Source organism: Brachionichthys hirsutus, chromosome 24 (genome assembly GCF_040956055.1).
Source record: "Brachionichthys hirsutus isolate HB-005 chromosome 24, CSIRO-AGI_Bhir_v1, whole genome shotgun sequence".
NCBI classification, from domain to species: domain Eukaryota; kingdom Metazoa; phylum Chordata; class Actinopteri; order Lophiiformes; family Brachionichthyidae; genus Brachionichthys; species Brachionichthys hirsutus.
This window is the reverse complement of record NC_090920.1, coordinates 1071668-1126498: the sequence shown is the minus strand read 5'-3', so window position 1 is coordinate 1126498 and position 54831 is coordinate 1071668. Positions and strand designations below refer to the sequence as shown.

The window sequence follows — 54831 nt, the reverse complement described above, 5'->3', positions numbered from 1 at the left end:
CGCAAGAATCAAGAAGACACGCTGCGCGTCTCACCTTCTGAGTCGCCGGACGTTGATTGGACGGGAGGATGACGTCACCTTGCCTGGGGAGTGTTTTTCGTGCCGCAACACAATCATTGTTGATCTTATAATTAAAGAGTCTTTGCATGATGTCCTGCACTTCTTGTTCTGTGTGTGCGGCGTACTGCCCGCCCGCGACACACGCACGCACACACACACACACACACTCATTACAGCTTGCACACACTCTGTTTGCACGACACGCGCCTCGAAGCTTCTATAATAGAATATCAAAGACAACTCAGATCTTTATTTCACTTTATTTTTTAGCCCTGGCACGTGTCTGTCTTGTAAAGCAGAGATCACGTGGCTCCAGGACTTTTTCCGATCTTTGGTATCTGGACGCTTTCTCTTTTTTTTTCTCTCTGTAAATGTTTAAAGTACACGAACTGGAAAATGAGTTTGGTTCAGCCATCTTTCTGTGTTGCCAAGGCGACATGACTGAGAAAAACAGAAGCCAATGGATGGATGGAAGCTTATTTATTGTTTTGGACCGAGTCCAACCTGATAACAAAAATCCTTTTCTTTAATTTCACGACATTTAGTTCTGACCCGATTAGGGTTCGAGGAGGTTCTGCTCCATTAGGGATGGATTTCTTGGTCCTGTGAGTAAAACACGTGACACCATTTCACCATTTAATATAATAATATAATATAAGAACGTTTGCAACTCAAACATTCTTTAGATAGTTGAAGCGTGTTTCAAAATTGTTGCATTTTTATTCAAATTCCTGAGACAATATTGAAGTACCTTGAATTGAATTTGAAATTTGTCAGGGTGGAAAGAAACCCGTTTGTCTTGTTTGAGTTAGTAATGTTCATTTTGACGTTTTCAATGCATTCAAAATGAATTTCAACCACTTTTGAGTCACACTCGTGAAACGCAAATAGAAATATGCGACCATTTCAAGAACATCAAAATGAAGTACGCAAATATTTACGAGCAACATTTTCATAACCATATATATAATGACAAAAACGCTCCCTTTTCTGCAGGAAACCACAATAAAGATGTTCCCGTTCGATAAGGAAACACCTCCACCTACAGGTCAGTCCATGTAATAACAGGTCATGTGCCGCTGGTATCTGGGAACTGTGAAGCCCTGCGGCTCTCTCAGATTGTTTGTTTCAAAACCACAGAAGAAGACGCCGCCTCGTTCATCCTCCGTTTGAACTTCCTCGCTTAGCGGCGCCTCCTCCTTACGACGCCTCCTCCTTACGACGCCTCCTCCTTACGACGCCTCCTCCTTACGGCGCCTCCTCCTTACGGCGCCTCCACCAGGTGAAACCCACCGTTCTCCTCCATCAGCTTCTCCCTCTTCCGCACCTGAACCAGACTGTAGACCACGGCTCCCAGCGTGTTCCTGTTCAGACCGAAGCCCCGCCCACAGCCGCGCTCCGAGAAGCTGGACCGCTCGTCCCGGCTGCTCACGAAAAATGTACGAACCTTGAGCGGGAAACGCGGACGACAGGGTTCAAGTCCGTCGTTATCGGTTAATAACCTAACGATCGCGCGCTTTGTCTCACCTTTCCGTGACGCTCGCTGATGCCTTTGATGTAGACGTCCCCTCTGAGCTGCCGTAGGAAACCCCGCTCCACCAGGATGCAGCTGGTGGATTCTGGGACCTGACGGGAGGAGGAGCTTGTCATTGCCGAGCGTTCCAAAACTCGCCCGCAGACGGGCGACCTCACCTGAATCCTGCCGCTGACGCCGGTGCTCTCCATCCGGCTCGCCACGTTCACCGGCGTCCCCCAGATGTCGTACTGAGGCTTGGTGGCGCCGACCACACCTGCGATCACGGGGCCGTGGGCGATACCTGCGGATGATGTCGGAGGTCACGCGGCTTGGCGACATCGCCCGTCCGTCGGGTAAACGGCGGTTCGATTTGACGCACCGACTCGGAGCTGGAAGGCGTTTCCCGTTGGCGAGTTGATGTGTCTGAGGGTTTCCTGCATGGCCAGGGCGAACAAAACCAATTCGCTCAGGTGATGCCAGCCGTCCTCGCAGTTCTGGACGCCAGGAAGGGGCGGAGCAGGGCATCATGGGAAGGGGGGGGGGGGAGAAAAAAAAAGAATACGAGGAATAAAGGAGACTTGCCTGTTAGATAAAAAGAAGAAACCGGCGTTTCTGGGAGGCTCTTATTTTGACGCGCTGGCAGGAAGTGTCCGCGGGTTTACCTGTCTGTCAGGTGAGAGGCCGGACGCCGCCATGTACGAGCTCCCGATGGTTTTAATCTTCTCCACCTCCAGGAAGTAACACTTGTCCAGCAGCTGCTCAGAGGGACAGAGACACTCGAGACGTGACGCCGCTGCCGCCGCCGCTTCCTCGCTGCGGCGGCGGCGGCGGGCGTGTGACCTCATCGAAGTCGGTGATGATTTGGTTGAGGAGGCGGAGCCAGTCGACGGGCTGACGGACGACCTCCTTCCGATTGTAGAAGTCGGAGAAACCCGGCAGGGAAGCGAAGAGGATACCGACGCGCTCGTACGACTGCGAGTACAACTCCTGCCAACACACACACACACACACACAGTTAACGGCAGGACGAGCGCCCCTGGTGGCGGGTAGGCGGTACCTCGTTGTAGCGGTCCCTCTCCAGGAAGTGCTGGGCCACGTGGGCCGGCAGCACGTTGAGCAGCAGGCACTCGTTGTTCTCCCTCAGCTCCTTCATGTCCTCCACCTCCTTCCTCGCCTGGAGGCGCCACAGGAAGTCCAGGCGGGCCGTCGCCTCCAGCTGCCGGCGAGGGAGAGGATACAGTGACCTCTGGTGGAGGTAGGGGGGAGGAGGAGGAGCCAGCAGAGCTCACCTGTCGGCTGTTATACAGGACGGCGACCGCGAACATCACCATGAGGGCGACGCAGACTCCCTTCCTGCAAAGGTTCCGACCCAGATCAGAGTCGTCACGGCGACGCAACTGCCGCCGCCACGACGGAAGCTCACCTGTGCGTCTTGATGAGGTAGGTGTAGAGACCCGCCGCCACCAGGAGGGCGGCCAACTTCAGCGCGCAACTCAGCCTGAGGAACACCGCGCAGGTAACCATGGCAACCACGCCGCTCAGCGCCGTGTACTGTGCGCAAAGAGGGTTAGTATTCATAATATGTCGAGCGTTCCTCTGCGATTTATTACAAACGCCAAACCTCTGGGTTTGTGCAGGTGGAAGTGGGCGGAGCCAGCTGGGAGTCGCCGCCGCTGCTGCTGCTGACGCGAATTTCAGACGAATCGCACCACAGCTGGGGGGGGGAAAGGACGGAAACGAGAACAGGAAGTGCTGAGAGTGGCGACCTCGTCGCCCGTCTCCTAGCAACCGTATCCGACTCACAATGTCCGAGGAGGCCACGCCGAAGTTGACGGTGATGGCGGAGAGCGTGAGCGCCGTGCGCGCCAGCTTGTTTTCGTGAACCCAGCAGCACAGGGACTGCAGGGGGGCGGGGCAACGCTCAAACTCCTCCCCAAGTGTCAGCAGCAAGAGCAGGAAGTAAACGCCACCGCTGGCCACGCACTGCGCCACCATCGAGCGATAGCTGCGACGTATATCAGAGGATATTGATCAACAGGACATTCTGGAGATGAGAAATGGTCAGGCGGGACGACAGGTAGGAGGACAGGTGTACCGTGGGGCGGGGTTTAAAAGCTGCACAGCCATTAGCACCAGCAACAGGATGAAAGAACAAACCATGTTGGACTTGAAGAGCTTATCTCTCATCTGGGAGTACTGACAAACAGAGAGAGGCTGATTAACCATCGCGTGGCTCCGCCCCGTACCTTAGAAACAGCCACTCCCCCCCCCCCCCCCACAGGAAGTGACCTCCTCACCTTCCCCTCCATGGCGGCGTCTTTGAACACCTGCGTGAACGTCGTGATGTGCTCCTTCCTCATTCGCTCGCTGCTCCGGACCTCCATGGCCTGACGGATCCGCTTGTTGACTTCTCTGGAGCCCGACTTCTGCGCTGCGATGTGATTGGGCAGCTGGCTTAAAGAGCCGTTGGTGAAGGTGGCAAGGATCTACGGCGCCCGGCGAGGGACAAAAAGGGGGTCAAAACGGACACAGCGCTCCGGACGCCTCCTTTTTATGCTGAGATATTTTGACCATCCTCACAAAGTTCATCCCCAGGCTGTCTCCAAAAGGCAGCTCGGCACTCCAGGCGGCCATCTCGTCATAACTTGGACGTCTCGCTCTCGGTGGCTCCGCCTCCTCTCGTTTGGCTGGGCAAATCAAGTAAGTGTCGACGTTGTGTTTCCTGAGTAGCTCGTTGCGTTCCCGGCCGTGTCCCGCCTCCGCCTCGTAGGTGCCGCCCAGGCAGTCCAGAGTAGCCCGCGAGACGTGAATCCGCCTGAAAGGACATTCCCGTGAGGACATTCCGCTAAAGACGAGGCTCGATCGCTAAAACGCCAGCCTCACCCCGGTAATCCTGCGGCCTCCAGACTGTTGGCGATGTCGACGTCCCAACTCCAGATGTCAAACTGCCACTTCTGGAGGCCCAGAACCCCACAAAGAACCGAACCAGAATGGACGCCGATCCGCATGTCCACCTCCTGCTGCAACTCCCGCCGAACGTAACTGCGACGCCGCAAAAGACGTCTCCGTGAGGCTGCCGCGCGACAAACGCACGCGTCCGTACGTGCGCGCGCGCGCGTGTGTGTGTGTGTTTCTACCGTATGGTGTTGATCATGCTGAGGCCCATCTCCACGCAGCAGCGGGCGTGTCCCCTCTGCGGCTCCGGCACGCCAGACACGCAATAATAACAGTCGCCCAGGATCTTAATACGCAAACACTGGTGCTCCTCGGCCAGCCGGTCGAAGCGCCCGAAGAGCTCGTTGAGGGTCTTCACGAGTTCCTGAGCCGAGAGGATCAACGACAGGGAGGTGAAGCCGATGACGTCGGCGAACAGGATGCTGTCAAAGAGAAAGCAGTTCGAATCCCGCTTCCTCCGCGCGCACCCGACGGCTAACACGCGTTAGAATTACTTGCGAGGTTCCTCAGGGTTCTACTCTCGGTCCCTTGTGTTTTTTAACTTTGTCGCGCGTTTGCTCACCTGACGTCTTTGTAGTGGTGGATGTAGATCTTGTGGAACTGCTGAGGCAGCAGATATTCATCGATGGGGGCCATATCGGCGATCATCTCCAGAACCAGGAAACGAGGCAGGATGGACATCACCAGACGTTCCTGTTTGGCGTTTGGACACTTCCAGCTTCAGAAACATTTCACCGAACATGAAATGAGCTCTTTGAACGGAGCCGGCGTGAAAGCCCGAAGCGTCCTACCTGTCTGCGGTTCTCTCTCTCCAGTCGGACCCGCCCCTCTATGCAGCGTCTGGTCTCCAGGAAGGCCTGTCTCTGAGTCCTGTCCGACAGGTAGTGAATGAACAAACCGGCGGTGTTCATGGCCAGGTACAACAGAGCCTTTGAAGTCACCTGAACAAACCGAAACACCCGAGTCAGCGCGACGGGGAGCGGAATATCACAAAAAAGAGACGCAACTCAGACCAGTTCCCACTTTTCTGATGAAGGTGTGGTCTCCGTAGTGACGGCAGACATCCAGCAGAATGTCCAAGGTGGAGGTGGTTGCCCCGGCGACAATGGACCAGAGGAGGGGGAGGGGCAGCAGGGTGTAGGACGAGAACAAGGAGAAGACGACGTACCAGGAATGATCGCTCTCCGCCCACGTGAAGACGCCAGCCAACACCTGCACCGTCTGAGAGAACCAGCTGACCACAGACAGGGACCTGAGACAGAGAGACAGACAGACAGGGACCTGAGACAGACAGACAGGTACCTGAGACAGACAGACAGACAGGAAGACGTTCATTTCTGATTTCCCGTCTCACCTCAGCCACTGTGGCGATGACATCGCTTCCCGACTGGTCAGCGCCAACGCGCAGATCCCCGCCCACAGGAGGACTGACAGGACCAGCAGCCAATCACAGACGACCCCCCGCCAGCCCGACGGCCGCACCAGCAGCGAGACGAGGAGCCTGGTCAGGATGTCGATGGTGTTGGTGACGACCAACGAGGTCCTTCCCTCGCCGGAGGAGAACCGCTGGTAGAGCCGCTCCAGGTCCGGAGACCTGTGCGGATCAATAAATCACAATAAATCACATTTTAATAAATAAATAAAATTAATAAATAAACAACAACAGGCGTGTTACCAGTTCTTTACCTGAACGTGTGCTGCAGCGCCGGAACGTAGACGCCCTTCACCGTCGGCCCCCGCGACACGAAGAAGTCGGCGTCGCCGAGCGAGTTCTGCTCGGCGGACGTCGCCATGGAGATCCTCGGCGTCGCCGGGCGGACGCGGGCGGCCGACGAGCGCCGCTTGTGCCGGGAGGCCCCGCGAGACGCTTTATCACGGATCTGCCTGCGTGACGACCCGGAAAAGCAGGACGTGACATCACCGCCTCTACCCGTCGATGACGTCACCGCCTCTACCTGTTGATGTCAGCGATGTAGGCGTCGCCGACCACGATGCGGTGCCGCCCCCGCTCCGGGCCGCCGGCGAGCCTCAGCGGGTGCAGGTCGTGCCGCTCGATGATGTTTCTGACCGCGTTTTGCCACAGCAGCTGCTTCCTCCTCAGGCCGGGGGCGGGGCCTACGTTCGCACTGATGGCGATGTCGCAGTCGCCGTTCTCCAGGGCGCCGCGGCCCTCGTCCATCGCTGCGGCGGCGGTCGGAGAGAAGAACAGAGAAGAGGAATCGGCCAATCAGGAGGGAGACGGGTCTGACTCTAATCCGACTAATCTGTCGTCTTGGGTTCTGACCAGATTTAGGTTTCATGGCTCCCAGTGGGACAGTTGGACGCCATGCGAGGCTGAACCGGGTCAGAAGGCGGGTTCTGAAGGCTAATCCAATCAGGACGCAGCCTGGTGACAGAACCTGCTGCTGACAGCGGGGCAGGAAGTCCAGGAGGACGTTTGCGTCTCTACACGCTTTGCGATGTAAACAGTGCAGTTTGGCGCCAGTCTAAGCCCCGCCCCTCCGAGTTGCCGGCGCTGTGTTCAGTTTTGGGATTATAATCTGAATGTTTGCGTCGATGAACGGAACACACCTACTTCCTGCCGTTGTTTTTGTCGTCCGGATGAAGATGCTCTAAATCACGCCTCCTCCTCTTCCTCCTCTTCCTCCTCTCATTGTCTGCTTTTCTCCTCCACAAACAGTTCTCTTCCTAATTTGGCATTTCTTAGATTAAAAACATCTCTTTTTTTCTTTCCTGCTTAAAATGAAGAGAATTCTGCTCCTAAAAAATAATAAAAGCATCGACTACAATCAGGTATTTATAGGTCAAAGGTTATAAATTATACTCACACACCACACTGAAAGAAAACTACAAAATGAAAAAAAAATGTAAACGTCCTTTTACACACATTCACAGTATATCCTGGTAATAAAATAATCCCAAAGCGTAATCCAGGAGAAAATGAAGTTCTCGTCCCGGTTCATCCAATCATCTCAAAAAGAGCAAAACAACGGAGGACAGGAAAGAACAGTGAAGGAGGAAGAGTGAGGCGAACCTTAATCTCATCAGCAATCCCTGAAAGGGAGACAAATGGCGGCTCACTAATACGGCAGATTAAACGTGTTGCCGCGTGTTCACTGTTCCAGGATTTTTTCAAAAGGTTCTAATTGAAATTAAAAACGTGAGTTTTTTTCCGAAACATTTCCTTACTTTGCAAAATCATCCTGAATTTAGAAATTTTTTTTTTTAATAATAATCCTAATTTCTCATTTTATAAAACACAATCACAGACGACAGTCGGAGAAATTATTTGTGTTTTTATTATTTCAATCCGGTAAAACGTGCACAAACAAGACCCACAGTGAGACGGCAACGAGTCAAATCCCTCGTGGGACCGCCGCTCTAATCCCACGCCATCACCGAGTACTTGAACGCATCGCCAGCCCAATCGATGATGACGGTGTCATACGCCACGCATTTCCTGCTTCCAGCGCGACGGGAAGTCAGTCACGAGGCACGGAAACATCAAAGCTTTAATTCGACATGCATTTCTGATTTGTTTTGTTTTTTAAATACACTTTTTTGGCAATCAGTAACCTGAAATGCGTTTTACATTCAAAATTCTGCATTCATTATTAGAATAATGATTTCATCATCGGAGAAATGAGAACTTGGCAGATTGTAAAGTAAAAAACGTTTGAAGCGTGCATTTTGATGATGTCACGCCGTTAATTTGGACCGATTTGGCCGTCGGGAAAAGAATTTGGGAAGGTGGAGAAGTTTACAAGAACAAGATGAATGCGTAGAACTGCGAACAAAAAGTGACATGAAGCCGGACGTTTGGCACTGACCTTTGACCCACTCTCAAAATGACATCAAAATCATTCAGTGATTTGAACTGAAATCCATCCAAACGGAAAATAATAAAGTTTAAAAAGAGTGACCTTCGGAATTTGTGGATCTACATTTAAACTCAAACTTCCGACATTAATCTGGATTCTGTTCGACAGAAAAACCTTCAATTCCTGAAGTTTAAATTTAAAACTTGTGCGTAATCATAATTTTAAAAGCATCGCGATTTGACCTGCAGGAATATAAAAACGTTCTTCGTCATTTTCAACCCTCGTTCTCTCGCTCCGTTGTAGAAATACGCGTCACGCGTAGCAAATAAGTTAAACCTGGTTACAAACCCGACGTCGCTGGCGTACAACGTTACGAAAAGCGACTTTGACACACGACCTCGATGCTAAATAAATAAACACGGTTCGCACGGCGGCGTCTTGAGTCCACGTCTGAGCGGCGACTCCTCCGATCGCTAAGGTTCCCCCGACGTGGTTCCGTTATTTAATGTTCTTTAGAAGCGAGGTGCGGGCGTTCACCACGGCCTTGAAGGCGTCTTCGCTGCCGGGGGCAACGCATTTGTCCGGGTGCAGCAGCACCGCCAACTTCCTGTACGCCTTATTCACCTCCTCCCTGGAAACAACGTTAAACGGCGATCAATAATTCACCATCCGTAAGCGTCGGCGGCCGTTCGGGGTGACTGACCGCGTGGCGCCAGGTTTGACGCCCAGCATATCCCAGGAGTCTTTGCTGTTCCTGATGCGCCGGATGGTGTCGGCCTGCTCCTTGGTGAAGCCGACGCTGACCTCGCACGCCGGGCGCTTCCCGCCGTTCTCGCACATGTCGGTGATGGAGGAGAAGAACGCCTGAAAAGCACGACTTCCGTCAGGAAAAACAAAAACGCCGAGGCCTTCCAGTTCCCGGGGGGACGGCGTACCTGAAACATCTCGTTGATGCCCTCGCCGCTCTGCGCCGACGTCTCGAAGTAGTGAAACCCTCTGGACTCCGCCCACAGGCGCCCCTCGCCTTCGTCCACCGCCCGCCGCTTCGTCAGGTCCACCTGCAGGGAGGCACGGAGCGCGAGATAAGCCCCGCGGACCGCCTGGGGGGGGGCGCGGCTCGCCGAGGCCGACCTTGTTGGCGCACACGACGAACACGATGCTGTCCATGTTGGCCTGAGAGCCCATTTCCTGTTTCATCTCCCCCAGCCAGCTGTCCAGCGCGTCGAAGCTCTCCCTGAGGCCGACGTCGTAAACCAGCAGCACCCCCTGGCTGTCCTTGTAGAACTCGTTACGCACCTGACGGGGCAGAGACAACCGGGACGGCTGAGAGGAAGGGAGACAGCGGCACCACCTGCTGGCGGGCTGCAAACATTACGCACGTTTCCTGACTTACTTCATAGAAGAAAGGATGTCCAGCCATGTCGAAGATGTTCACTTTGATTTCTCGGTCACGGACCTGCACTCTGGGGACACATTCGCATATTCCTTTAATAGCGATATTGATCGCAGATTAAAGTTGGAGACGCTGGATTGGAATTCTCTTTCCTTCCAAGGATGGTCTTACTTGGTGACGCCGTAGTCGATGCCGATCGTGGCCAAGTACTTGGGAACAAACCTCTTCTCGCAGTAGCGTTTGATGATGCAGCTCTGAAAAGGAAAATTGGTAAATAAAGACTGATTATTGATCGATTAGAAGAGTTTGAATCAGTGAAGACGGATGCCTTATTACAAGGAAGATAGATACTGTCAAATAAAAGTGATTTGAATGAAATGGTAATGAAAGAAATATAATCATTATATTGCGTTTGATTTATCAGTAATAATCATGAAAGTGCGTATTTATTTTATCAAACAGCACAGTGAACGTTTAAGATTCCGTTCTGTAGTTTTTAACAGGTTGTGTCGCAGTAAAAAGCATCCGAGCTACAATCTGCTGGAGGTTTGGCGGACGCTTACCTTTCCGGCCTCGGCGTTTCCGAGACTTATTACCTTCACCCGCAGAGATTTCTTACTGTCTCTGCGTTTCGGCGCGTTTTGTTCCATTTGCATCTTTTTTTTTTTATTTACGTATTTGTGGTGAAACTCTGATGGCAGCTAATAATGCTAGTGACGTCACCTGCTAATGCTGTTGTTGAGAACGCAGCTAGCCCGTTAGCAATAGTTAGCCTTAAACAGAATCACTGACGTGCTAATTAAACGTGCGACATTGTTTTTAGCATTGATGCTAATGTTTTGGTTTAGCCGCCATCGTAAACACACAGCTGATACGCGGCTAGCCTGCTAGCATCATCAACGCGAACCAGCTGGTTCGGGACCAGGAAGAAGCCGATGCCAACTTCCGCTAATTCCTTTCAAAATAGAAGTCTTCACTGCGAATTAGTTTCGCTCTTAATTTGAAAAAATGACCACTTTTCACGAAGTTCACCTCATTTAAAAGACGAAAACAATTCACGATTGTGTTTTTTATTTTTTATTTTACTGTGGGAGGAACTGAAATGTTCTATTTTACATTGTAATAACAGAAGAACAGCTTTTACAGGTCAAACAAAAAGAAAACGTGAAAAATGATAGAATTCATTACAGCAGAAACAAATCAAATAATTGATGAACAGAATAGAAACATTTCGCGATTGTGGTTACATTTTTACAGGATATTATCAACACAAAACTGTAAAAAAATAAAATAAAGAAGAACAACATTTGGCATCAGCGACCAGGCAGCGATTTCATCTGGAGGGAGTTGTAGGTGTCTTTGGTTGCTGCGCTCAAACCCTGAACAGACACAAGAGTGGCTTTGATCCAGTAAATAGACCCGGCCGGCCGACAACGCATCGATCAGGCGCTCCACTCACCTGGTAAATCTGTTCGCTCCTCCTCTGACGCTGCAGATGCAAACGCAAACAAGTCATTTTTAGCACATGCACCGAAACGATCAAAGAGAAACACGACATCCCGCAGCAAATAATTAAAGACGTCCATTTTAACGTGCATTTTGTTGCTGGAAAAGGAGAACAAACACACCTCTCTTTTAAAAGGCAGCTCTCTGTACTCTCCGTCGGGACGTTTGGTCAATTCCTGGATATTCGGGAACGTCACACGTCATATAATAAATATTTATAGATGACATTATCCATGAAATCCTTGTCAGTCATCATCAAATATTAAAAAGAGAAATGGAATATTGTTACTGTGTAGTTCGGATCTTCACCCTTCATCCTGCGGTTCTATGAAACGGAACCAACGAGATGGAATCAGCGAAGGAACAGTTCTGCTTGCTCTGGGTCTTGTCGGGTTTCTTTACGGCCCAGAGGAAACAAAATGAGACTCACCCGTCCTCTTTCAGGATCTCCTCTCGCCAGCAGGGGGGAGACTCCCGGGTTCTGATCTTTCCGATCCTGAAGAAGACGCCATCGTAAATAATCCAGACAGATGATGCACAAACGAGCTTCTGATCAGAGGGTTCTCAACGTTCTGAAGTTCCGCGGACTCCGACTCACGTTGTAGACGCCGACCCCCGTCGCGTTCATTTTGGGTTTGCAGAACTGAAACGTTTCAGTAGATAAAGCGAAGACGTTAGTCACCAAATAAGGAGCAAACGAAAAGGTCGGCGCCACGACGACGGGTTTGACCTTCTCCTTGATGAACATGCCGGTGATGATGAGTGCGTACAGGCCGAGGAAGCCGTCCAGGATGTAGCACATGTACGGGTCGTACAGCTTCACCGCCTCTGTGGAGGTCAGGGGTCAAAGGTCACAGACACCGGACAGAAACCAGGACGCTTCTCTTCAGGCCCGATTCTCTTTCGGCTCGTCTGCCTCGTCTTCATCGCAAACCGCCGCTCGCTGTCGTGTTTTCCTGCGCGGCTGAAAAGCTTTATTTCTCAGCGTTGACGTGTAAAAACCACAACGCTGCTTCCTGAGGATGTCTCTCTCTCTCTCTCTCTCTCTCTCATTTAATTCTATACATCAAACTAAAAGCTGATTGATCAGACACGTTGAAACAAATCCCTCCTTTAGAGAAGGAAAGCATATTTTCCTTCTAAATTCTGTCCAAAAGATGAAAAATAAGAAAATCTCACTTTGAATCTGATTTTTTTTATATTTTATAGAGAATAAAATAATTATGAAGGAAGCAACACGCCTGGTGTGAAGCGGATTCACAAAGATTAGATCGTAATAAACTTTATTTTATTGATTTGTCTGTTTCTAACATGCGGACAGTCAAGTATTATTTCTCTCTAAAACAGGAATTCTAAAGCTAAACTCGCACGCTTTCCAAAATGGCTGTTTTTTTTCTGTGTTTTTCTTTAGCCTGTACAAAAACATAGAAGCTGTAGCGTTCACATTTACATGTAAATACACTATTTTAAGTATAAAAGATCATAAATTGATCTTTAGATTTGTGGTAAAACTGCTTTTGAGGATATTTGTGAGGATATTTGTTCGGGTTTTACCTGCCGGGGTCGACAGGGCGGCGAGCAGCAGAAACCCGGACGTCATCGCCTGCAGCTTCATCGCTCTCACGGGAAACAACTGAAGTCTTCCTCGCTCTGGTCTGAAAGTGGGACAGGAAGTGGCGAGGCATCGCTGTGACAGGTGACACATCATCTCCAAATACCCCCCCCCCCCACACACACACACACACACATCAAGACACGCATGTGGAAAAATACATTCTGTTTTCAGGTTTCATTGTGGTTGGAAATGTAATCAAAACTTTTGAATTTAAGGGATGAAAAAACAAACATTTCCACAGAGTAGTTTGATATTTGAGTTAAGACAGATTTCACCACACAAACAAAGATACACTTGCGAAACACATTTTGTTTTATTTAATGAAAATAAAACTTTTTCTGAAAAAAATACATTTTACAAAGCAGAACGAAGCTCACCCGGAAGCCCCGCCCCTATCTAGACCAAAACACACCCACCTCCCTTTTTACATTTAGGATATTTTCCAGTTTTAAATCCATATTTGACGTCAAACAAGCTTTACAAACAAGCTAATCAATAAAGCTGGCAGTGATCTGGTGGTTTCCTGCTGGATACAAACAGAAGAATTGATCCAAACTGTTTCCCCGTCAGACTTTATTCTCTATTGTAAATCGCTACCTTGCTTTTATGAGAATATCTGCAGCTCCCTCTAGTGGTCAATACATTCATACATCCAGTTTTGAAGAGATAATGACAGACTAAAAGCCTTTTGCTGTTCCTCTTGCTCGCTGCAGATTTTAACTCTTGAGCTGCTGCGGAAACAAAAGCAGAATTCAAACGTAGTCTTGAATTGACTCTGTAATTTTATAGTGTAGTCCTGTATCGTAGGACAAGAAGACAGAACTACAACGACCAGCAGCTCTTACCATCAGCGGTGCTTCCCATCCGGAGCGGCCTGGAAGTATTCCTCCGGAGTGACGGTCTTCACGCCTCCAAAATAATCCAACACCCACACCTGGAACACGCAGGAAGAATGTGGCTAGTACTGCAGGCACCATCTTCCACTTCACAGCGGTAGTCATAGCAACAGTCGTACTGGTACCTGCGTGATGTTGAACTTGGCGAAGAACCAGTTGTGATCCGACGGCCAGCCGATCATCTCCGGATGGCGACTGAACAGAGCTTCTTTGGCAAAGTCTGCCTCCGTCCCGTTCACCTGGAGGAGAGGGAGGGTCATGTGACCGCTCAGAGGTCACCTGGATACCTGTGTGTGTGTGTGTGTGTGTGTGTACCTCCATGACAGATCCAGACAGGATGATGTGAGCACAGAGAGGACTCTGAGGGTCGAAGCCCTGCTGTTTGCAGTAATGAGTCTGAGCCAGAGTCATGGACAGAGACGCCTGAGGGTTCGCCTGCATGAAGGGGGCGACAAAAACAATAAAGTTTTATTCTCCACCTTCACTGGCTTCCATTTCTACTCTTTGTTTCAATGTCCTTCAGTCATTTAGCTCCAAATGCAACTTTAGAAATTGTTCTGGATTCTCCATGATTGTAGTTTTCTTAGTGTTGCAACGTCCTGTCACATGACCTCAGACATGTGACGTTAACTATAACTGCTGAGTCACTATCTCGAGGAACTGCTGCGTCATCTCGTGAATCTTAAAATGCAACTTATTTCACTGAGAGAAAAAAACAAAGTTTAGATTTCTTGGTTTATTTATAGCCCAAATCACACAAAATAAAAAGCGCATGTCTCGTAATAATATTTAATAAAAAAAAATATTTTTTTAATCGAGTTCTGAAAGTAACATAAACAACAGTTTGAATGTCTTAAAGAAACTTTATTGTCCCGATTCCCAAACCGTGACGTCACTGACGGTACCTTCAGGTCCTGCACGGAGATCTCCATCCGGGTCAGGTACATGTAAGGGACGCCGGAGCCGGAGCCGTCCGGACCGTCGCTGACCGAGAAGACGTTGGAGAACGGCTGCCCCACCACCGGCTTGTGCGTGGAGACGGTGGCCATGGAGGCCCAGTCGCACCTGTGGGCGACGAAGCGGGCGACGCGGGCCACCTCCCCGTGAGGAGGGATGTGGAGCCCGCGGCAGGAGGCCCAGAGGTGGCCGAGGAGGAGCACGCAGGCGGGGTGCAGAGCGGACATGGTGGGAGAAGTGAGCGAGGAGGAAACCTCCACCGGGGGGACATGTAAACAACACACGGAGATCCGGTGTGGAGTTTCAAAATAAAAGCGGCAGCAAGTAAAACAGGAAGCCGGTTTCTCAAGCGCAATTCCGATTTCACAATAAAAGTCAGACCTCTGATATTATTGGTTGTGGTTTCCAGAGTGAATAAAAGTGTACGTTTATTATAACCCTAATTAATTTACTGAATTAAACCAAACTTTATCTCTTCTGCAACACGAGTCTGTTCATTTAGGAAAACAGGAAAGGGAACAAACCGTTTTATTATCAGTACAAAAATATATTTCCTTTTATGAAATGTCCAAGCCCGACCCAGGAAGTGTTTCGCCGTGATTCAGACGCCACACAGATCCTCAACGGTAAACTGTCCTAGGCAACCGTCGCCGCCGCAGTGACACGCCACTTCCTGTTTCCTCCGCGTGTCTGCGGAGTAATTCCACGTCAGCTCGGCGCCGGCCTTTGTAGCGCTGGAGGAGGAAACGTTAGATCGGTTAAAAACAAACAACTTCCTCCTCCTCCTTCCTCCTCCTCCTCACCGGTTGGTGAAGAAGGCGACGACGGGGAAGGCGGAGTCGTGGGAGTCGATGAAGACGTTCTGGGTGAACAGGTTAGGCTGGCAGCTGTGCTGTAGAGAGCAGAGACGGTGGGGTCAAAGGTCACACGAGTTACTCAGACGTGACTTCCTGCCTGCTTATCGATAACGTAATCGATACGCGATCGTCCCCTTACGTTTATGAAGCGGCTCACGTTCCCCTCCTTGCTGGCGTCCACGAAGACGACGCCCTCCACCCTCGTCGCTCTCTTTAAACTCTTCTGGCCGTCGGACTCCGTCTCGGCGCCGCCTTCCGCCGGCTCCCTCTCCTGGTCACATGACCCGCCCGCCGAAGGAGGCGGTTCGCCCGGGCCTCCCGTTAACGCCGTCTGAGGGACGCCATCTGAAGGTGGTCTGACCGTCTCGTAACCCGAACGCCGCCCCGACCGCTCGCCGGAAACCGGACTCACCTCGTCTCGCCGCTTCGGCGCCGTGGCGTCCGCTGATCTCTGGATCACCGGGACATGCGAGGGGGGCGCGGTGGCTTCAAGCGGGTTGCCCCGCCCCTCCTGCGCTTGCGGGGCGAGCCACTCGGTGATGACCTCCACGTCGTCGTCCGAGGGGGGCAGGTCCGTCCTCCTCGCCTTCGGGGCGGGGGGCGCGGCCGAACCCTGGACCTTCTGCAGGATCACGCCTGAACACGTTTTTATTTCCCCCCGTTAAGAGTCGGCCGCACCTTTGTAAACCCCGCCCCCCCGCCGACCCGACGTCGTCTCACCCGCGTAAATGCACACGAACGTGCCGCGGTCCACGTCGTCACGGCAACGCACGCCCCAGCCACGCCCGTCGGTCTCGTAGACCTGCAGACGGACCCTGATCCCCCTCTGGACCAGCCGGTTCCGACAGCGGGCCCAGTCGCAGCCGCACCACGGGCCGCACTCGTAGACGCTGAAACACACGGCCGTTACCCGACGGGGGGGGGGGGGGGAACCCCCCGCCTCATCTGTCCCCCGCTTTGTCTCACCCCGCCGGCACAGGCGCCGCCAGCCGGTGATGGCTGTAGTGGCGCCCTCCTGTGGTCATAGCGACGCAGGCGCATCGCTTGTCGCCGCAGCCGTCGGCGCAGTCGCAGCAGGTTCTGAACAACGCCGGGCCGCGGCTCAGGAAGCAGCCGTGCGGCCAGCGGTCCTTCCTGTAGCGGAACTCGGGCGGGCGGGCGCCGCCGTCCCCGGGACACAGCTGGACCGGCGTGGCTTCCGTCCCCCGGCTCAGGTCCAGTTCGGGCCACTTGGGGCCCGCGGCGGCAGGAGGGTCCAACCGGACCCCCGGGTTAAACGTGAAGAAGTCCACCTGGAGGAGACGCCCCGCCCCCCCGTTAGCGCTCAGAACTTCCTGACTGGCCAGGAGCCAATCACAGGTTCGGAGGACTATCAGCTGACCTGCAGGATGTCGTGGCAGTCTGTGGTCAACAGGAAGCGCGTCACGTCGTCATAGCTACGCAGGCTCTGCCCGCACGGCGCCTTGTAAAGGATGTCCCAGTCCTCCACGCCGCCCGAGTCTGCGGGCGCCGCCCCCTCACAGAGCCCGTCCTGCCTGGACGCCACGAGCGGCATCGCCGTCAGCCTCTTAAAGCCGCAGAGCAGCGGGATCTTCAGAGGGTTCTGACCCCAGAACGGCGGCGTGAACCGATGCATGCTGGGTAAACCGGACAGGCAGGTCTGGAGGAGGAACACGAAATCCGGGGTCGACGCTGCGACGCGAGATTTGAGGTATGGCGAGCGCGTGCGGCGCGTTACCTTGCAGCAGGTGTGCAGGTGGTACTGCAGCTGGACCGGGGTCAGAGGGCGCGCAGGCGGCGCCGCGGGGCTGGAGGGCCCGTCGGTGGAGGAGGAAGAGGAGGAAGAGGAGGAAGAGTGGGAGTCGGGAAGCAGGACCTCGCCTGGATGGGAAAACACGACACGGACCGAGACGTTCACAGCATGATGACATCACAGCAGGATGACATCACAGCAGGATGACATCACAGCAGGACGGAGGTCTGTTTACCTAAACCAATGACGACCTGAACCACGGAGGCGTCCGGAGGGGAAGCGGGGCGGCAGGAACCCAGAAGGTCCAGCAGCTTCAGCCCCTGGACGTACTCTGACGGACACACAACATCGTTACACACACACACACACACACACACACACACACACACACACACACACACACAGATCAAGCGATTGATCGGGACCAACGTTTATCGGTTGCCTCCTTGTTCTTCAGGACGCACTTCAAGTCGTCCAGACACTCGAAGGCTCCGGTGAAAACCCGGTCCACGTCCTCCTTGGCCCAGAAACGTTTGGCCCGTTCTGGAAAACAGCGTCCATTTACAAAGATGATCAAACATCCGGCTCGTTTTTAGACTTTTTTTCCGACTTGGTGACAATTAGTTAAAATAAGAGCAGGAGCATTTCTTCTCACCGACATCTTGTGGATCCAGTGAATCCTCTTCCATCTCCACCCGACGCGTTAGTTAGCTAGCTATCCGGCTAGCGTTAGCAACCGGCTCGCTACAGGACGAAAACGATCGAAAAACGATGTTAAATCTGTCAAAATGCAAAAATAAACGATAACCGGATTAATGTAAAAAAAATGGAATTCTGAGTTTCTTTTAAAAATGCCTGATATAATGCCAAATGTATTGTTAACATTCTCAAGATGTGCCCAACCTTGGTTTCCGGGGTATTAATATTGTCCTAACCGGCTACCGTAGATTTCTGTTCCGGACTAATTTATACCCTGTTTTTCGTTTTCCTGGCGATTTTCCTGCCGTTATATGTATACTGTGTGTATACACTTAACATATATTTTTTTAAATAATGCACAACGGTGTTTTTGTAGTGTGGTTTGTATCGCAAGTAAATACACGTTTTATTTGTGTTCGTTTACTGATTGTCTTTATGCCACAAGGAGCAAAACAAAAGAGAAAAAAAAAACAACCTCACACATACTCGGGGTTTGCTTTTAATTACTGGAGTGTATATTAAAACAATATTTATCAAGGTCTTAAAATATTGGGTTGTTATGCTATTATTTTTGTCTGACAGCCTATTTTCAGGGAAAATTTTACACTCAAGCGCTTTTTGACTTGACCCTCGGAGGCCACTGTCCCGAGGTTGATAATAACGATATATCAATATTTATTCACGGTATGGTAGAGATATATCTGTGAATGAGGACAGCTATTTGCTCGAAGCTAACATTAGCCACTTCCTGCATGGTTTTATAACAATTTCATAATAATATTTCATCCCCGACATCCTGGAGACGCAGTGAGAGTGTCGCCCTCTAGTGGAGCGCAGTGGAACAGCTGAAATAACAGCAGAACAAAAGTACATTTTTATAAACGCAAATAAAATGTAAATAAAATGATTAAATTGATTTTTAATTAAATACAAATATTTGTCTTAGTTTTTGTTATGATGATATACTACTGATTATCTTCATTGCTATTTACAACTGATCAATACTTTGAAAATGTACTTTAGTTAATATAATCGAGACTCTGCCGTGTCCACAAAGGGGACACAACAAATCAAATCATTTTTAACCCACGGATGCAGGCCTGCTGTCGGGTTGCGGTTCACGCGCGACTTGTTTGTGAACAAGAGAGCCGTTTTGTCTTTCTGACCTTTGAACAGTTCAGATTAAACATGGCATCCGTCAGCAGCGAAACGAAGCGACTCTTCTTCCTACGACTCCTCATCGCTTCTCTCCCAGCATGCACTGGGCTTCCTGGAGGTCAGTCTCTTCCTTCTTCTCCCCCTTACGCTTTCTTTGTCTCCTTTGGTCTCATCCGGTGTCGAGGGCCCGGCTTACAGTCGGGTCCTTCTGTGCTGTCGCTCCCGATTAGCGTTCATGCCTCCCCCTTGAATCACCAGCAGCACCTCATCCACTCTGTCGTGTCGTTCAACCTGAGGCGAGGCGGTCGCTGCCTTTTTTATTCTCCTCCAGTGGTTTTAAGTAACAATGAGGGAACATGTTAGGTACCAGAAACGTGGTTTTGTCTCTAAAATAAAGGAGAAGTGTTTGTGAGCCGACCGGAAGCCAGTGTTTTCCTGCGTCGCACCCGCCGAGCAAACTACCTGTTTGAGGAGCTGAAGCGAGGCAACGTGGAGCGGGAGTGTCACGAGGAGAAATGCTCCTACGAGGAGGCGAGGGAGATCTTTCCCCTGCCTCAGCAGCTGGTCAGTCCAGAGACAACAGGATCTCAGCCGTGCTCGCCGTCAGTGTTTCTGATTTGAGTCGTCTTTATTCACGCAGGAAGCCTTCTGGAGGAAGTACACAGGTAGGAGCCGGACAGGTAAGAGATCTCCGATCAATTCCTTCAGTCTGGTTGAGTCGGGATGCTTCCTGTCCGCAGCGGCGGATCATTGCCTGTCGTCTCCCTGCAAGAACGGCGCCACCTGCACCCGGCGCGTCGAAGCCTACGTCTGCAAATGCGCCCCCGGTTTCCATGGACACAACTGTGATAAAGGCACCGTGAACAGCCAGAACAATTTCGACAATCGTTTGTCGTGACAAAATGAAGCTTTCATCCGTCCCCCCGTCCCCCCCTTGCACAGCCCGTCGGACCTCCAATGGTTGTCGCTATAGAAACGGAGGATGCGAGCATTTCTGCAGAGAGTCTCCAGATCGTTCTCACGTGTGTTTCTGCGCTCCGGGCTACAATCTTCATCGGAACAACGCCACCTGCCTTCCTCAAGGTCAGGCACCTTTAGTCACTCGTAGAACGTAGAATGACGTGAATGTTAGCGAACGTTATAAACGCCGATGCTAACATAACCTGTGATCCCTCCGGTGAAGGTGCTGTGGCCTGTGGACGACCTCAGGTACACTTTGCCCCCAGGGTGATTAATGGGCAGATCTGCCCCAAAGGACACTGCCCATGGCAGGCAAGTTTCTGGGCAAAGACTAAACGGACTAATCCGATTGCCTCCCGTATCTTTCCGCCTGTAATTGGAAACGATCCAACGATGGTCTGTCCTCCCTGCTCAGGCGCTGATAACCGAAAACCACGCGTACATCTGCGGGGCGATCGTCCTGTCCGACCAGTGGGTTTTAACCGCGGCGCACTGCGTTTGGGCGAAACCTGACAGCGTCTTCCACGTCACCGTCGGTAAGTCCTAAATGCGTCAAGATTTCAATGCTGGTAAAAAAAAAAAAAGAAGCATACGAACGACATAAAGGTGCCGTACCCGTCAAGGTGAACACGACCGGCAGACGGTCGAGAGGACGGAGCAGGAGCGCCGGGTGATCAAGGTGATCGTCCACCTCGGCTACAACAAAACGAGCCACGACAAAGACCTGGCCATGCTGAAGCTCCACCGCCCGGTGAAACTGGGCCAGTACGTGGTGCCCATTTGTCTCCCAGCCAAGAACAGCTCCTTCAGCCGAACAATGGCCACCATCCGGCACTCCACCGTGTCCGGTTGGGGCCGCCTGTCGCGCTACGGGCCCCCGGCTCGATACCTCCAGAAGCTGGTGCTGCCGAGAGTCCCCCAGCAGGAGTGCCGCCTCCACACCAGGCTAAACATCACCAGGAACATGCTCTGTGCCGGGCTGAGGAACGGGGGCCAGGACGCCTGCGAGGGGGACAGCGGCGGTCCTTTGGCGACGCGCTACAAGAAAACCTGGTTCCTGACGGGCGTGGTGAGCTGGGGGAAAGGCTGCGCCAATGAAAACCTGTACGGCGTCTACACCAGGGTCAGCAACTTCCTGAGCTGGATCGAGGACATCATGTCCACAAGCTGAAGGGGACGGAAGGAAGCGCAGCTCAAATAGTACACGAGTGTAGATCGGTCCCTAAACATAATTCTACTGTATAATGTATTTGTATGAATCATCAAATGTGAAACAAATAAAAACACAACTGTTTTTTCTGAAACTTTTGATTTTTATTATCCTTGAACCTTTTATCTGATTAGCTATAGCAAGCAATTAATGGGTATGAACAATAATTGCAAGTTGGAAACGTGCAAGGAATTAATGCAACCCACGGAGGAGCAAAGTCGCAAAGCAGGGAAAGGGTTGGGAAGAGCGAATAAAAGCAGGAGCTTCCCGTGGAAGGCAAAGAGCAGCCGTCCGGTTGAACGGGCCACATTCAAGTACTTCTGCGGGGAACATGTGATCAAAGAGGACGGCGGGAGGGGGTTCAGACTTTGCACCTGTGGATCCACAGAGAAGCAGATCCCAACAGATGAATCCGACGATGTGGCAGAGAGTCTTCGTCGCCTTCTGCCTCTCCAGCTGCGAGGCGGCGTCAGGTGAGGAAGGTCAAAGAGACTTGCGGTAGAACCCGAGTCAAAAATAAATCTGATCCCTTTTTTTAAAAAACGCGAGTCGTTTGTTTTCTCTCATGAGTTTTGCAGTCTGATTGAAATGCTAATGCTAGCATGCTAACGGTTACAGAGCGGATGAGCACATCCAGACGCGGAACGCGGCTGACTGATCCCGACTCGGCCTTTTTCTCTTTAGTCTTTCTGGATCCAGAACACGCCCATGGCGTTCTGGTCCGGACTCGGAGGTATAACTCCGGCTGGATGGAGGAGCTCCAGATGGGAGATCTGAAGAGGGAGTGTCTGGAGGAGAAGTGCAGCTACGAGGAGGCTCGCGAGGTGTTTGAACACGACGAGACGACGGTCAGACTCGGGGGTTTTTTAAAAATTCATTTACGCTGAAAAAAACAATTTCTAACGTCAGTCCTCTGTGTTCTCAGAAAGAATTCTGGAAAACATACAACCGTAAGTACCGGGACATTTCCATCTCACACCAGAATGCAGGCGTGTTCTGATAGCTCTAAACCCTGTGCCCCCCCCCCCCCCGCCCGCCCGTCTTGTAGTCCCAGACAGCTGCCAGTCAGACCCGTGTCTGAACGGAGGCAGCTGCTTCACCCAGGGTTCTTCCTACGCCTGCTACTGCACACCGCAGTTCAGCGGGGTCAACTGTGAGCTCGGTGAGCAAAATACGCACCAAACAAATGTACCAGCACGGCGGGTTGTCGGTTCTAAGACGGGTACTCCCAGTCCCTCGCGGAAGGAAACATTTAAATCCTGAATGTATCATTTGGTTTTTAGATTGCCTGGTCGTACCCAACAGCTGCCTGTTGGAGAATGGAGGCTGCGAACATTTCTGTGACGAAGAGGAGGGCGGACAAAAACTGAACTGCTCATGTGCAGATGGTTACTTCCTGGATGTTGACGGACAAAGCTGCGTAGCGGAAGGTGGAAGAACACAAAAATATGTTAAATCGGGACATACTGGGATGACCGAGGAATAAACTTTGGGTATAATGTTGTATAATAGTGGTTCTAGTACTGATCCCTGTGGAACACCACACTGAAAAAGCGTTATTTGCATTCTGCTGGTTCAGTGGCAAAATGGGAATTCGAGTTGTCGACCTTTGTCATGGTTTCAGAGGCGATTGCGTGCGGCATGGTCCCCGTCCTACAGGGAGAAAACGAAAGCCAGCAGCTCCACCCTCGAGGGCGAATCGTCGGGGGAACAGAATGCCCCAAAGGTGAATGCCCCTGGCAGGTACGCTGAGGTTAAACAGGCAGTTGACTTGTTTACTGTGTAGCTCATGCGCTCTAGAAAAACACAAATGTGTCTAAAAGTTCCCCCCCACCTTAGCAGCTTTCTATATTTTCAAGGTTTTGTTGGTGTACAAAGGTAAAGGTTTCTGTGGGGGCGTTATTTATAAGCCGACGTGGATCCTAACCGCATCTCACTGCCTGGAGGACACTGATGTTCAGTTCCTGAAGGTGGTCGCAGGTACGAATCCCCTCCACAGGTGCCTTACACCATGACACCTCACATTTAAACGCGAGATGACTCCGTTTACCCTGGTCTTTGTCTGCCAGGCGAGCACAACACTGAGGTGGCTGAAGGCACGGAGCAGCTCATCCAGGTTGCTGAGATCCTCATGCACGAAAACTACGTGGCGACCAACGCCGACAACGACATCGCCCTTCTTCGCCTGGCGTCGGCCATCGTCTACACCCGGCACGCCGTCCCGGCCTGCCTGCCAGCGCGGACGCTGGCCGACCGTGTCCTCTGGGCCGTCAACCTGCACACGGTCAGCGGCTGGGGGAGGCGGAGTGAGAACGGGCCGACCTCAAACCTGCTGCGGCGACTGAAGGTACCGCGGATCCGAACGCAGCAGTGCGTGGAGGAGAGCGGCGTTACGCTCACGGGGAACATGTTCTGCGCCGGGTTCATCGAGGGCCGGCAGGACTCGTGTAAAGGCGACAGCGGCGGGCCGTTGGTGACGACGTACAAGAAGACGGCGTTCCTGTTGGGGATCGTCAGCTGGGGGAAGGGCTGCGCCCGACCGGGCAACTACGGCATCTACACCCGCGTGTCCAACTACCTGGGTTGGATCCACAACCGGACAGCAACGCGGGACAATAGCTAGCGGGAGACTAATTAGCTCACGAGCTAACGGGAAGCGGGAACAGACCCGCCGGCCGTGTGGCTTCTGATACTGGTGATTGTCGGGTGTAAATTAAAGCTGAATAATTCACTATTAAAATAACTTTTAACACATTCTGGAAAGCACTTTGGTATTATTTGTATGAGCTTATAAACTGAGATGACCGTTCGGTCTGCACGCGCACGCAGATTTAAGTCTATTTACTAATTACGCAACAGCGTAAATGCCCGTCTCTGTGTTGCATTGATTTCATTTCAAGGGTCCGAAGCTTAGTGGGCGTGTCCTTCAAACGCCTGACCCCCCCCCAGTTTAAAAACGCTCCTTGTCCCCGTTGAGTGGAAACCCTGAACTCGACATGCTGCTGAGGAGCTGCTGCGCCGGCTGGATTCTGATTTCAGGCATCGCTGCGGCTGCAGGTCTGCAAACTTTTCCATTCGCTTAAAAGAGTTAGCATGAGAATAAATAGCATTTTCTATTATCTTGTTATCCCCACATGGACCTCCACGTACACGATGGAGTAAATAAAGACGTGTCTCCTGGCAGTGTTTGTCCAGAGGGACGAGGCCAACGCGGTTCTGCAGCGATGGCGGCGGGCGAACAGCGGCTTCCTGGAGGAGATGAAACAAGGGAACATGGAGCGGGAATGCGTGGAGGAGATCTGCAACTACGAGGAGGCCCGGGAAGTCTTCGAGGACGACGACCGGACGGTCCGATGCCTTTTATCAACATCAAAAGAATGTCCTTTCTTTTTTGAGTAAATGACGTGCGACGTTTTCTTTCCTTTTGCAGAGGCAGTTCTGGAGGACGTACAACCGTAAGCGCCTCCTTTCATCTCCTCCTCTTCCAGTTTCCGCAGCGTGATCCGAAGCCGTTAACCCTTTAACGCCGTTAACGCCTCGGTTTTCGATCAGGTAGCCCCTGCTCGGACGACCCCTGCCGCAACAACGGGACCTGCGAGGAAATGGGGCAATCCTTCAACTGTTTGTGTCCGGAGGGTTTCCTCGGCGATCGCTGCGAGCTCAGTAAGAAGAGCCTCTTCTTCACGAGTGCGTCACGAAGCCCGAGTAACGTCCGCCGCTGCTCCTTCCAGGGTTAGAAGACTGGCTGAAGTGTTTGAACCTCAACGGGCATTGTCAGCATTTCTGCGACGGCTCAGGACAATATCGAAAATGCTCCTGCGCTGACGGATACGAACTGGGGGCAGACGGACGACAGTGTATTCCTCGGGGTACTAATATTCGCTAATACTCCTATCCAAAAGGTCCGCTGTTGAGTAACAAAAAAATCAGCTCCGGAGATATCTGTCAAATCCCAGTTAAATACACGTGTGTGTTCCCCCCCCCCCCCGCCAGTGGAGTATCCCTGTGGGAAACTGGCTCCAGAGGAAACCGGAACGAACCAGTCTATGTCGGATCAGACCCGGCTGGTGGGGGCGAGCCACTGTCCCAAAGGAGAGTGTCCCTGGCAGGTAGAGGAAAAGCTGCAGCCGGCGCCGTCAGACTGCCGGCGGTGCATCGTGGGTTCTAATCGCGGGTTCCGTTGCTCACAGGTTCTGGTTCAGCTGCACGGACAGAGCCACTGCGGAGGAGTTCTGATCGATCCAGACTGGGTTGTCACCGCTGCCCACTGCGTCAGTGGGAAACAAGCTGCGGAGCTCACTGTGGTGGCCGGTAGGTCACCGGGACCGGCTCAGATCGGCTGCACGGGTTCTGCTCCGGGTTCTGCTCCGGGTTCTGCTCCGGGTTCTCCTGCAGACTCCCGCTTGAGACGTTCCTCTGATGGATTCGTTGCGTTATTTTGTTTGTATTTTTTCTCTTGTTATCAGGGGAGCACAACTTGGACGTGGAGGAGGGCACAGAACAGAGGATGCCGGTTTCCATGGTGATCACCCACGAGCACTACGTCCCGGAGACCGGAGACAGTGACGTCGGGCTGCTGCGGTTGAGACGGCCAATCACCTTGACCCGTCACGCCATCCCCGTCTGCCTGCCGACCCAAGACCTCGCCAGGCGGGAGCTCCTGCCGGTCCGCTTCCACGCCGTGTCCGGCTGGGGCGGGAGGACCAGCGGGGGCAACGAGGCGCCCGACGCCCGCCAAACCGCGCAGGCGTCGCCCGTCCTGCGCAGGTTCTCCGTGCCCATCCATCACAACCTCCTGTGTTCCCAGGTGTCCCGGTTCAACTTCACCGAAAACATGCTGTGTGCCGGATACCTGGAGGGTCAGCAGGAGAGTTGCCGTGGAGACGATGGGAGTCCGTTGGTCACGGAGTATGGCTCCACCCACTTCCTGACAGGCGTGGCGGGGTGGGGGAAGGGCTGCCCACAACCTGGGTATTATGGGGTTTACAACTTCATGGGAAACTTCGTGCACTGGGTCAAGAGCGCCATGGCGACAGCTGGCGCGACGCCGACGCAGGAAGCAGCAGCGGCGCTCTTTGACATGCCAGAACAGAAAATACTTCAATAAAAGTATATCTTTGATGCTTGCAATGATTCAGTCGTCTTTAAATGTCTCCATGTTAAGCGTTTGAAAATCCTCATTCACTGTAACCGTCGCTCCCTCTTCCTCCTCGTCCTCCTCCTCCTCCCTCCACCCCGAAGCTCCGCCGAATGCAACGTTTTGGGAGATGAACGCCTCCTCGCAGGGAGGCGAACCCTCCATCAGTATCTGTCACTCATTCTAGTAAATAAACCAACCTGGATGGACGAATAAACTGCGTGAGGTCGCTGATTTCTTCTTATCTCTATGTTGCAAAAAAATATATATTTTGCAATCTATTCCAAAGTTGTGCAACCCCCCGAGCTCTGAGTAAATTTAGCTTTTAAATTCCACTGCTGGAACTTTCTGGCTGGGAGTTTCTTCCAGCAATGCACTCTGGGAGTTGTAGTTGACTCTTGATATTGTTTTGGATGCATTAAATTCAGGATAATTATGAGCTCTAGCATCCCATTGGAAGTTTGAAGATAAGCCCCGCCCGGTCCAGTTTCCCGGCAACAACTCCTCCTCCTCCCTTCACCCAGGTCATTGGCCTCGCTACCTCCCCTCCTTCTCTCCCTCTCTCCACATTCAGAATTCATTACTTCCACTTCCCCAGCGAACTCGCCGTCCGTCCCGGACCATGTTTTGGTTTCACCGACTGTCCCCGGGCCTCCTGCTGATCCACATGGCTGCCGCTCACATGGGTACGTTTGATAAAGTCTCAACTTTCAGGAAAGATGGCCCAGAATGGGGAGCAGATGAAGGAAGGGAGGGGGGGGGGCACCATGCGTACATGGAAGCCTGTTTTGGGTCCATCACTCCTCGACTGATCCTCGCTGATCCGCCCGTTTCCTCTCTTCTCAGTCTTCCTGGATGGCAAGGCGGCCAGAGAGGTGCTGACCCGGCGGAGAAGAGCCAACAGCGTCTTTGAGGAGTTTAAACAAGGCAACATGGAGCGGGAGTGCAAGGAGGAGCGCTGCAGCTGGGAGGAGGCGCGAGAGATCTTCGAGAACGCTGAGAAAACCGTATTAACCGTCTGCAAACATCAACACAAAACGTTTTAAAGCCACGCCCGAACGGCTGTGGGCCAGCCCGTTTGTTAGGGGGGGGGGTCCTGCCTCTTTAGCGGTTAGCATTCGAGCTGTTGCTCGGTGCATTTTACTGTCTGGATAAAGACGATTGATGCAAAGGAGATTTCTGTGTTCACCCGACATTTGCAAAAAAACATCGATTCAACTTTCATTACGGTGAAACAAGGATTAGATTCTACTTTTCCTTTTTCTGCAGGACGAATTCTGGGCCAAGTACATCGGTAAGTACGGCGCGGCGCTGACGTGGGCGTGGCATCAGATGAAGGCAGTCAATCCTGAAATAGTCACTGGGCTCCCCTTGCCTCCTGCAGACGGCGATGCATGCGAGTCGACGCCCTGCGCCCATGGAGGACACTGCAAAGATGGAATTGGTAGCTACGAGTGCTACTGCCAGGCCGGGTTCCAGGGCTTCAACTGCGAAATCGGTAATCCAGGTTTTACGGCTAATGTCGGGGGCCGAGCGACCCGGGTGGGACGTCCAATCAGCACTCCTCATCCTCACAGTGCATCCTATGTCTTTGCAGTTATTCCTGAGCTCTGCGAAAACAAGAACGGCGGCTGCGAACACTTCTGCAGAGTGGTCCGAGGAAGTGCTCAATGTTCCTGCGCCGACGGATACTCCCTGGAGTCCGACGACAAATCCTGCCACTCCAACGGTGAGCCTTCGGGACGCTTCGCGCTCTCTCGCATCTCCACTTCTAGCCGGGAAATATTGGCTAATTTCACCTGAACTCTTGCAGACACCTACAAATGCGGCGCCATCATTACTGAAAACAGCCGGAATGTTTTCAGGTACGAGCGGGAGAACAGGACGCTGGAGAACACGACCGGATCCAATCTGACGGATCTCTATTCCAACACCAACGCCGCCGAGCAGAGGAACGCGACGGACAACGGCAGCAACAGCCAGATCGCGCCAGAAAAATACACTTTAGAGGACTTGCTCACCTCCGAAATGGCGAGTATGACCCGAATTGTCGACGGAGAGGACTGTCCTCCAGGGCAATGCCCATGGCAGGTAAGGGACCCTTTCATCCTCAATGGGATCATAGCCTTTACGCCGTTTCTCTAGCTACCCACCAACATATCTCCGTAATCACAAGTCCCAATTTGCAGGCGCTCCTCCTGAATGAGGAGGACCGCGGATTCTGCGGAGGAACAATCCTGAGCGAGTACATCATCCTGACCGCGGCCCACTGCATGAAGCAATCACGGTACCTCTACGTGAAACTCGGTGAGTCCGACCGTGCGGTGGACAGATCCATCGGTTCAAAAGTGGATTCGATTTTTTTAAACAAAACAAACTCAAATACTTTTTTTCGGCGCGTCCAGGCGAATTTGACACTCTGGTGGAACACGGCAACGAAGAGACTCACCTGGTAGAAAGCATCATGACCCACAATAAATTCAAGCCCGACACCTACCTCAACGACATTGCGCTCATCAAATTGGCCAAACCCATCCGGTTCAGCCGGTACATCCTGCCGGCCTGCTTGCCGAAGCAAAGCTTTGCTGAAAAGGTGAACCCAAATCCCAATTTCCTCTAATTCTCTTGGTTTGGTTTTTTTTTTTTACATTTTGTTTCCGCGTCTCCGTTGCAGGTCTTGATGCGGCAGCAGGACGGCATGGTCAGCGGTTTCGGCCGCCTCGGCGAGGGTCGCCAGCCCTCCACCATCCTGCAGCGCCTCACCGTCCCCTACGTGGACCGCTTGACCTGCATCGAGTCCACCCAGCTGCGCATCTCCCCCAACATGTTCTGCGCCGGCTACGATGAGACGGCGAAGGACGCCTGCCAAGGCGACAGCGGCGGGCCGCACGTCACGCGCTACCACAGCACCTACTTCGTCACCGGCGTCGTGAGCTGGGGCGAGGGCTGCGCACGCAAGGGCAAATACGGCATCTACACCCAGGTGTCCAAGTACGTCCAATGGATCCGCGAAGGAACCGACAGGCTGATGCGCAACGACGTGGGCGGCAGCAGAAAGAGGAGGCACCACAGCGCCATCGAGTGGATGACTCTCTAAGCTCCGAGCAGAGATCAGCTCCCGTGAAATCAGCACATTAATGTTTTGTGGCTGCTGAGCAAACTGTAGTAACACTTGGTAGCACTGGCGAGCTTGTTAGGAAGCAGCCGCCTCCCTCTCCATCACAGCAACACGATCGTCCCATTAGCAGTGGGCATAATTACTTTGCGGGTGTTCCACTGGGTTCTATTGTTGGTCCATCATAGTTTTTATTTAATTGAAGCAACCGTTTTCCTTTTCTGTCCATTAGGGGCAGCAGAACAAACTTCAAACACAACATCAAAGGCAATATCAGCTTATGAATAGGTAAAAAGGTCAAACGGAAGACATGGATAATCATCCGTTTAGGACTGCTTGAAATGTTATTTTTCTTTTTTAACAAAAAGAAAAAAAAATCAACTTTCTCTTTGGTGATCAATTGAACAGCCACAAATATCAGATATCAAGTCCACAAAAAAAAACTCTATCCATCACGAATGTGAAAAAATAAATTCAAAAATAAATGGCCGTTAAGAAATCAATGCTGTTTCTTGCATTCTTATCTGTAATTTATTATTCCGTTTTTGCAGCACTACCATGAGAGTACCGACTTTATTCATTTTAAATGATTAATCGCCGCGTGTTTACCTCAAGCCCACCGACTGTTGACGTTTCAGAGGTCGAGGCCTGTCTCGTGTGGTTTGAGGACAGTCCAGAGTCCACCGCGGGGACACATCGTTCGCCCCTGGCTTTACTTTTAACTCTATAAATGAACAAATCTGAGCTGCTCTGCAGAACATCGGACTCCGGTTTAAATAATTACATCATCAGAAGAATAAAATTCATTCGACAGCAACAGACTTCTCACTTTCTTACGTCAATAAGCTCGAAGCTTTCTACACATTTTTGGACATTTAGAAATACTGAAATGGACTCTGTGAAATGGTTGTGACTCATGTGTGTGTGTGTGTGTGTGTGTGTGTGTGTGTGCGCGCGCTGCAAGCGGACTCAGTGTCATGGCGGTCAGAATCATGTCGGCTTGTTTTCGAGCGCCCGGTCTTTTATTCTACCTCCTTAGCTGCTTTCTTCATGTCCAAGGACAAGGTAAGAGCCCTGACCTTTGACCTTCCCACTGACTGAGCTTGATCTCATTTTAAGGAGTTTCTCTTCGACTGACATCCTGTTGAGTTCAACGATCACAGATTCCAGATCCATTATCGAACGTTTGGGCCAGAAACATGTGAATGAATCATCCAGATGTTGCGGTTTGGCTGATTTCGGCGTTTTTTTGGCGTTTGCAGTGTTTCAGGCGCCGCCGGCCCACGACGTGTTCCTGCGGTCCAAACGGGCCAACGCGTTCCTGGTGGAGGAGATCCTGCAGGGGAACCTGGAGCGCGAGTGCCGCGAGGAGACGTGCAACTACGAGGAGGCCCGCGAGTACTTTGAAGACACAGAGAAGACGGTCAGAGCGATTGATCGTTTGGGATCGGGGGGGGGGGGGGGTGGGTCTCTCTCCCGCTTTGCCTCCGATGCCCAAACCGGTTCTCGTTCTTTGCCCACAGATCGCCTTCTGGACCGTTTACCATGGTGAGAAATCTTTCACGTCACTGAAGACGGAAGGAGACGATTGAATCTGTACTCCTAATCAATCGCATTGATCGCCCGTCTGTCCGCGAGCAGATGGGGACCAGTGTGAGCCCAACCCTTGTCTCCATGGAGGGAACTGCACCGATAAAGTGGGCGGGTTCCAGTGCCTTTGCTCCGCCCCCCATTACGGCCAAGCGTGCGAACTGGGCGCGCCGCGGGACGATGGACAGCCGGCCACGGCGTCGCAGACCATCAGACCAGGTTGGAACTCACCCAGAGCTAAAGAGGCTCCGCCTCCACGGAAGGGAGGAATGTCCTATTATCAGACCTGTGGGTTTGAGCCATCTGTTGTATCCATGGAAACACCGTCGTCTGCATCACGCCCCGACACGTGATTCGGCGATATTTTACGCTTCAGAAGTTTCCGAGTGTCCAACCGAGGGCCCGGCGGCCTGCCACCAGCTGTGCACGGCGTCCCACCTCCGCTTCACCTGCTCCTGCATGCCGGGATTCAAGCTGCAGGCCGACGGGCGGAGCTGCCTCCCCGAAGGTTCGGGTCGCCCCGCCCCCCGAACACGCCTGTGACACGCCCACCCAACCGGTTAAACACCCGCCGCTTGTGTCCACAGTGGGGCGTCCCTGCGGAGGGCTTCCCGACAGGCGCGGCACGGCTGCGTCGACGCGTCGCGACGGAACGTGCCCCTGGCAGGTGAGATGCTTTCAGCCAATCACAGCGAGGCATTTCTCGTCCATGTTGGGGAAATGCTAGCTCGGCCCTACGAGGGGAGGCGTGGCTCAGCTCCCGCTGTGGGTTTGTTTTTCCGTCTCCAGGTGTCCCTCCTGAACAGCAGCGGGGTGGAGCTGTGTGGGGGCGTGGCGTTGGGTCGATTCTCTGTCCTGACATCCACCCGCTGCCTCTTCAAGGATTCGGGATTCGATCCGCGACCCTCGAACTTCTACGTGGTCACGGGTATCGAACTTTTTTTTTTTTACTTCATCATCGTGTTAATATTTTACTCGACACCCGTTTCATACCGTTTTGACTCGTTCCTCATCTCCTAGGTGACAAGATGCTCTTCCGTGTCAAGGCCTTTTACATCCACGAGAATTTTAGAACCAATCACCATGGCAACGACCTCAGTCTCCTGGAGCTGGCCAGCCCCCTGCCCCTTAGCCCCACCCTTATCCACCTCTGCTTGCCTACCAAGGACTTTTGCGAAAACATCCTGATGCATTCTGGGAAGGTGGGCGTCACCAAGAGACGGGGGACCAGTCCGACCCAGACACTGTCCTACATGACGCTGGACGAGTGTCGCGGTCAGCTGAACGTCTCGCATCCGCTCAGCAACAAGATGTTCTGCATGAGGAGAAATCAAAACGAGGCCCCGGAGCGGCCGAACGGACCCGGAGTCGGCCGCAACGCCACCGGTTCAAAGGCTCAGGCCTCACCCGGGGACGGCAGCAGGCCATGCGGAGGACTGTTGCCGGGGACGCCGGTTGCCACATTGAATCACGGGACCGCCTTTTTGACCGGGCTGCTGATGTCATCAACGGCGGACTGCGGCGGTGCGGTGTTCACCAAAGTTTCCCGCTACCTGCGCTGGATCAAACCGCGGCTGGCGGCCGCCGAGGATCACATGACCCCGCAGGAAAGGCAGTACCCCGAGTACCGCTAACAAAGCCACGCCCCCCCCCCCGTCTTTAAACTCGTTCAACTTCAGAATCCCTCCGACACCGAGGCAGAGCGTCACGGTAAAGCTCGGGCCCGAGGGTCAGGGCAGCGGTTCTCGCGTTTCCAACCTCCTCCGTTAAAAGGGCTTCCGTTATCCCGGCTGAATACTTTACTTTCGTTCCGGTAAACTTAAGAGAACACCATCGTCATAGAATTCACGAAAGGCACAGCTTTTTCCTCAACCATTTCCCAAACCAGATGAGGCGTTGCCACGGTGATGGCAGCGCTCAAACTAACACAGTAATCTTTGTCGCTCATCGCTTTGATGAGGGTTTATATCGTCAGGAATAATCTCATGTCCGTGTTTGTTATGTGAAATTAAAGAGACAGATCATAAAATGTGATTTTCAGTGAATAAAATAAAGACTCCAATACCCACAATGCACTGTCCAAAGCCACCGTGTATTCATGAAGACAAACCGGTTCAACGATGAATCAGATACAAGCTGTACAAACCAGCACCTGTTTATTTCACACTTGATTTATAATATAAAACACAAAAAAAAAAAAAAGTTTCCTGTGGGGCGTCACGGCCAGAAGGAATTGTGGGTAATGTCGTCTAAGAGACCGAAGAGAGGGGAGGGAACGGATTCTGCTTACTGACCACAAGCTTCTGGTGCTGGTGGGAGATGTAACCCTTGATGTGACCCTGACAGGAAACGAGAAGCGGCAGGTGAGCGTTTTTAATCCACCTCCGGGCGACCCCCCCCCCACCCCCCCACGAAGGCGCGTCCTCACCATGTAGATGAGGTTCGCCAGGATGCACTGCACCTCGTCGACGTCGACGCCCTCCACCTGCATCATCCTCAGCGCCACCAGGAAGGAGTCGAGAGGCAGCTGGTGAGTCTTCAGCAGCTGATACCTGCGAGCAGACGACGTCATAAAAAACCACGTGGGGAGGGGGGGGGGAAAGACGGGGGGACCGGCGGCGGCCGGCGTGCGGAACGCACACTTTCTTGAAGAGGTTCCTGTAGGTGATGATCTTCAGCTTCTCCAGGATGAGGAAGATCCCGCAGCGGATGAAGAAGGTCTCGTGTTTGGACAACGCCTCGTTGAGCAGCAGCAGGTTCCTTCGCTGAAAACGAACACACACACACGAGATCCCCCCCACCCCCCCCCCCGTGAGATCAGTGACGTCACTTCCTGCGCCGCGGACGCCGTGCGGCGGGCTTTTACCTCACAGATTTCGTGATGTCGGCGAACTGCATGAGGTCGTATTTCTTCAGGAGCTGGTGGGTCGGCATGTGACCCTGAAAACGAGCACAGCGGTCGGGTCACACCGGGTTTTACCGGCGCCCGAACCGACCGGGGGGGGGGGGGGGGGGGGGGGGGGGGCCTCCGACCAACCAGCAGCATCTTGACGGGCAGCAGGTAGATGAGGATCATCCGCTTGTTCTTCTGACTGGATCGGTGGCAGTGGCGGAAGGAATAGGACAGGAACTCCTCCGCTGCGGAGACGCGGAGACGCACGTTAGCGTTACCGCTAGCTGGCGTAGCTCACGCTAAAAGGGCGCTATTCAGAATCACCTGGTTTGAAGTCGCTGTCGAACATGGCTTTGCGGCCCACGTAGTATTTGTAGGTGACTTTCTGGGCCGGGGTGTAGTCGGTCTTCAGGTTGGAGCTGTCGATGGCTCTGATCAGGGGCTTGCACAGGTGGAGCTTGCTGATCTGGGAGCAGATCGAGAAGGACTTTGCTCCGATTTGTCCTCCCAGTACCGGTACACTCGCACACGCGCACCGGTACGAACTCAGACCTTGAAGTAGATCTTGAAGAGCTGGTTGCTCAGGAACATCATCCCCCACTTCTTAGAGTCGTCGGTCGCTGCACGGCTGCGAAGGCAAAGAGAGACCTGAAGGAAAGTCGCGACATTTTCATCCGAGATCGGGGAACAGACGCTGAAACGGAGGACCGACTTGTCGCTGGCGCAGACTCTGAAGCAGCTCATCAGCTGCTCGGCCGCTTTCTCCAACATCTCGCCAGGGTGACCTTTACTCTTCTTCTGCAGCTGCTGCTCCGCCTGAAAAAAAAAATCCGCCAGACGCATTTGAAAAGTCACCAACCGCAAGGCGACCCGACGCGAGCGGCCGGCCGGCCGGCCGCGGGCCAGGCTCACGCTGTTCGCGAATATCCTGAGGTCCAGCGTGACGGCGTACATCACCGGCAGAGCCCTGAAAACCACAGAGCGGACAGACGCTGAGAGACCGCCGGCGATGCGTTCAGGAGCAGCGCGTTCAAACCAGCTCACTCACCAGTTCTCCTCTTTATGGGACTGGAAAGCTCTCAGGAAAGATGTGAGTCGTCAAGGAGGGACGCCAGATTACTGATTTGAACTTTATTGACACTGTGTGTGTGTGCGTGCGCGTGCATCACGAAGGATATTGGACGACGAGTGTCTGGAACTTGTAGGCTTCGACAAAGTCGTGATTCGCCACGGCGTAGGTGCACCGGAGATGAGCCGCGACCATCTCGTCGTACGGCGGCTCCAGGAGCTGCTGGCACTTCTCCTCCGGACTGGCCATCTGAAAAGACACGCCGCGCGGGTGAGAACCCGCACGCGGGCGAGGCCCGGGTGTGCCGACCCGAGCGGGGCGGAGCCTCACCTGGAGCCGAGGGTTGGCGACGTGCGGGTGTTTGAAGGAGAGCAGCTCGGCGCAGAACGCGCCCTCGTGGTTGTCGATGGCTTCGTAAACCTACAGGAGCAAAAAAAAAACAAGAGTGCAAAGTAGCGTAGAAGACTTAGGAGTAGAAGGCGTGGCCTAATGGCGGCTCGGCTACCTGCTGCAGGTACTGGTTGATGGTGATGTGGGCCATGACTTCAAGCTGCTCAAACTGCAACCCTGAAAATACGAACAAGTGTTTGTTAAAAAATAACAAATAAAAACCCCTCCTTGAAAGGAACGTAAATACAGCTGCTATTACTGATTATATTATCATAAAATGTAAATGTTTAAAAAAAAAAAGTTCATACAATTTATCAGAAGACATCGCTGCTGATTGGTTTATAAATCGTCCACGGAGAACAAAACGTGTATGAATGCACGCAGCCTGAGCTAGCATGCTAGCGAACGCGTTCGTTCCTCAATTTTTGTTTTGTTTTGCAAAAACAAACATTTGTTAAATTGATATTTTTAGACGTTAAATACAAAAACACATGCCTTAAAAAGGATAACGATAAAGTACCTCATAAACTTGCCTTTAATCCTTTATAAACCCGTTAAGTTTAGGATCGTTCCCGAGAGGAAACCCGAACTGTTTTCCGGGACGCACAACATCCGGTTTGCTGAGATCGACTTCTGGTGGCATTTCAGAATAAAAGACTACACACGTCACAGTTAAAGGTTCCAAATATGATAGAACATTAAAATCGGAAATATGTAAAGTTATTTTTAAAATGTCAGTGACTTAGAAGCCTACAAAAAAAAAAACATAGACACACATAGATCAGGAAACGAAAATATAAGTAGTTTAATCCGGATCAATAAATAGATCTTCCATAATAGAAAAACTGTGAGAAGCCCTCGCACAGATCGGGTCAGAGTTCACACGGAGGTGCGAGAAACCCCAAAACTGGACCCTCAGACCCCCGATCACAGAGGCACTCGTCTTTTCTTGAATAACTTCTCTCAAATGTAAATGTTAAAGCAGATCTTTGAGACATTGAGCGTTTTCCTGTGTTTTTCCCCACATAGATGTCTGAAATGGGACAATAAATCTGATAACATATGAAGAAAGTACAAGACATGAGTTTGGAGTCTTTGCGAGAATCACTAAAGCACAGCAAAGATAGATTTAATTCTCTCTTTCTTTTATTTTATTTAAAGAAAGAGAGCAATCGATGAATGAAACTACAAATGTTTTTCAGCATCAAAAGGGCCTGAAAGAGAAAATCGAGACAGAGTACTTTATGTTTTCTGGTTTCGTGTGTTTCATATTTATCCCTCTGTCTGCCTGTTGAATAAAGTGCTTCCACTTGTGATGTCTTTGCCTCCCTGAGCACGAATCTAATGGCTTGAATGGAAGTTCAAGGCTGCGAGAGCGGCCTAATGGCTTTATTTACCCGCTCGCCTCCAGATGCTGGTCAATTTGTTCCATTAGAAAAGCAAGAGACGGGAAATCAATCAACTGTGACTTTCGGCCGGATAGAAAACATTTCATTTAAGGCCAAGAACCGAAAAGTCACTTGACTTGAGCATAAAACGCATCTAATATTTTTTAAATAAATGTCATAATATTAAAGCATTAAAGCAATTCCTTTGCAGTTTCTTTGTCCGTGCATCCGGTCAAAGCGAGTCAGGCTTTTACATTTAATCTGGTTTTTCAGATTTCAGATCAGATTCCTGATGACAGCTTCTTGATAGTTGCCGAGCCGTTAGGAGGGCAGGCTTACTTTTTTTTCTCTAGACACACAGATTCATCAAAGAAAGCGTCTGCGGGGCCCCCGACGGCTCTCCGGATGAGCAGCCCGAATATATGAAAGTTGTCATGGAGACCCGAGGAGGTTCCAGGTGGATGCGATCTTCCCTCAGCGGTCCGTTAAATGAGATAAACCCCCCTCTGGGTCCGTCATTAGTGACACCGAGGGCCCAGACAAAGGGACGATGATGCAGCAGGTGTGTGTGCGTTTGGAATCCAACACCCCGACCGGCAATTATAAATCCCGGCTTGTCCCTGCTGACGGCATGTCCGTGCGGTGCTAAGCCACCAAATCTGCTGGCTGACATTTAACATGCAGCAGCACAGCGTGTGTGTGTGTGTGTGTGTGTGTGTGAGACGGGTTTTGGTTTGTAATTTTCTGCTTAGTTGAAGGGTGACATATTGTTCATCTTTTGGCGAATCACTATATATTTATATACAAAAAAAAAAAGTCTGGAAAAACCAGACAAAGAATTCATCTGGGAGGAGAGGAGACAAAAAAAAAAGGGCTCAACTAAAAGTCAAACAGAGATTTTCCACCTGCTTGTGTGTGTGTGTGTGTGGGGGGGGGGGGGGGGGGGCATTGTCATCTGTGACTCTTGTGCGTCCGTCAGAATATAAAAGCGGGGTGAACCGTGCGAGCGATCAAAGAGGACAGAAACAAACGCCAGACAAGACGACAAGAAACGACGAGAGCAAGAAGAAGCCGAACACAGAGGTAAGGAAACGCCGCGTTAGCGCCGAGTCGGAGTTTTTACGCATCTGAAAAAGTTATATTGAAGCAACAAAATATTCTTTGAAAAACATTAAAGCATAAAATAATTAAACACAAGAGACTCACATAGTTATTATATATATTATAGCTTTTTGTTTTTAGTTATTATATTTTTAAATATACCAGAAGTCTCCGAATGCGGAGGTTTGAATATTAATATTACTATTATTCAATATTAATAAGAGTTGGAAGGTGAAAATACATTTCTCCAAAATCGACGATACCAAATAAACTATAAAATAATTCATTTTCCAGACCTGATTTTTTTGGGGTTTATTTTCTGTTTTGGACATATTTTATTATACATACACACACACACTACATATACACACAATAAAATCTATCCAGAAAACAAATACTCGGGTTTCCCGGATGCGTCCCGGCAGGGAATGGGAATAACGGTGCCGGATGGAAAGTCGGTTGGAACCACGATCGTCTTCAAACCTCCTTATAAAAACTCTCATTCTTGATGAAAACATTCTATTTTATATATATATATATATATATATATATGATCGTATTTAATGCCTTTGCGTCATTGTCTCTGATTCGTCGGCAGGAAAATGTGTCCCGCGTGGCTATTGGTGGCAGCGGCACTAGTGGGCGTGGCCAGAGGAGCAGTCGGTCAGTGCTGGGAGCATCCGAGCTGTCAGGATCTGAGCTCTGAGAGCAGCGTGATGGTAACGCACCGAACAGGAAGCGCTCTACGGAGTCCCTCGTCTGGGCTCTATTCCACGGAGAGCATGAACCGGTTTTTATAGGATCTGGAAGAGCGATCAAATGTTTTTATCCTCTTTCGAGCGAATCATTCTTCGTGCTCTGGCGTCAGAACTTTTCAGAATATATCGAGAAATACGATTGGGTCCTTTTTACTTTTGTTTTCGCGTCTACACTTGTGTTAAACATCGAGTAGAACATCGACGAGAGCCTTCGTGTGGGGGGGCCAATCAGCAGTTTGAGCTCTTTTCTGAAACGCTTTCTTTCCCAACTCCTCCAAGTGTCCGCTTCCTCTTCTCTTGCAGGGCTGCCTCCATCTTTGTCGCTCCGACCTCTCAGACGAGACCCCCGTCGTCCCGGGGAATGCCCACCTCCAGCCTCCGCCTCCGTTAGACCCCTCCTCCTCCTCCTCCTCCTCCTCCCCTCAGACCAAACGCTCCTACTCCATGGAGCATTTCCGTTGGGGGAAGCCCGTCGGCAGAAAACGCCGCCCCGTCAAGGTCTACACCTCCAACGGCGTGGAGGAGGCGTCCGCCGAGGTGTTCCCCGGAGCGATGAGGAGGCGGGATCTGACCGGCGATTTGTTGGAAGCCGCAAAGGAGGAGGAGGAGAAAGTGGAGAATGTGATGGAGGCGGCAGAGGAGGAGGAGCAGCAGCTCCTGCAGGATCTCCAGGAGAAGAAAGACGGCTCTTACAAGATGAAGCACTTCCGCTGGGGCAGCCCGCCGGCGAGCAAACGCTACGGCGGCTTCATGAAGAGCTGGGACGAGCGCGGCCAGAGGCCGCTGCTCACGCTGTTCAAAAACGTCATCAACAAAAACGAGCGGCAGCAGGAGTGACGGCGGGAGGAGCGAGGAGGAGCGAGGAGGAGGGAGGAGGAGCTCATCGGGAGACAGATCAGTGACCAATAAAAATGTTGTGCAACACTCTGAGAGACGTTTTCCTGCTCATTCATGTAAATGTCGAGCCCTACCTCCTCGTCTCCTCTCCTGCCTCCTTAGGCGAGGAGAGCCCCCCCCCCCCGTCGCTGCCGACGGGCTCTAATAGACACACAGGTCGGGGAACTTCATCTCGTGGAGGGGCGTGGAGCGAGGCGGCGAGTGTCCGGAGGGGGACGGAGGGGGGGGACGAGCGACCAGGTCGAACACGCGGTCCAGTTTCGACTGAAGCGAAGACGTCTGGAGAGAAAAGCACGGCGGACAAAGACGGGCGAAATGAGGAGGCGGCCGAATAACATCCAGTAACGACCAGGCAGGAAGCCGCGCGCCGCTGGAGGTCAGAGGTCACTCACCCGGGCGCCGCAATGAGCAGCGATCTCCTCAAAGGGAGCCGTCTGGAACTTCTCCATCAGCTCCATCCTCTTCCTCCTCCTCTCCTCCCGCCCGGCGCTGCCCCCGTCCTCTGCGCGGCGCGTCCAAAGCGTTATCGCGATCATAAATAATCAGCAAAACGCGCAGAAATAAGAAATGTTACAATCCGGAATGAACCCACCGACGGCGCTCTTCAGCGTCTGGAAGGTGATCTGCTCCGTCTGGGGAGGCTAGAGCAGAGGGACAGCGTCAGACGGGCGGGCAGACAGACAGACAGGCGGGCGGGCAGACAGACGGGCACCTGCTTCCTATCGGGACAATACTCGGGGTCGATGTCGATCTGCAGAGAGACGACGTCGCCGACGCTCTTCCTCTTCGACAGACGATCTTCATCTAAACGCGAAAGAAGCGAGAAACGACAGACCAGTCGATAATGAATCATAATATTCCACGTGTGTGTGTGCGTGTGTGCGTGTGCGTGCGCGTGCGTGTGCGTACCCGTTAGCTGAGGCGTGTACGCCGTGTTTAAGCGTTCAGCACTGTGCCGCTTCCTGTTAGAGCCTCGCACAGCGCCGATTGGTCGAACAGGCAGGCCTCACCTACCTGCAGCTCGCCTTCTGGGAGTCTGACACACGCACACACACGCACACACACGCACACACAACGCACACACACGCACACACACGCACACACACGCACACACACGTTAAAAACAATATAATTAATCTCTCTCTCCGGTTCATCTCTATGTCTCTCTACCTGGGTGTGTCGGAGAACACATCTTCAGGCAGCAAGTGAGGAGCGTTCTTCCGCCGGTTCTCTACGACCTGCGGACGCACAACCCTTTATACCTGAAGCTGTGCGCACACACACGCACGCACGCACACACACACTCTGAGCCATCACCTGCGTGACGTGTAGGTGGAGCGGCAACGGCGGGCCGAGCCGCGCCAACAGGCCGAGGAAGGCGGCGCAGACAGCGTGCACGCCGCAGCGGTTAAACGCCGACAGACACTCGTGAGTGGACAACGCCAGCTCCTGGCCGGCCAATCGCAAGGAGAGGACAGCAAGGATGACCGCGGGATCGTTAGCGTTAGCTTCGTCTCGGCGCCTATACCTGCAGGGCGAGAACCAGGCGAATCAGGTCCACCACCACCTCCTCATTGGCCAGCTCCACACTCAGCACGGCCAATAAGGTGATGAGAGCCTGGTAATGGCCCCGCCCACTGCTTTCTCCTTGCAGGCCAGGTAGACGTGTCTGTAAAGACGCGGCGCATGCTGCGCACACACACACGCACACACACACACACACACCTGAAATGTCATTTGATCGACTTTTAAAGGCGACGTTTGCGTGTTTCCCACCTTCCTGACGAACAAGCTGTCCTGCCGGCGGCATCTGCCCTCCCTTGGCTCCAGTTCGGAGACGGCACACACCGCCCTGCAGGCAAACACGGAGGGGGGGGGGGGTTAGGGTTAGGGTTCAGAACGTCTCCCGCGCGACGGCTCTACGGAGTGCGCGACCTTCTCGTGTCGAGCCGGGCGGCGTTCCGCCGTCGGTCGATGAGCGAGGTGAGGATGGAGAGAACCAGCAGGCGGATCTCCGGATCCTCCATCAGGGTGAAGGAGAGCAGAGGCTCCAAGAAGGACGAGGGCAACGCCGTCAACAGATTCGTGCTCTCATAACGCTCCGACACCTGCGGGGAGAAAGACTCACTGCGCGGCAGCGGCATGCTGGGTAACGTAGGCTGGAAAAGGGAAGCGCTTACCTGGAGGAGGGACTTCAGCAGCATCACCTGGATCATCCGGCTGCCCTCGAACCTGAAAGCCACGCGCATCGATTTAAAACACGTCCATGCGGGCGTGGAAGGGGCGGAGCCGAAGCGGTACCCTGCATTGGGCGATCCGAGCGCGGGGTAGATACCAGGAACCGGGATCTTCCCAATGATGAACAGCATGACCTCTGACCTCTGGTAGATGGGAAGCGTATTGGCAAAGGATCCTGGAATAGAGTGACCGACTGGTAAAAAGTCCGTAACATCGAGGAAGCGAGAAAAAAAAACTCCGAACCGACCGATAGTTTTGACGACGGCTTCTTGCAAAGTCTTCTCCTCGGTCCAGGTGGTTTTGTGGTTTCCAGCGTTGTCATAGTAACCAGTCAGCTGGTAGTCGACGCTCTGCCTGAGTTGTCGCACCAAGGTGTTGAACACCTCCAGCACCGCGGGACCTACACATGAAGTAGAATCACACGACGCACACAGCGTACAAATACACAGGAGAGGTACCGACCCACAGATCCGGCGGCCTCCAGAACCGCCGCTTCAGACAGGACCTCCACGATCCCGGCTCTGACCGAGGCGGGGCTGCGGCTGTTGGCGTCCAGGTGACCCAGCAGCTGCTGGATCACCAGGTGAGAATGCTGCGGCTGAGAGCGAGGACAGAGGGTCGGCGGCGCTCGAGCTAGCGGTCGCGGCGCTCGAGGAGAGGGGCGGGACTAACCTGGATGGAGAACATGACGATCTTAAAACACTGAACGGCGAAGCTCCCCGCTTCCCAGAGGCCGCGGCTGTCCAGGTGTCTGGAAACGCAAAACGCGATGCTACTACTGATAGTACTACTGATAGTACTACTGATAGTACTACTGATAGTACTACAAACGTGTGCGGCTCACATCAGCACGGGTCTGATGGCGTTGCTGATGTGTCCGTAAGCAGCCCGGCCCAAGAGCTCCCGGAAACACACCTCGGTCTGCTCTGCTGGAGACTCACTGCACGCGCACGCACACGCACACACACACACACACACACTGATGAATGACCTTCAGTGACCTTGAAGCAGACGCATCAACGGCCGTGCAGTGCGTCCACCTGCTGTCGTGCGTGTGACGCTGCAGGTTGACCAGCAGGGCGGGGACAATCTGCTCCATGTGACGCGGCTCCCAGATGTTCACCTGCAGCTCGTCATCGACCGTCTTCCTGACCACGCCCTGCAGGCCACGGATCCCGGAGACGCGGATCCTGGACGTGCACACACGCGCGCACACACACGCACACACACACACGCACACGAGTGTCGGCTCTCTGCTGGGTAAACCGATGCCATCGCCGAGGCCGTTCACCGACTCGTCTCGGATGGCGGCGTCCTCGTGGTCGGCGTGACACATCTCGCTGAAGCGCGACACGAAGAAGTCGTAGCTGCGATGGTACGACGGCGTGTCCTCCTCGATGTTCGCGAACTTCACAAACTGCACGGGAGGAGGAACAGTCGACCGCGACAGTCATCGATGAAGATGCGCGGCGGCGCCTCCAGGCGGCCGGAGTAAAGAGTGCACGTTTGCCGCGGGTTCTCACGGAGTTGGTGGCCAGCACGTGCAGGTGCGCCCTGTCGGCCTCCAGCAGCAGGCGCAGCGTGCCGAGGAAGCTCTCCACCAGCAGGTTGATGCTCTGACAGCGGCAGGCCAGCAGCAGCTGCTCCATCGCCTCCATCGCCATGCGCACGTACCTGCAGGACAACCAGCAGGTGAGCAGGTGCCACACGTGCGTGTCACGCGGCGGCGGCGTGTTTGGCGGCGTGCTGACCCGTAGCGGTGGCGGCCCAGCTCCCTGGTCAGTCGCTCGGCCAGGTAGGCGGCGATTCGGTCCAGCTTCTCTGGGGCCGACAGGGCGAAGAAGGTCAGCTTCTCCATGTTGGCTTTCACCAGCCCGTCCTGGAGACACATTTGTATTAATCACAAGTGTGTGCGTGTGTGTGTGTGTGTGTGCGTGTGTGCGTTTACTTCAGGGTCCTCTGGGAATATGTTATCGACCAGTCGCTTGTATCGAGGACGCAGCAGCCAGCAGCAGCCGCACAGTCCTGCGCGCACACGCAAGTCATTTATCGTTTCAGATTTCAAATATCCAGTCATTCTATGCAGTCGTGATTTCAAAAAGTAGCAGCAACATAAATTCATTCATTTGCTGTTGGGCCCGCCCTCTGCTGGGAAAAAGCTGAAAGCACGGTCGTAAATGTTAAATTTGTCCCAACAAGAAATTAAAACATGAACTGGTTTCGTTTAAAATATAAAATGTGCTTAAAAAAAACCAGGAGAAATTAAAAGAAAAATCCCGGTTCGTAGTAAATACACAAATGAGCCTCTGGGGGCAGCAGAGAGTCCGTCCCCTTTAACCTTCTTCCACCAGATTTAGATTCTATTTTTCATCTCTCTCCATGTTCAGAGTAAGACTGTAGATTTGGGGAGATTAACAAAGAAACACGCGCACGCACACACACACACACACACACAATAGCATATTCATTAATCCTGCCGTGTTGCATAATGTGTCCATACTGCTGTTTCACAGAAAGTCTAAGCGGACGACGGTTCAATTCCCGCACCACGATATGTGAACCTGTGTAAAGTATAAAAATAAAACGAACTCTCAGGCTACTCGACCTTTAAAAACCTTTAAAAAGTGGGCGCGAAAGCGACGAAAACATCTTAAATCGCTACGTTATTCAATCAGAATGACTCGTACAACGTCATTAAAAAGAAAAATAAATCTTCTTGAATATTTCTGCACCTGCCGCTAAACAAAACACGTCAAGCAGACAGACTCGGAATAGTGGCATCTATTTTTAATACATCTAAATGATTCAACGATGGTGATTTTCATGTTTTCTAACACGACACGACATCCAAATAAAAACTGAAAACGGCGAATAAACATGAACATTTCTCACCGTACATGAAGACGACTCCTTCAGCTCACACAGCAACACAGCCACACATACATTTGTGGATAATCCTTCACACACACACATACACACACACACACACTGTGTAAAACTCTGTATTCAGTGGAGGATTAACCGTCACGGGAAGATGTTGGGAAATGACGTGTTTAGTTTATCCGACCTCCAGATGAATAAAACCACATTCTGGATTCTCGGAGGTTTCACATCCTGGTTTTTTAAATTGTCATAAAACAGATTTAATGCAGCGTAAAACTAAACTTTGATCCCTGAAGGAGTCCCGTGTCTGTGTGTGTGTGTGTGTGTGCGTGTGAGGTCCGGGCCACGTGCAGCAGCTCAGCGCTCTGTAATCTGCTCTAGATTTATTCATCATTCCAGCAGTAACAGAAAAAAAAAAAAAAAAAAGAACACACACATCAGAAACTTCCAGAAGAGAAACTGAAACGCCTCAAAGCTTCAAACGAACTCGTCCCGTTACCTCCCGGCGCCTGATGGTCCAGCACAGAGCAGCAGTCCTGCAGGAGCCTCCGAGGAGCCTGGGAGATGATGGACGGCCCCCTGGGCATGCTGGGTAGTCTGGGTACACTGGGTAAGGTAGGCAAGCTGGGCAGGGAGTTAAATACGGCAGGCATGGTGGGAAATCTGGGAAGAGTCCCCCCGACGTCTCCGCGGCGACCAGACGGACGATGGAAGGGGGGGGGGGGGACTCCAGGAAGAAGGGGGCAAGATGACACGCCTGACCCAGAGCTCCCTCTGCTGTCTTTATCCGGAGATATAATCCCTACCTGGACAGACGCTGCCTCTCTGCCGGACACATCTGTCTCAAAGATCAAAGGAGACACTCAAATCAAAGCGTCGATCTTTATTGAACACGTTACACATTCAAGTTAAAGGTTTATTCCCTCCACCTCAGCAGGTTTCTTGACCTCCTATTGCCCCCCCCCCCACCGACAAACAGTCCCCCAAGCTCCGCCTCCAGCTCCTGAAGGTGGGTGGCGCCAACGGCGTCATCGTCCGCCGCTCCCAGCGTCCTCCACCAGGGCAGCCGACTCGCCTGCAGCATTGCATTGTGGGCTTCGCGGGCACGAGCTGCGATGGGAGCCGAGGGGCTCAGGAAGGACTCGGCGTCCGGCGCCGTGACCTCAGAGAGGGGCGGGGCATCTGTGAGGAGACGCGGGATCGGTCACGCGCAGCTAATGTGTGTGTGTGTGTGCGTGCGTGTGCGTGTGCGTGCGTGTGAAACCTCTGAGCTGCTCCAGCTGTGTGTGTGTGTGAGCCAGCAGAGTCTCCGTTCTCTCCTCCTCCCTCCTCTGCCGATCTCCCCTCTGGATCGCCGAAAGAAGCAGCAGCTGCACCTCCTCGTGGAGACGCTCGCACTCCTCACGAGACACACGGGACGACTGCACACACGCGCACGCGCACACACACGCACACACACACACACATCCAAAGCACGATGGGTCGTCTGTTCGGCGCCTGATGATTTCCGACTCGCTTTTGACGCTCAGCGGAGTTTCTTACCGGACGCAGAGCGACGTATTCGTCCAGCCGCCTCTTTAGCTCCGCCCTCCGGCTGTCGGTCAAACCTTTCCGACCAATCCAGAGGGGATCGGCGGGCTGCGCTTTCGCCGCCCGCCGTTCCCGCAGGAAGCGACGCGCCTGAAGGAGGAGCCGGCAGCAGTCAGCGCCATCAAAAAAAAAAAAACACCCCCACCTGAGCGCGCGCGTGCGAACGTACCGCCCTCTGCAGCGTCACGGCGGCCCGCCGCCGCCGGCGGGCGCGTCTCAGCGCGTCGTCGCCGTGTCTTCGCTCTCGGAACCCTCGCCAGGCGCTCTGGATCGCCACGGCGGCACGCCGCTCACACTCCCGCAGGTAGGGCTGCACCCGGTCTGAAACGCACGCCCCAAATCAAACGGCGGCGCCCGTTTGTCGGCGCGAACGCTCCTTTACGCTTTACGCACCGGGAGGAAGGAGCTGCAGCAGTCGTCTCTGTCTCTCGTGGAACTTTCTCCTCGCCTGCTGGCGCCTGACACACACCTAACGCGCACGCACACACACACACACACACTACTGCAATACATTTTCTCATTAGATTTTACCGCCAGCACCAGAACTGCAGAATCACGCCCACCTGGTACTTCAACTCCTCTTCCCATCGCTGCGCCTCCTTCTCCTCCTGCTGCCGTTTCCTCCGAGCCCTGAAACGCGCACGCTGCAGCGCTGACTTTCCCCCGCAGACAGACAGACAGACAGACAGGCAGACAGGCAGACAGGTACCTGTATCTCCTCTGCAGCACGCCGACTGCTCTGCTGAGGCTCTTCGCCCTGCGTCTCGTCTGACAGGACCTCCAGGCCGCCTGGATTGTGCACGCTGCCCGCTCACGGCCGGGAGGCGCCTGCAGCAAAGTCATTTGAGCAGCGGTTAGCGTCATGCTAATCGTTTTACTCTCCATCCGGGCAGACAGGCTGGCGGGATACCTGGGAGTAACTCCTTGCGCCTTCGTAAGATCGTACGAATGCGATCAGATGCTCCACCTCCTGGTCAAAGCCCCGCCCCCTCCAGTCTTTGTCCAGAATGCTGTCTAGACCTGCAGAGTGAACTCTGACCTTTCAGTTATTTAGAGACAACGATCACCCCCCCGCATGCTGCAGCACACGTGCGACCTCCGACCTCTGAAGCTGAGCAGGAGAGGATGGATCCGGTATCCCTGCTGACCGGCCATGAGGAGGATCAGTCTGACGGAGGCCCCGCCCACTGCGGCGTCAGCGCTGACGGCCAGTTGGCAGACGGCCTCGTTGAGCAGCAGCAGGGCGGAGTCGTCGGTCAACCCGGAGACGAAGTCGCTGCGGAGACGCGGGTAGACGGGAGTCCGTCTCGCGGGACGACCGAAATGCGGCAACGCTCGTTGAAGGCGCGTTTGCGTTACCCGCTGGACGCGCAGGTTCGAATCCACAGCCGGACGCAGATCAGCGAGACGTCATCACACATCTGGATCTGCTCGTAGTGGACAGAGCTGAGAACTGGAGCGAGAGGGAGGCGAACAATTTCACCGGGGAATCAATCGATAAACTGATCGCCGTGAATCAATCACAAAATGGCTGACCCCTTGTGGCGAGATGAGCGTAGCCTCTGAGCATCCAGCCGACGGAATCCATCACTTTCTCAAAGAGAGAAGCACACTGACAGGACGGACGGACGGTTAGCGTGCTAACGAGGTACCGGTCGGTCGGGGAGTCGTTGAGAGAAAGAGCAAATCATTTCGATCAGTTCTGTTGTATTGATTCGATTCTGACAGGCGTTTTCTTTTTGAAAACGGCTGGGTGTTCCCCCGACGTAGCGAATCGCCCGCGAGTCTTCTCGGACACGTTACTCGGAAAAAACAGGAGCAAAACTTTGGGCGAGGCGCTTTGCAAAGGGAAAAGGGAGCAGGGAGGAGCCAAAGGAGGAGCCAAAGGAGGAGTCTACGACCTCCAAGAAAAGCAAAGCGTCTTTTAACGATACCAGGAGTTCAAACACGTCTCACCTCTGCCCGCCTCATCAGCCGGCAGGCCAGCGACAGGAGGCTGTCCACGACGGACGGTAAAAACAAATGGTGAAAAGCCTCCGAGCGCTCCCCAGGTTCGGCTCCTACGCAACAGGAACTGGACACGCAGGCACGCCGCCATTAATCATTCAGCCATAAAACGGTTTAAACGAACCGGAACCACCTGGAACTCGCCTGGTGAGCTGGGCCAGCCTGGCGGCGGCGCTCCAGCCGCCCTGCAGTCCCCTCGGGTCCAGAGACAGAACCGCAGCGCAGCGGCTCAGAACGCCGCTCAGATACAGCCGGGCCTTGACTCGGGTCGACGCGCTGCCGTCCTCGCTCGCCGTCGCCGCCTCCAGAGCCTCTGACAGAGACGCGGCGGGGAAAGAGGGGAAACTATTACGGGCCCTTTCCCACGGCGCTTCCGTGAAGCAGGAGCAGATGAAATGGTTGACTTTGACAGGCAGACAGACAGGTAGACAGACAGGCAGACAGACACAGACAGACAAGCAGACAGACAGGCAGACAGACAGGTAGACAGACAGGTGTGACTGAACGTCTCACCGATCAGGAGGCTGACTGTCTGCCCCGGCGTCCGGTCTTCCTCCTCCAGCTGCCTCCTCAGCTCAGACACCGCCTCTTCCTCCTCCTTCAGTGAATCCATCTTCATCTACTGACCTGCTAAACACTGTGATGGTTACACACAACCTCCCCACGTTGTGTGTTGATATACAGTACTGATATTAATTCCCCTATTTAAGTACAAATGACAGCAAAGTTGAGTCCAGGTGTGTGTGGAGCACCTCACCTGTCCACGTTTCACAGATCCTCTCCGGCTCGTCAAAATGTTGTACTTTGTCCAAGCGAGGAGCTAGCATCGTTCGCTAAAGCTAACGATTACGTTCATTAAAAAAACCCGCCATTGTTTAAATAGTGGCGTCAAACGAATAAAATGTTTTGCGTTGATTAGTTGACGTTTAAATAATGAGGTTCCGGTAATTACGTGGTGCTACAAACATAGGTTCTCTAAGCTAGCACGGTTAGTCCGCTTTGTTTCTACAGCAACGTGACGTCATTTTCCTGCGACTGCAAAATCCGCTGCACCAAAGTGGAGCAAAATGTGATGGAAAAAAAAACTTTATTAAATACAATAAAGATAAAATGGACTGGAATACATTTGATTAAAAAATACATTCATTTATTTTTAGATTAAATGCAGTATAATAGTACTGACGTAGAAAAGTGTGCAGATTAAATGCAGGGGACGTATGTCACTAAATATTTAATCAAATGTAAATTATTAATGGTATGGTCCAAACTGCGATCTGGACCAGGAGCTGCAGTGTGTTCATATGAACACTAGGTGGAGCTACAGACTGTACTGCCGCAGCAGGAGCTTCATTCATTCAGTTCTGCCTGTCCTCTGTTATTTCAGCAGTTAAAAATATGTCTTTATTGTCACATTCATTTTGTTATTGTCTCCCGTGTCAGACTTTGAGTTCAACTTTTCATAATGGCGTTCGTTTTGGACTATTAAACAGCAGTTAAGTGTCCATTTATCCATCCGTCCATTTCCATGCCGACTCGTTTCAGATTATTTTATTCATTTAAAAAGGTACTAAATGACCTTTTTCTCAGAGACATCAATGTTTCTTGTAAAGGATATGTATACTTCTTCGATCTATGAAATCTGCCCTCTTAAAACGTTCAGTCAAATTATTATTAACAATAATCTATAAGTATAATAAATCGGACGGATAATATAATGATCACGCAAAAACCTGCCTCTGTTCATAGTAACGGTACTGGCAGTAACTGTAACGCTAATAGTAACGGAAGGAGGCGGGGTTTGTGTGTTAATCGGTGCAGCAGCTGCTGCAGCCCTCGTGCACGGCGCGCCTCCCTCTCTCTCTCTCTCTCCGGTGTGCGCCTGCGTGCTGACAGACACCGAACGGAGCAGGAGAGAGAGAGAGAGAGAGAGAGACCGTGGACAGTAACGACAGACAGTAATAGTAATTCTCCCGGTAACGGTGCCGTGACGTGATGCGATGCCGCGCGGGATCACGGTAACGTAAGAACAGCAGCAGCACCGGAGGAGAGGAGGAGCAGGAGGAGGAGGAGGAGGATGCAGCAGTGACTGACTGATCCGGTACCGGGAGGAGGGAATCACATCCGCCTGCCTGCCCGGGAGCCTGGACCGAGCCGATCTCATAAAGCCGCAGGGATGGACGGGTAGGCAGGCAGGAGGCGCGGCGTGAGGAGGGGGGGGGGGGGGGGGGGAGCAACCGACGGTACATAACGGAGGAGGAGGAGGAGGAGGAGGAGGAGGAGGGAGGCGCGAGGATGAATCCGGCGGATGGAGGAGGTGAAGCGGGCCCGGACGGCCTGGCGACGGCAGGTAGGGTGTGTGTGTGTGTGTGCGCGCGTGTGCGTGTGTGCGTGTGTAGTGGGAGCTGCTGTCGCCATGATGCCTCCACATCCGCCCATTGAATCAGAGTGTGCGTGTGTGTGTGTGTGAGGGGGGGGGGGGGGGGGCTGTATGCATGGCCTGCTGCTATGAACGTGCATGCGTGTGTGTGTGTGAGTGTGTGTGTTGGGGCGGAGGGTTCCTATACCAAGGAGGATTGTGGGAAAGGCCGCTAGACATGTGCCGATGTGATGCAGCTGATGATGACGTCACAGCGTCGTCAATGACGGCGTTAAAACGCCACTTTGTGTGTGAAGGTGGTTCAGCATCCGCAGGTAGCAGCGTCGCTATGGAAACGGCCGGCTCACTCATTGTTATCGATGATCCGGACGCTTGGAGAAAGCTCTCAGCATCGCAAATTACATTTCTGCGCTCCAAATTAGTTTTACCGGAGGGGGGGGGGGGCTGCAAGAAGTCGGATGTGGGTGTGGTCCGGGCGGATGAGGGACGTACGAACGGTCCGCGAATCAACACGTCTGACCCCCCCCCTCAGGTTCCGGTAAAGCCGAGTGCGTTCGAGCGGCCGACGTCCTGACGGTGCTCAGAGAGAAAGTGGCCTTCGTCTCAGGTAACGCCCCGCCCACGCCCACGCCCCTTAAACCGCCGAGGCGCCATCCCGGACCCCGTTTAATCGACGGTTCTGCAGGTGGACGGGACAAACGTGGCGGGCCGATCCTCACCTTCCCCGCCAGGACCAATCACGATCGAATAAAACAGGAAGACCTCAGCCGACTGGTCACCTACCTGTCGACCGTCCCCAGGTGAGGCCCCGCCCCCCTCCCGCCTTTCCGTTTTCTCGTCCGTCCCGTTCGCCCGTCTCCACCTGGGTCTGTCCGTCCGTCTGTCCGGCAGCGAGGACGTGCGCGCCCGCCGCTTCACGGTGGTGGTGGACATGCGCGGCAGCAAGTGGGACAGCGTGAAGCCGGTGCTCCGCACGCTGCAGGAGTCCTTTTCCTCCGACATCCACACGGCGCTGCTCATCAAGCCCGACACCTTCTGGCAGAAACACAAGACCAACCTGGGCAGCGCCAAGTTCAGCTTCGAGGTACTACTGCGGTACTACTGCAGTACTACTGCGGTACGACCTTCTCTTTTACGGCTGCTTTTGTTGCCCTTTACCCGTTTGCTCCTCTGCCCTCAGACCAGCCTGGTGTCGGTGGAGGGCCTGTCCCGGCTGGTCGACCCCTCCCAGCTGACCTCTGACCTCGGCGGCTCGCTGGAGTACGACCACGTGGAGTGGACCGAGCTGCGTCTGGGACTGGAGGAGTTCTCGGGGGCCACCACGCAGCTGCTGGCCCAGCTGGAGCAGCTGGAGGCTGGCCTGAGCCGAGTACCGGAGCCCCAGGACGTCGACGAGGCCCGCAAGTGAGGAAGAGCTCATTGACGATGTCATCGATCCGTCCGATGACTATCCGCCATTTTTAACGTTTTCTTCGCCAGACTTCTCGAGGAGCACAGCCGCCTTCGTAACGCCATCGCCACAGCGCCAGTCGACGCCCTGGAGCGAGAGGGACGGAGTCTGCTCCAACGCATGCGTCTGGGCCCCGCCCACGGCGACAGCTCCACCGACGGCGGCGGCGGCGGCCACGGCAGCTGGCTGTCGGGCGGCGCAGACTTCCAGAGCGTCGCCCCAAAGGTCTCCTCCCTGCTGGAGCGGCTGCAGGCGGCTCGCAGTCGCCTGCTGCAGAGCTGGGGCGACAGGAAGCTGCACCTGGACCAGGCGCTGCAGCTGCACCTGTTCGAGCAGGACGCCACCAAGGTGAGGCGGACACGCCCGGCGTCGCCGGCGCGGGACGGCGGACCGCTGCGTCGCTTTGAATCACATCTGGACTATGTTGTGTGTGTGTGTGTGTCTCAGATGTCAGAGTGGATCGCTCACAGCAAAGACTTGTTCACGCAGAGTCTGGCCGAGGTCGGCCAGAACCACCGGCACGCCGTTGACCTCCAGACGCAGCACCAGCACTTCACCGCCAACTGCATGGTCGGCGGCGCCGTCGGTTCTGCGTCTGCGCGTCCGTCTGTCCGTGGTGAGCGCCTGAAACGAACCTGCGATTGTCGTCCCGCGCTGCAGAACGGCAGCGTGAACGTGGACAGCGTGGTTACCGTGGCGGCGCGGCTGGCGGACGCCGGTCACTACGGGGCGGAGCGGATCGCGGCGGTGTCATCGCGGTTACAGGAGGACTGGAAGGCGCTGACGGCGGCGCTGGAGGAGCGCAGCGACACGCTCGCCACGGCGACCGGCTTCCACCAGGGGGCGGAGCAGGTGAGTAGCGATCCGGAAAGCTGTCCTGTCCCCCCCCCCCCCCCCCCCACCTGGTTTGTCCAACGCCCCCCCCTCCCCCTGTCTGTCTGTCCAGTTCCTGCTCAGAGTGGAGGGTTGGGTTCAGGCGTGTTCTGAAGGGGCGTTGCCCACGGCGACGGCTGAGCTGGAAGCTGCGACCAAGAAACACCAGGAGCTGAGCGAGGAGATCTCCGCCGACTACACGCAGGTACCTGTCTGACCCGCCCCCCTCACCTGTCTCTCTGAACGCCCGACTCGCTACCCGTCTGTCTGCAGGTGAGCGAGAGCGGTCAAGCGTTATTGGACGTCCTCCAGCGCCGCCCGGCGTCCGACTCTGACGACTCAGCGACTCAGCCAGACTTCGCTGCCGCCACGCACGGCATCATGGGAGTTCTACACCAGGTCATGCAGGTACGTCTCCAGTTAGACTCGGTCGACATGGAGGCGGACACGGAGAGAATGAGCCGTTTCTCTTTTTTTATGCAGGGTCACCATGAGGTGGAGGGGGCGTGGCAGCATCGCAAACTCCGCCTCCACCAGCGTCTGCAGCTGTGCGTATTTCAGCAGGATGTTAGACAGGTATGACGGATCCAGGTGAGCCTGAGAGTCCCATTTCGACCCCCGATGCTGATGGCGCGTCCTCTCAGGTGTTGGATTGGGTGGAGCAGCACGGCGAGGTTTTCCTCAACAAACACGGCGGCGTGGGGAAGTCGCTGCACCGGGCGCGAGCGCTACAGAAACGCCACGACGACTTCCAGCAGGTCGCACAGGTGAAAAAAAAAAAAAAACCTGCCTGTCCCGCCCAGACGTGATCTCTGGACGTATATAATGTGACGGAAGATTTTTTTTTGGTGGGGGGTGGTCAGAATACTTACACGAATGCAGAGAAGCTTCTGGAGGCAGCAGACCAGCTGGCCCAGTCTGGAGAGTGCGAGGAAGAGGAGATCTACCAGGCAGCCAGAGACCTGGAGCTCCGCATGCAGGTAAAACATCTGGAGAGAGACGGCGAGCGACCGTTCCAAAACGGACCTCGCCTGAACCTCCTCGCCGTGTGTCTGCAGGCGTTCATCCAGCGGGTCGAACAGCGGAAGCTGCTGCTTGACCTCGCCGTGTCTTTCTACACACACACCAAGGAGGTAAAAACGCAGCAGCCGGTCGCCGGCCGCTCCCGGTTCCTCTCATCCACCACTTCACATTCCTCTCTCTCTCTCTCTCTCTCTCTCTCTCTCTCTCTCCTCTTCCTCAGCTCTCGGCGTGGATGGAAGGCCTCCAGAAGCAGCTCTCCTCGGATCTCTGCGTTTGTCCCGACACCGTCGAGGCTCTGCAGGCCCTCATCAGCCAGCAGCAGCAGCAGCAGGTCAACACGCAGGTACCCCGCTGACCTTTGACCCACTGACCTGAAGTCTAACCCGGTCGTAACCACCTAACTTCCCTCTGACCCCTCAGCTCTAACCCTCACACTAACCCCAACTCTAACCCTGACCCACAGGAAGCTGCAATGAGTGTCATCCGGGAAGGAGAAGACCTCATCCTGCAACTCAGGTACACACTGCACGGGTGTGCTTGATTCATGCACCTGGGCAGCCTACGTGGAGCAGGCGTGCCCCGTGCGCTTTCGTTTACTCCTCGGTGCATCTCTCTGTGTGACGTTTGTGCGTGCGCGCTCGCCCCCTTTGTATCGTCTGACCGGGTGCGTTCGTTTTCCACTTGGCGAAGTCCCGT

General features: G+C 53.4%; 15 protein-coding genes across 17 annotated transcripts in view; 7 read left to right on the top strand and 8 right to left on the bottom strand.

Moving 5' to 3' along the window:
- Nucleotides 1-1097: 1097 nt before the first annotated feature.
- On the bottom strand, nt 1098-6710 carry si:ch211-132f19.7 (adenylate cyclase type 8). The gene is made up of 22 exons (XM_068756576.1): nt 6487-6710; nt 6218-6415; nt 5886-6125; nt 5555-5783; nt 5323-5472; nt 5094-5224; nt 4714-4953; nt 4460-4618; nt 4157-4391; nt 3874-4062; nt 3672-3772; nt 3380-3581; nt 3198-3290; nt 3000-3127; nt 2866-2947; nt 2634-2792; nt 2417-2563; nt 2239-2331; nt 1956-2070; nt 1753-1877; nt 1588-1686; nt 1098-1507 (listed from the first exon to the last, which is right to left on the bottom strand). The coding sequence occupies exons 1-22, from the start codon at nt 6708-6710 to the stop codon at nt 1325-1327; spliced, it is 3522 nt and encodes a 1173-aa protein (XP_068612677.1). The 3' UTR covers nt 1098-1324.
- Nucleotides 6711-7812: 1102 nt separating this feature from the next.
- dnajc27 (DnaJ (Hsp40) homolog, subfamily C, member 27) lies at nt 7813-10659 on the bottom strand. Of its 2 annotated transcripts, none has more exons than XM_068756407.1 (7): nt 10309-10659; nt 9917-9999; nt 9746-9815; nt 9484-9675; nt 9288-9410; nt 9056-9216; nt 7813-8983 (listed from the first exon to the last, which is right to left on the bottom strand). In XM_068756407.1, exons 1-7 carry the CDS (start codon nt 10399-10401, stop codon nt 8851-8853), a joined length of 855 nt encoding a protein of 284 aa, XP_068612508.1. In that variant the 5' UTR covers nt 10402-10659; the 3' UTR covers nt 7813-8850. The 2 variants fall into 2 exon arrangements, with proteins under 2 accessions (XP_068612508.1, XP_068612509.1); XM_068756408.1 differs by having other exon boundaries at nt 9484-9648.
- A 147-nt stretch (nt 10660-10806) lies between these two features.
- LOC137912105 (T-cell surface glycoprotein CD3 zeta chain-like) lies at nt 10807-12892 on the bottom strand. The gene is made up of 8 exons (XM_068756462.1): nt 12806-12892; nt 11982-12079; nt 11850-11894; nt 11682-11747; nt 11541-11576; nt 11374-11427; nt 11205-11234; nt 10807-11124 (listed from the first exon to the last, which is right to left on the bottom strand). Exons 1-8 carry the CDS (start codon nt 12864-12866, stop codon nt 11059-11061), a joined length of 456 nt encoding a protein of 151 aa, XP_068612563.1. The 5' UTR covers nt 12867-12892; the 3' UTR covers nt 10807-11058.
- Nucleotides 12893-13120: 228 nt separating this feature from the next.
- Nucleotides 13121-15070, bottom strand: creg1 (cellular repressor of E1A-stimulated genes 1). Of its 2 annotated transcripts, none has more exons than XM_068756296.1 (5): nt 14668-15070; nt 14078-14197; nt 13888-14001; nt 13712-13800; nt 13121-13594 (listed from the first exon to the last, which is right to left on the bottom strand). In XM_068756296.1, exons 1-4 carry the CDS (start codon nt 14944-14946, stop codon nt 13714-13716), a joined length of 600 nt encoding a protein of 199 aa, XP_068612397.1. In that variant the 5' UTR covers nt 14947-15070; the 3' UTR covers nt 13121-13594; nt 13712-13713. The 2 variants fall into 2 exon arrangements, with proteins under 2 accessions (XP_068612397.1, XP_068612396.1); XM_068756295.1 differs by having other exon boundaries at nt 13128-13597; nt 14668-15060.
- A 129-nt stretch (nt 15071-15199) lies between these two features.
- Nucleotides 15200-18029, bottom strand: setdb2 (SET domain bifurcated histone lysine methyltransferase 2). The gene is made up of 11 exons (XM_068756461.1): nt 17985-18029; nt 17759-17872; nt 17564-17660; nt 17315-17462; nt 16958-17236; nt 16543-16868; nt 16297-16466; nt 15989-16212; nt 15716-15907; nt 15523-15611; nt 15200-15453 (listed from the first exon to the last, which is right to left on the bottom strand). Exons 1-11 carry the CDS (start codon nt 18016-18018, stop codon nt 15321-15323), a joined length of 1806 nt encoding a protein of 601 aa, XP_068612562.1. The 5' UTR covers nt 18019-18029; the 3' UTR covers nt 15200-15320.
- A 1157-nt stretch (nt 18030-19186) lies between these two features.
- On the top strand, nt 19187-21317 carry f7l (coagulation factor VII, like). The gene is made up of 8 exons (XM_068756413.1): nt 19187-19304; nt 19584-19750; nt 19827-19851; nt 19927-20040; nt 20129-20269; nt 20370-20458; nt 20562-20682; nt 20770-21317. Exons 1-8 carry the CDS (start codon nt 19217-19219, stop codon nt 21315-21317), a joined length of 1293 nt encoding a protein of 430 aa, XP_068612514.1. The 5' UTR covers nt 19187-19216.
- Nucleotides 21318-21762: 445 nt separating this feature from the next.
- LOC137912225 (coagulation factor VII-like) lies at nt 21763-23979 on the top strand. The gene is made up of 8 exons (XM_068756575.1): nt 21763-21829; nt 22041-22204; nt 22282-22306; nt 22405-22518; nt 22640-22786; nt 22981-23099; nt 23216-23336; nt 23426-23979. Exons 1-8 carry the CDS (start codon nt 21763-21765, stop codon nt 23977-23979), a joined length of 1311 nt encoding a protein of 436 aa, XP_068612676.1.
- Nucleotides 23980-24352: 373 nt separating this feature from the next.
- On the top strand, nt 24353-26463 carry f7i (coagulation factor VIIi). The gene is made up of 8 exons (XM_068756262.1): nt 24353-24413; nt 24541-24704; nt 24787-24811; nt 24909-25019; nt 25088-25225; nt 25350-25465; nt 25547-25667; nt 25823-26463. Exons 1-8 carry the CDS (start codon nt 24353-24355, stop codon nt 26461-26463), a joined length of 1377 nt encoding a protein of 458 aa, XP_068612363.1.
- A 652-nt stretch (nt 26464-27115) lies between these two features.
- On the top strand, nt 27116-29590 carry f10 (coagulation factor X). The gene is made up of 9 exons (XM_068756261.1): nt 27116-27179; nt 27340-27500; nt 27763-27787; nt 27878-27991; nt 28091-28222; nt 28307-28584; nt 28683-28800; nt 28899-29086; nt 29168-29590. The coding sequence occupies exons 1-9, from the start codon at nt 27116-27118 to the stop codon at nt 29588-29590; spliced, it is 1503 nt and encodes a 500-aa protein (XP_068612362.1).
- A 995-nt stretch (nt 29591-30585) lies between these two features.
- prozb (protein Z, vitamin K-dependent plasma glycoprotein b) lies at nt 30586-32832 on the top strand. Its single transcript, XM_068756263.1, has 8 exons — nt 30586-30673; nt 30871-31031; nt 31132-31156; nt 31250-31417; nt 31575-31706; nt 31786-31865; nt 31988-32126; nt 32219-32832. The coding sequence occupies exons 1-8, from the start codon at nt 30586-30588 to the stop codon at nt 32830-32832; spliced, it is 1407 nt and encodes a 468-aa protein (XP_068612364.1).
- A 446-nt stretch (nt 32833-33278) lies between these two features.
- On the bottom strand, nt 33279-36150 carry pcid2 (PCI domain containing 2). Its single transcript, XM_068756320.1, is given in 14 exon segments — nt 33279-33537; nt 33627-33750; nt 33839-33958; nt 34059-34138; nt 34236-34336; nt 34416-34557; nt 34644-34719; nt 34804-34907; nt 35004-35058; nt 35140-35181; nt 35270-35409; nt 35491-35580; nt 35666-35727; nt 36071-36150. Coding segments are annotated over 13 exon segments (1200 nt in total). The 5' UTR covers nt 35702-35727; nt 36071-36150; the 3' UTR covers nt 33279-33447.
- A 2491-nt stretch (nt 36151-38641) lies between these two features.
- pomca (proopiomelanocortin a) lies at nt 38642-39634 on the top strand. The gene is made up of 2 exons (XM_068756247.1): nt 38642-38758; nt 39101-39634. Exons 1-2 carry the CDS (start codon nt 38642-38644, stop codon nt 39632-39634), a joined length of 651 nt encoding a protein of 216 aa, XP_068612348.1.
- A 201-nt stretch (nt 39635-39835) lies between these two features.
- On the bottom strand, nt 39836-45363 carry LOC137912010 (protein EFR3 homolog B-like). Its single transcript, XM_068756359.1, is given in 24 exon segments — nt 39836-39973; nt 40087-40196; nt 40287-40335; nt 40407-40498; nt 40604-40648; nt 40651-40730; nt 40865-40932; nt 41012-41143; nt 41223-41338; nt 41341-41383; nt 41471-41546; nt 41630-41802; nt 41875-41926; nt 41996-42107; nt 42180-42332; nt 42395-42530; nt 42605-42683; nt 42777-42872; nt 42934-43122; nt 43228-43349; nt 43456-43606; nt 43684-43811; nt 43881-43957; nt 45315-45363. Coding segments are annotated over 22 exon segments (2319 nt in total). The 5' UTR covers nt 43791-43811; nt 43881-43957; nt 45315-45363.
- A 368-nt stretch (nt 45364-45731) lies between these two features.
- On the bottom strand, nt 45732-49031 carry LOC137912153 (IQ calmodulin-binding motif-containing protein 1-like). The gene is made up of 14 exons (XM_068756504.1): nt 48914-49031; nt 48557-48725; nt 48362-48479; nt 47942-48017; nt 47765-47858; nt 47509-47681; nt 47316-47425; nt 47115-47233; nt 46969-47035; nt 46799-46874; nt 46575-46726; nt 46358-46495; nt 46080-46236; nt 45732-45997 (listed from the first exon to the last, which is right to left on the bottom strand). Exons 1-14 carry the CDS (start codon nt 49029-49031, stop codon nt 45732-45734), a joined length of 1833 nt encoding a protein of 610 aa, XP_068612605.1.
- Nucleotides 49032-50704: 1673 nt separating this feature from the next.
- The window catches only part of LOC137912224 (kalirin-like), a 14794-nt gene continuing 10667 nt past the window's right edge, over nt 50705-54831 (top strand). The window contains exons 1-16 of the mRNA XM_068756573.1: nt 50705-50759; nt 51322-51396; nt 51475-51589; nt 51681-51873; nt 51970-52193; nt 52269-52587; nt 52687-52809; nt 52900-53091; nt 53186-53317; nt 53386-53520; nt 53596-53688; nt 53757-53879; nt 53976-54092; nt 54171-54245; nt 54356-54478; nt 54599-54651. Of these exons, the coding sequence (XP_068612674.1) occupies nt 50705-50759; nt 51322-51396; nt 51475-51589; nt 51681-51873; nt 51970-52193; nt 52269-52587; nt 52687-52809; nt 52900-53091; nt 53186-53317; nt 53386-53520; nt 53596-53688; nt 53757-53879; nt 53976-54092; nt 54171-54245; nt 54356-54478; nt 54599-54651 (2147 nt within the window). The remainder of the gene's footprint in view (nt 50760-51321; nt 51397-51474; nt 51590-51680; nt 51874-51969; nt 52194-52268; nt 52588-52686; nt 52810-52899; nt 53092-53185; nt 53318-53385; nt 53521-53595; nt 53689-53756; nt 53880-53975; nt 54093-54170; nt 54246-54355; nt 54479-54598; nt 54652-54831) is intronic.

Bases quoted from the DNA above. Each gene is read 5' to 3' on its own strand.
- si:ch211-132f19.7 (XM_068756576.1), bottom strand. From the start codon at position 6,710: ATGGACGAGGGCCGCGGCGCCCTGGAGAACGGCGACTGCGACATCGCC. The intron at 6,416-6,486 runs GTAGAGGCGGTG...GTCGTCACGCAG, and splicing joins TACATCGCTGACATCAACAG to GCAGATCCGTGATAAAGCGT. The intron at 3,773-3,873 runs GTGAGGAGGTCA...TCTGTTTGTCAG, and splicing joins ACGCCGCCATGGAGGGGAAG to TACTCCCAGATGAGAGATAA.
- dnajc27 (XM_068756407.1), bottom strand. From the start codon at position 10,401: ATGCAAATGGAACAAAACGCGCCGAAACGCAGAGACAGTAAGAAATCT. The intron at 9,411-9,483 runs GTCGGCCTCGGC...GCCTCCCTGCAG, and splicing joins TCGTCGTGTGCGCCAACAAG to GTGGACCTGACGAAGCGGCG. The intron at 8,984-9,055 runs GTCAGTCACCCC...CGTTGTTTCCAG, and splicing joins GTCAAACCTGGCGCCACGCG to GGAGGAGGTGAATAAGGCGT.
- LOC137912105 (XM_068756462.1), bottom strand. From the start codon at position 12,866: ATGAAGCTGCAGGCGATGACGTCCGGGTTTCTGCTGCTCGCCGCCCTG. The intron at 12,080-12,805 runs GTAAAACCCGAA...TGACCTCCACAG, and splicing joins CGCCCTGTCGACCCCGGCAG to AGGCGGTGAAGCTGTACGAC. The intron at 11,235-11,373 runs GTGTGTTTGTTC...TTGCATCTGCAG, and splicing joins AGCTGCCTTTTAAAAGAGAG to CGTCAGAGGAGGAGCGAACA.
- creg1 (XM_068756296.1), bottom strand. From the start codon at position 14,946: ATGTCCGCTCTGCACCCCGCCTGCGTGCTCCTCCTCGGCCACCTCTGG. The intron at 14,198-14,667 runs GTACCGTCAGTG...CCCTTCATGCAG, and splicing joins TCTCCGTGCAGGACCTGAAG to GCGAACCCTCAGGCGTCTCT. The intron at 14,002-14,077 runs GTACACACACAC...CCTCTCCTCCAG, and splicing joins TGTCTGGATCTGTCATGGAG to GTGAACGGGACGGAGGCAGA.
- setdb2 (XM_068756461.1), bottom strand. From the start codon at position 18,018: ATGGAAGAGGATTCACTGGATCCACAAGATGTCG. The intron at 17,661-17,758 runs GTTGGTCCCGAT...TGTGTCCGTCAG, and splicing joins CAAGGAGGCAACCGATAAAC to AGTACGTCCAGGGGCTGAAG. The intron at 17,237-17,314 runs GTAACGCGCCGC...TTCCTCCTCCAG, and splicing joins ACCTGCACACCTGCTGCAAG to ACCTGCCTGTCCGGTTTACC.
- f7l (XM_068756413.1), top strand. From the start codon at position 19,217: ATGGCATCCGTCAGCAGCGAAACGAAGCGACTCTTCTTCCTACGACTC. The intron at 19,852-19,926 runs GTAGGAGCCGGA...TCCTGTCCGCAG, and splicing joins CTTCTGGAGGAAGTACACAG to CGGCGGATCATTGCCTGTCG. The intron at 20,041-20,128 runs GCACCGTGAACA...CCCCTTGCACAG, and splicing joins TGGACACAACTGTGATAAAG to CCCGTCGGACCTCCAATGGT.
- LOC137912225 (XM_068756575.1), top strand. From the start codon at position 21,763: ATGAATCCGACGATGTGGCAGAGAGTCTTCGTCGCCTTCTGCCTCTCC. The intron at 22,519-22,639 runs GTGAGCAAAATA...TTTGGTTTTTAG, and splicing joins CGGGGTCAACTGTGAGCTCG to ATTGCCTGGTCGTACCCAAC. The intron at 22,787-22,980 runs GTGGAAGAACAC...TCATGGTTTCAG, and splicing joins ACAAAGCTGCGTAGCGGAAG to AGGCGATTGCGTGCGGCATG.
- f7i (XM_068756262.1), top strand. From the start codon at position 24,353: ATGCTGCTGAGGAGCTGCTGCGCCGGCTGGATTCTGATTTCAGGCATC. The intron at 24,705-24,786 runs GTCCGATGCCTT...TTCCTTTTGCAG, and splicing joins TCGAGGACGACGACCGGACG to AGGCAGTTCTGGAGGACGTA. The intron at 24,812-24,908 runs GTAAGCGCCTCC...GTTTTCGATCAG, and splicing joins GTTCTGGAGGACGTACAACC to GTAGCCCCTGCTCGGACGAC.
- f10 (XM_068756261.1), top strand. From the start codon at position 27,116: ATGTTTTGGTTTCACCGACTGTCCCCGGGCCTCCTGCTGATCCACATG. The intron at 27,180-27,339 runs GTACGTTTGATA...CTCTCTTCTCAG, and splicing joins CATGGCTGCCGCTCACATGG to TCTTCCTGGATGGCAAGGCG. The intron at 27,992-28,090 runs GTAATCCAGGTT...ATGTCTTTGCAG, and splicing joins GGGCTTCAACTGCGAAATCG to TTATTCCTGAGCTCTGCGAA.
- prozb (XM_068756263.1), top strand. From the start codon at position 30,586: ATGGCGGTCAGAATCATGTCGGCTTGTTTTCGAGCGCCCGGTCTTTTA. The intron at 31,418-31,574 runs GTTGGAACTCAC...TTTACGCTTCAG, and splicing joins GTCGCAGACCATCAGACCAG to AAGTTTCCGAGTGTCCAACC. The intron at 32,127-32,218 runs GTATCGAACTTT...CTCATCTCCTAG, and splicing joins GAACTTCTACGTGGTCACGG to GTGACAAGATGCTCTTCCGT.
- pomca (XM_068756247.1), top strand. From the start codon at position 38,642: ATGTGTCCCGCGTGGCTATTGGTGGCAGCGGCACTAGTGGGCGTGGCC. The intron at 38,759-39,100 runs GTAACGCACCGA...CTTCTCTTGCAG, and splicing joins GCTCTGAGAGCAGCGTGATG to GGCTGCCTCCATCTTTGTCG.
- LOC137912153 (XM_068756504.1), bottom strand. From the start codon at position 49,031: ATGAAGATGGATTCACTGAAGGAGGAGGAAGAGGCGGTGTCTGAGCTG. The intron at 47,682-47,764 runs GTAACGCAAACG...GCGTCTCCGCAG, and splicing joins CGAACCTGCGCGTCCAGCGG to CGACTTCGTCTCCGGGTTGA. The intron at 47,234-47,315 runs GTATCCCGCCAG...ACTTTGCTGCAG, and splicing joins GCGCAAGGAGTTACTCCCAG to GCGCCTCCCGGCCGTGAGCG.